Source organism: Nuphar pumila, chromosome 5, assembly GCF_984573655.1.
Source record: "Nuphar pumila chromosome 5, dmNupPumi1.hap1.1, whole genome shotgun sequence".
NCBI lineage: Eukaryota > Viridiplantae > Streptophyta > Magnoliopsida > Nymphaeales > Nymphaeaceae > Nuphar > Nuphar pumila.
In genome coordinates, this window is record NC_143253.1 from 35,331,695 (window position 1) to 35,403,560 (window position 71,866).

Sequence of the window (71,866 nt, forward strand, 5' to 3'; positions counted from 1 at the left end):
ATCAATAGAATCATGACTGACAAGGCTCCTACATCGAATTTTAAGATAAGGATCATTCCACAACCAAGATATCAACACAAGAAGGGCTTGGGCCCTTGGAATTGATAAAGGACCAACCCAAGGAGGCCTGACTTCACATGGATCACATAAAGAAGATAGAGAAACATGAAAAAGAAGAGAGAGATAGACGTCTAGAGAGAGATAGAAGTTTAGAAAATCAATTCAATCTTAATCAATAATTTAAAATGGTTCTTGAGACCTCCATTTATAGCATGAGGGCCTGAAGTAGAGTTTTAACCTAACAACAAAATTAAACTAATCTATATTTTCAAAAAATCCTATTATGAAAAAAGAACTAGACTAGATAAAAGAATTCTCCTACTCTAATTAAAAATCTTAATTAAAACCAACTTGAGAAAACCTAATTAGATTATCTCTAATCACCTTCCTGAAAGGTGAAAGAATCCTCTATAGAGGTAGAGACAACTCACCCAAGACTTCTTAATTAATGTTCTCCCATGTGGGTCTCGCCAATTGGCTCTCCTTGGTTTTGGTGCAGACAAGTGTCATGTTCTTTTTCCTTCTATTATGGAAATGTGTCTATTGACTTTTGCTTATGTGAAGAGGACACCTCAACTGCCATATCACCCTTATGAGTCCCACCTAGGCCCGAACGACCCTTGTTGTCTGCAGAGGCATGTGGATCCTAAAGCTCAGATCCACACCATCTTTTGAAATTCAAGTTGCAACAAAAATGCACTTCAATTTCTCTTTTATTGATCAAAACACATGTTGGTATCAGTTAATTCAAGTCCAAGGACTGGGAAGTGAGAAACTACCTTGGTTCAAGCGATCAACTCATAAAGATCTCATTCAAACTCATTAAATAAGCTCACAAACTGAACACAAACAACAGGTGTTAATAGGATTAGAGTTCAACTCTTATTGCTTTTATATCCTAAAACAATGTATTGCTTTTGTAAACAAACCAGCTCAAACTGGGCACGATTGGTTTCTAATTCAAATCCTATTTCTTCTGTTTCTCAAATAAAAAAACTAGCCTTGAAATTGACTTTTTGGTAGAGGTGCCAACTCGAGCTCGAGCTTGCTACAAACATGAACCTTTGGCTTATAATCAGTTACATTTTTTTTCTTTTGTTCAATCTGAAAGGCAAAATGTAACTGTACCGGACATCCCACTATAATTTTTGACCAAAGATCAGATGATGATAGACACTACATGCTTGTACCATGATGAAAAGCCTTGTTAAACATTTCCATCTAAAATGGCAAATCCAACTCTCTAACAGTGTTCAAAACTAGGACGAGTTTAATAGAAAAAGGACTCAAAACACGTTCAAGAATTATAACCCATCATTAAAAGTTTAAATTACCCTCAAGAAATATAGTTCTCAGTTTTCTTAGAACTTTTTGATAGGCAAACTGGGGTATAACCCCCATGAGGCCTTGGATATGATGGTGCAACCTTAACCATCCAGCTCTTATTTGATTTAATTCACAAATATATTATCACAAGCATTTACCACCGAGGTGGTATCCCATGTGGTAAGCGGGGTCCTGTGTCAAGCTGAAGGCCCAAGGTCGAATCCCTATGCCACATGGGGCAGCTGTTGTTGTAATGACTCCAGCTCATAACCCTTAAAAAGTGCAGATTTTTTTTAAAGCAAGTACAGAAACAATCCAAGAGACCCGGGGCCTTTACAGTTAAATACAACCACCACCACCACAAGGGATCTTATACTCATCTTTCATACCAAACAAAAATCAAACCAGACTTTATTTATTCAAATGTAAAGAGTATGAGACATAAGTAAATGAAAGTAAATAAAGCAAAAGAAAGACAAAAGGAAAGAGCCACGCCGTCCAAAGAATTTGCCATGTAGTCATGTGGTCTCCTCGTGACTTTTCAAAAGCAGGTCACCCCACTAGACATCTGAGGTTGCGAAAAACACAAAAAGTAGGGTGTCAGAATCTAAAGAATCCTGCATACAGGTCTCTCTAATGAATCAAACAAGTAAAAAAGAACATAAATAAGATTTCTGCAATAATTTAGAGGGACATTAATATAACACATTTATAATTCAAATAATCATTTATGAAATAAGAAACATTTATTAAGAATAAGAAAATGTTTACTAACAACAGGGATCACAATTTAAGCATTAAAGACATTTAACATGCATTAATGAACAACATCATACATTCATCAATATGTCACAATTAAGGGAACAAGTAAATATATATGATCTAATGCATAGCAGGAATATGCATGATTTTAATGCAATGCATAAATAATTTATTATATTTAATTAAGTTCTCTTTTATATGCATATCCCTATTAGGATGCACACACATTTAAATTCTTTCTTTTAATTATCATTACCTGTGAATACTCAAAACGGGCAAAATCTTCGAGGTCAAGTTAGGTTCTCAAGGTAACTTAGCACATAATTTGTATTTTATTACTGGGTTCCAAACTTAGCCCTCGGCCGATATCAGGAAACAACATCATTCATCAAAACATTAGAAATTAGCATCTAATGTCTGGGATACCAGGGACATCAGCATCCATAAGTGTCACTTTTCTTGATATACCAAAACAACAGTTGTATCTACACACCACCCCCAGGCAAAGTGACAGACTCTCTCTAAAACCATGGCTAGGAGAAGAACCCCAATATCGGGTTTAGGGACAACAACAATGCACATGGAGTTTTAGTATCCTCACGGTTTCCCCAAACCGCAATATCCAAGATTTCTACGCTAAAGAAGAGACATCAAGGAAACATAAATTACATTGTCTTTTACTTTCTTTTATCTTGTTATTAATTCATCTATTTTATATTTGCAAATCAGCATATAGAATTAATAACATAAGCTTGCAAATCAACATGACAAGCTCTTCACGAGACTACAGCCTGTGACATCATGAAAGAGTGCAATACAAACAATAATATCTCCATTGATTTTTGCAATGCATAGGACAACCAAAACAAAGATCAAAGCATGCTCAAGGCTCACACAGCCCAGGATGTTCTATTTGATCATCAATGCATTCATATGCAAAAATCTTGATAGCATGCCATCATGTATACCTTTTCATACCTCTCAATGCACACTCATTTGTGACAACTTAAAGTTATGCATGAATAATATACATTTACATATGCACGAGTTCACCAATTCATTTTAATTGCATGTTTTCATTCTGTTCGCATGTTTCTATCAAATGCATGCTCAAATTTACGTATTCATGTCGCATGCAATGTTTTCGTGCAACACACACTTTAATCAATCATGCGAGCATTCAAGTAATGATGCACGCGCCAAATACATCGATTTAGTGTGTGTACGCATAAGATACAACCTTAGAAATATTGCTTGGATTAAACATAATATGTCAAGCGCAAGAAAATGAAGCCTATTATTCTTTTACATGCATTGGACTGAATGTCATAAAAAAATCTAGAAATTCACAAGGATAACTGAAATTTTCATATGCTATCACAATCATCACTTGTGCATATGCTGAAAGTCCAGTCACATATGAAAGCCACATACTTTGGATTGCACACGTCAATGTTACCTTGATTAATCATATCATTCCATTCATTAACATGTCTTTAAATACCCCCGCCTAACATGAAATCTGAGACACATATATATCATTTTTTTTAGAACAAGTGACCCAGCCAAACCTGGCTCTAGCACACGGCTAGACCCACCCAGTCGACCCAGTTGGCTGGGTCAAGTACTCAGCCCAGCCGATCCAGTCGACTGAGGCTGACTGCCCAATGGCTCAGCCAACTAGGGTCGGTTGGGCCCAAGCATGAAATAAAAATTTATTTTAAACTTCCTATTTTTTTAAAACATGCCCAGGCCGAGTGGTTGGCCTGGCAATGACTGCCATGCCTGCCAGCCGAAAGGATGGCCTGGCAAGTCTGTCAGGCCTGCACCAGCCCAGCCACTCGTCTGGGCTGAGCAGAACCCGAGTCGGTCCCTGCCGAGCCACCAGAACCTGAAAAAAAATAACAAAGCCACCAATACAAATTTTTGTCGGTATATATATATATATATATAATATATATATATATATATATATATATATATATATATATATATATATATATATGCTCAAATCAAGACACATGTATAATCAAAATTTCTCAATATAACATGCGTGCATGATCAAAACAACATCCAATGGTCCTTCACTAGGATATTCATGAAAACCAAATCTGTCATGAACCAACACATAATAAATTGTATTTACCATAAAATAAAATTTTGTTTTGGTATAAATATGACATGCACAGAAAAAAAATTTGTTGCTAGGTGTATAAAATAAAAAATGCATTCATGAGAGAGGATTTACAAAACCTCATCCATGTATTTTAGAGTAAATATCTAGATTTACTCTTTTTTCATGAATTTTCTCAAAAATATCATATGAAAATCCAATTCATGTTCTTTTTCTCATCCGAAACAAGAGAGAAAATTGTACCATGTATATAAAATGAAGAAAAACAATAGTAGATGTTGAAAAATGTTGATGGATGCCTGAAAAAGATCAAATATCCTCCTCTTCTTCCACTTTTTTCCTCTTTTTTCCTCATTTTATCTTTCCTCCTTTTTTTCCTTCTCTTTCTCTTTTCTCTCTCTTTTTTGGAGTCTTTTTATAGGCCCCATAGGGGAGGTCGTCCTTCCCTTTTTCTCCAACCCTCTCTAAGAGAGTTTCCAAAAGATGGAACTCTCTTTCTCCCTTTGTTTCCTAAGGTTTTTTTAAACTCTTCCAAATGTTGACTTTTTTACATTTGTTATTTTTTTAACTTTCCAATCCCTTTTAAAACTCTCATTAATTAAGTTTAAGGACTCTTTTAAAAGAGTCTTACTCAGCCCTAAAATAAAAATCTAAAATTAATATTATTTAATTAACTAATTAATAATTAATTAAAAAAATCTAAAGGTACCCAAAAATAACCAAATTAACCTGAAAGGCTCCCTAACCTTATTGAACTCCAAATTAAATCTTTATATTCAATTTAAAACTGAAAAAAAATATGGGGTTTGAATTTGGATTCGAATCTAGATCCAAAAATCCAAACTCATAACCAAAACGAAAATGAATCAAGATCCAGATTAAAATGGGTCTTAAATAAGATCCAAATCTATAATAATTCGGATCATAGGCATTGGATTCAAACCGATCCAATTTCGGATTTGTTTCGACAAACTGCTCAATTTTTTAAAAAACATGATTTTTTAACCAACCGTAACCCGAATCGAGAAAAATAAAATATTGTTTCCCTCAGAATTTTAAAACGCATCCAACGATATATTACACAAATACCAAATTTTAAATTTCACCCAAAAATAACGTGAATTTTGCTTGAATTTAAAGGTAAAAAATAAAACTCTTTATCTCGCTTAGTTGATGAGACATGGGTCAAACCCAGACTCAAAAACATCAATCTAAAATCGAGGTTCAAACGATTTTTCCGACCAAATTTTCGAAAATCTCAAATTTAACTAAGTGTGAAAATACGTGACATTACAATTGTTCTGGTAGGGGTCCGCTTAACACCAGGTTGCCTTTCAAAAAAAAACTATTATCACAAGCATTTAATAAAGACTTTAAAAGAACCATTACCTGTAAAAAGAAGTTAAGTCACTTTGATCAGCTTTTAAATTGGTTCAGTTCATCCAACAAGACTTAAAGCAGATGGCAGAGGCACCTTTTCCAATCCAAACTCTTAAACCAATTGCCGCAGCAGGGCCAGCACCAGCTAGAAAAGCCGGTTAATATCATGCTTTTCATCAAAGTCCATATCAGGGTCTCCAGAAAAATATGATTCATCCAAGCCAATTATTTTATTCAACAAAAGTCTATACAGTAAACAGTAGTCTTTTGTTAAAAACCCGTGTGTGCTTTTGGTGTTCTTTGTAATGCCACATATGTTACATGATACATTTCAAAGGTACTCATTCCCATGTAGCACACCGTTGATAGCAGCAGCATGTCGCACATTTGAAAGCTCTGTTACATACGATCGTGGAGTGGAAATCTAATATACATTGGCTTCATGCACTCATGAATATATGTTATGTACCTGCACATATACTTGAAAAAGCAGTCCGCCCATAGCTTTAGTAGGTAATCCAACTAGAACCTTATTTTGTAGTGGTTAAGATGCAAAAAATAAGTTGCAGTCATCTCAAAGAATAGCATCACCTCTGAAGAATGTTAGGGCCATTGCCATGACTGCAGCGTGGGTTCTTTTCAATGATCTTGTTGGCATCAGCAGTTCGCATTCTTTCTTTCCACCTTGATAGCTTCGTAAGACATCATTACCTCCTTAAACTTGGCTTCAGCAGCCTCTGCAGAAAAGCAGACAGCAATTGATCCACATCACTAGCCCCGGAAAAGAGAAATGCAATTGAGCATTCATCACATGGCTAAGCTGATAAGAATATACTTGGGGCATTAAATTTAAGTCTGTCAAAAACAGGGGTTTGTCATTTTTTGTAGAACTCGCTGATCTTAAAGTAGAAATGCTGTGTGCTTTTTTGCAGAAATCTGTCTTCAATGCAATAAGATAGGCATTGTTCAGACACCCTACAAGCTATGTCACATGGGTGCGGGTGCGGGGGTGCGGCACTTTCAAAAAATTTGGGTGCGGCATATATATATATATATATAGTCCAAAAGTTGGACATAAATGACCCTGGGTGCGGTCAACACACCCAGGGTCAGGTTGACCACACTGGGTGCTGCACCTGCAAGTGCACCCGCATCACGTCACGTCACGTCGACGCGGGTGCGGCACCCAGTTTGCCGAGTCCCTGTGACATAGCCTACAAGTTACATTTCAGTGGTAAATGAACCAGCAAACACTGCACTTTTAGTGTCTATCCAGTCAGTATGGTTAACCAAATTCAATGCAGACCTGGAACACCAACAAAGATGATTCTTTAGTTAAACATCAAAATTCTCGTGTTTCAACTAACCTTTGTTACTCTGGTTTTGATCAGGGTGGTACTCCTTTGCTTTTGCTCTGAATGCAGTCTGCAATTTAATTATAGAAAGATTTAACAAAAACCATTAAAAAATCAAAATCTAAAATCTGAAATTGGTTTATTGGAAGCCACTCAACAAGCAAATAGATCATCGAAAATTTGAACAGTATCTTTCAAAAACTCAAACTTCTCAAATTTGATAAGAAATGCATAAATATGAAATATGAGGGCTTAGAGTTCACAAAAAAGGAAGCAGACAGCATTTACAGTGTGATAGAGGTTCGGAGTTCGATACTTCAACAGCAGCAGCAGAACATTGTTAAAACATGATATATCACACAGTAACAAAACAAAACCAAATAAAGAAGTATTGCAATCATAACATAAGCAAGATGAGGATGTAAAAGTAGTATGATCATCACCAGGTAACCAAAGAGTAAGTTCTAAAGAGTTGCACATTTTAATACAGAAAGCAATGAAGGCTATGTTGCATATTACTGGGCATAGATAGGAAGAAAACTATAACCAAGATAAATCTCTCCCTGACCAGGATACCTTAGCACTATAATCATGTAAGGAGTATCCTAAGCAAGAGTTTTCTGGGCTAGACAAGCTAGGGTAAGACAGATTCCAGCTGTCCTGAAGGATGAGTTACCAAGCAAAGCAAGGATGCCTTTGCAGTGATTAACACAAAAAAAAAGGGTTCATCATCAATCCACGATTCACATAATGATTGGGAAAAAATCAACAGTAGTCAAGAAAAAACTTCATGTCCGTATCCTGCATGCACATGAAGTAGCACCGGGAAATCTAAATTTTCCACCTAGGGAAATTTATTCTACAGCAGCAGTGAATATTGATACTTTTCAGTGCTCATGGAATATGTGCTCTTATTTTCAAAATGGATTGGTGATTGCCCATGATGTTTCAAGAGCTAACAACCCAATAAATTGACAGATCTTTCTAAGATAGTCTCTATGAAATGAACAATGAAGTTCTTGCATTTCTTTTATACCAAATGTTAATCTTTATTACTTGGGAAATGTTGGTTAAATCCAAATCGAAATAGAAAGAAAAGGATAACTGCAACAAAAAACAATGCAGCACCATGTTGCACTATAGTCTCTCATAGGGGAGCCAAACAGTAAAAGAAAAATCTCTGGAGCAAACCAACCATAAACCATCTTTTTTTGTTTTCCATCTATCATCTAAAGGTGCATATCCAAATACTTCATGGGTAAAGTCCTGATTCACAGCCAAAGATAACTTTTGCAACATAACATAAAGGGTCAGGAGTGTTGAAAACCAGCAGACAACACTTATTCTCATTTACCTTGAAGTCTTACACTTCCCAAAACATCTGAAGGAGCATCCAAATTCAAAATTGTGAATATCAAGATTGGCCATACCAGTAATACATCATCCACATAAAGGAGAGGGGAAGAAGTTAGGCATGAACGGTCACCCATGAAACCCCAGTTAGCAGCCTTCCCCATCAAACGGTAGAACTCTATCATTGCTAGGTTAAAAGGCAAGGTAAAAATGGATCACCTTGCCCCAGTCCTCCCAATGGAAAAAAGAGGCAAATCAAGTTTCTCCTTGACACTGACAAATATTGAGACCTGAAGTGAGAAACAAGGTCCTCCAAAGCTATTCACCAAATCAACAAAGTGGACACTCAAAGAGTTTCACCGAAGCACCAAAAGAACACACACAAGCCACAAAATAGGCTCACACACAAACACCCACTAAAGGGGCAAGTACAAGTAATAAAAAAATAATATTTTATTCACCATAATACATGCAAGAAGCATACATGAGTGAGGGGAGTCATCCCCTATTTATACACAGCCAGCAGTCTCCATGGGGACATTGGGAGAGGGCCCACTAGTTAGCTTTTAACCAAAAAGACAAACCTAACTAAACCTACCTAAAAACTAACCTTGTTACATATATATATTTACATTTATGTATGTGTATAATATATATATATATATACTTACATTTTTAACACTCTCCCTCAAACTTACGGTTGGATAACCAAAAGTTTGTCCAAGAGAAAGTGAAATCTAAGAACAACGAGAGGTTTGGTGAAGAAATTCGTCAATCGATATTCTAAAGTGACATAGGAAAGATTGATAGTATCATGTAGATATTTCTCTCATACATAGTGATAGTTCATCTCAATGTGTTTCGTTCTTTTGTGAAAAGTCTAGTTGCTAGCAATATAGATGAAACTTTTGCTGTCGCAGTACAGTCGTGATGCTCCTTTACTTTGAACACCCATGTCGGCCAGCAATCTCCTCAGCCAGACCACCTCCATAGTAGTTGTAGTCATGGCACAGAATTCTGTTTCAGTTGAAGAGAGGAAAAAAATTTGTTGCTTCTTACATATCCATGAAATCTATGAGTCACCTAAAAATACACAAAAATCAGTGGTTAAGTGTCGGTTATTTGGATCACCTCCACAATCAGCATCAGTATAAGCAATTAAATTTAATGATGAAAAAGCAAACAAGAAAAGTCCTTAAAAAATAGAAGTTTTGATACATCTAATAATACGCAGAACTGCTCCCATATGTACAGTGGTGGGAGTGATCATGCATAATATCCTACACTTTATTCATCTATATTTATGCATGATCCGTGATAAAAATCGCATTAAAAACCCATCTTTATCGTTGTTTTCGAGAATTCGCTTCAAAATTGAATTTTCAAGAAAAATCACATTTTTCGATTCGGCCCTACATTTTTCAGTATTTTTATTAGTTAGAATTTTTTCTAATTCATAATTTAGTTAAATTAGGACTTAATTATTTTGAATTATTTTTAGAACAATGTCCTTTAGAAAAACACGTTTTTAAGAAGAGACTCATCTTGGAAATTGAAAAAATTATCGGATCTCCTTTGAAAATTTGTGTTTTGCCCTAGATTTCTATTATAAATAGTTGTGTTTCCAGTAGCAAAAATCGTTTCTCCAGCATTGAAAAATACGCCCCCTTTGCTCCCTCTCTCTCTTTCCTCTCTCCCTTGTTTTCTCTCTTTTGTCGATTTTCTCTTCCCCTTCTTTTTCTTCTTGCTTTGAACCCTTCTCGTCGTCGACAACCTCTTCTTATTCGTCAGGGAGGCATGCATTCAGCTGGGATTAGCCATCTTCTCTTTTCATCCAATCCGTCGGAAGCGGATCGTCCGGTTCGTTTCTTCTCTCCCCCGTTTCACCGTAGTTTTAGGTTTTGCATAGCATAAAGCATAGCATTGCATACTATGTCACAGGGACTCGGCAAAACAGATGCCGCACCCACGTCGACGCGACGCGGGTGCGGGTGCGCGTGCGGGTGCGGTCAACACGACCCTGGGTGCGGTCAACACACTCAGGGTCATTTTTGTCCACTATTTGAGCGTAAAAAAAAACCCGATGAAAAGGAGGATTAGGGCAAAAAAAAAAATTGCCCTAATCTCTCCTTTCTCTCCCACTGAGCTCCAGCTCTCTCCCATCGCCGCCCCAGCTCCTCCTCTCGGCTCCTCCTCTCCTTTCGCAGGTATGTCTCTCACTCTCTTCTTGGGTTGACTGGGGAGGGGCCGAGCACCCCCCCCCCTCTCGATATCTTGTTGGGTCGGCAGGGGAGGGGCTGAGCCCCCCCTGCTCCCTCGTTTTTCGGCACAGGAGGGGCCGAGCCCCTCCCCCATCTGGCTCTTTTTTGGGGGGGGGTCGACAGGGGAGGGGCCGAGCCCCTCCCCCATCTGTTTTATTTTTTGGGTCGCCAGGGGAGGGGCCGAGCCCCTCCCCCATCTGTTTTTTTTTTTGGGTCGACAGGGGAGGGGCTGAGCCCCTCCCCCATCTGTTTTTTTTTTGGGGGGTCGACAGGGGAGGGGCCGAGCCCCTCCCCCATCTGGCTCTCTCTGTTTTCAGCAGGGGAGGGGCCGAGCCCCCCTCGCTCTCGCTCTCTTGTTGGGTTGGCAGGGGAGGGGCTGAGCCCCCCCTTCTCCCTGTGTTTTCGAATTGATTTGAAAATTTAAATGTATTTTTTTTTTTTGTGTTTTCAGGATAAAAATGACGGATAAAGGGAAAGGATTTGTGTTATCCTCATCCCAACATGTGAGTTCTGCTGCTAGTTTTGCTGATAGTTGCAGTGGGATTGATGATGCGAGGCCACTATGGGTACATGTAGCTAAACTTGCAAAAACTGGAGAAGGAGATGGTGGAAAAAAGAGATTTCGATGCAAGCTCTGCGAAAGAGATTTTGTTGGGTCTTACACAAGAGTGAAGGCTCATTTGTTGAAGATACCAGGACATGGCATTTCAGCTTGCAGAAAAGTTGATGAGGCAATGCGAAGACAATACAAGAAAATACAAAAAGAATATGAGAAGAGAAAGGCAATGGCCGATTCTTCTGCAGTCAGTGTGCCATTTGCAAGCCACCAAGAAGATGCTAAAAAAATTATTAACATCCATTACTTCATCATCAGGATATACTTTGGTATGTAATTTAGTTCTTTTATACAATACTTATTTGATTGATATTTAGGTCGATTTATGTAATTGCTTTACTTATTTGATTGATAATTTGATATTTAGGTTGATATACTGCATGCATGATGAATCATATTATGAGTTTATGACAATGTTTACTGTTAAATGTTAAATTGTTAAAACTTCAAAATTATATATATATATATATATATATATAATTTTTTTTTACATTTTTGCCCCTGCCGCACACCCGCACCCGGGTTTTTTGGAAGTGCCGCATCCCCGCACCCGCACCCATGTGACATAGATTGCATATAGTTTTAGTTGATTCTTGCATATTTTGCAGAGTTGTATGATTTAATCCAGTTAGTTTAGTTTTCTCGCATCTGAAAAATAAAAATAAAAAATATATAGATTTCATTTTGATCTAGTTTAGTTGTTTTCTTGATTTATGCATAGAATAGTCTTGATTTAGGTAGATCGATAGCTTTAATATAGCTTTTTTTCGTATCTTTCTTGATTCTTGATTAGTTTTAGATTAGTGTTAGGTTAGATCTAGTTAGAATAGAATGTATCACATTTTTATGTATTCGGTTTCTTTAGATCCATTAAATAAAGTTTTTTTTTATCATTAGCCGATATGCATTCCTTTATCAAATTATCGTTTATTTTTTAGAATAGCCTAGATTGAATTTTGTTTGTCTTCCTTTATCAGTTAAATAGTTAGTTTTTCCAGAAATTTTCTATTCATTAGTTAGATTAGAGGTAGTTGTTTAAATTCTCAATCATCGTTTTAGTTGAATAGAATAATTTAGCCGGTTTAGATAGTTTTAATTATCCGTTTAATCAGTCATTGGGATTCGCATTTTATTTTCGTTTTACGATAATTAGATCAGCAACTAGTTTAATTTCATTAGATTAACTTAGATTAGTGTGTTAAAAAATTAGTTTAGAATTAATTAGTTTAGCCGATTTTCATCTTTTCACGATTCTTGGTTTTGCTTAATAGTTAACATTTTTAGTTTTTTATGCATCCTGTTTTGGCTGTAGTTTAGCATAGTTCTTGATTACTTTAGTTAGTTTAAATCATATTGAGTTCACATTAATTGTTTTAGAGTTATTAATTCTTAGTTATCATGCATATTTAGTTAAATTAGGATAGCCGATTTTCACTTTTCTTATTGCATTTGATTTTTAGCATAGATTAGGTTAAGTTTATTTTTCAGTTTTATTTGTTAATTCTGAAAAACCGTGCAGCATATAGTTCATGTTAATTTAGTTTAATTTGTTATTAGTTAGTTTCTTTAATTAGTTGTTGCAAGTTAGTTCTTGATTGTTAGTTAGGTTGTTTTTCTATTTTGTCTTTTAGTGTATGTTGTTACAAGTTGGTTCATGGTGAGTTCATGTTATTAGTTTAGTTCATGTTAGTTATATTCATGTTTTGTGATTTTTTCTCATATTAACATGTGATTTTCTCGTAGTTCATTTTCTCTATTTTGTGTTTTGTGATTTTTGTTTTGCAGGGAAGCGATTGGACGTGTGGTGAGCCCCTTTTCGTACTATGGAAATACCCACTGAGGTCCCTTCAAGCCCTCAGAAGTGCCCTACTGAGGTCCCTTCAAGCCCTCAGAAGTGCCCTTAGGGAGCCCTCAGAGAGAAAAAGTATTCAACCTAGCAAACCAAATCAAGGGGACAAAAGACTCAAACGCTGAAGACTCTTTTCTTTTAATTTTAGAATAGGCTTTTATTTTATTCTTCTTTTATTTTTAGAATAGGCTTTTATTTTATTCAATTCAATTCATTTGGGTCTGTAATAAAACCCTTTATTTAATTGTTTAAGCCCTCTGAAGAGGCAGCACTCGCTTGTTTATTTAGTTAATTAATCTTTTATTTTTCAAGGCAATAAAGCGTAGTTTAAATTGTGTGCTTGAATACAAAGTATTTCCCGTTCCCTGAGTTCAACTCGGACTCCACCACTCGTGCGAGCCGATTTTTATTATTTGATGCACGGTTTGTACAAACGTTTTTATTGAAAATATCTTTTTAAAATGCTTTATTGAAAAAGTTGCATCAAATTTTTGGCATCGTTGCCGGGGAACGGCAATTAATATGAGTATTCACTTTATTGCCATTGTTTGTTCGCGTTTACTTAGGTTGCTAGTTTCCTTTATGTTCTTTGTTTAGGATTGCTAGTTTATTTCAGCATTTAGGTTTAGAACCATGTGTTTGCACACCCTAGATACCAAGCTACCTTTTTTGCACGGCCCAACTATTAGGATACCCTTAGAGGTGACCGCGCACGATTGGTACCGTGCTCATAGCTTACTTTTCGCAAAATATCTGTTAGGTGCAAGTGTGTGGTGCTTGTTTATTTACCGCTTTCTAGTCTTATTTTATTTTTCTTTCACCTGCTTTATGGTTTGTTGTGGTTTGGCCGCACTGCACGTTGGGTAGTTAGAAAATCAGTGTCTTACGGTTGTTGCACCGGTCTACCCTCATAGGCATGCAAGGGCGACGCTTGCTTGACCCCGAGCTTGCTGAGATAGTTGAGGACCCCGAGTCCCTTATTAGGAGAGCCCATCGATCCGGCCCCATGGCTCAGGATCAATAGTTGACCCGTCCTCTCAGAGAGTACTTCATGCCCAATGCTTACACTCCCGCTGTCTGCATCACGAGACCTGATGTAGTAGCCAATCATTTTGAGATAAAGACCAGCATAATCCAACAGCATAATCCAAATGCTTCCATATTTTTATGGCCTGAGCAACGAAGACCCCTACCGTCATCTCGATGAGTTACTCGAGATCTGCTCCATTGTGCGGATCAACAATTTTGGGGATAACGCGTTGAGGTTGACGTTGTTCCCATTCTCCCTCAAGGATAAAGCCAAGCATTGACTGAAGACCCTCGATATTGTTCAGATTACCACTTGGGAACGCATGTAGCGTGAGTTCCTCAATAAGTATTTCCCAATTGGTAAGACGAACCAGTTTCGTAAAGCTATTACTAGTTTCTCTCAGATTAAGGGAAAACAGTTCCATAAGACCTGAGAGAGGATAAAAGATCTTCTTCGGAAGTGCCCCCACCACCAGGTGCCCCGTTGGCAACTGGTACAGTACTTTTACGATGGCCTGACAGAGAAGGACAGGCAAATGGTTGACTCTTCGTGTGGGGGCACATTCATGCTCAAGAACGAGGATAAGGCATGGGCATTATTTGATATATTTAGCGAAAATGTCATGTACTATGCCTTGTCCTCGCGGCTTAATAGGATCACACCTATTCCTAGTGGTCCTAAGAAGGGAGAAATTTTCGAAGTTGGGTCCGAACATGATTTGCAAATTAAAGTGGACCAGTTGACCAAGAAAGTAAATCAATTACTGGCCAACCCAGCTTCACTAAATCCAATAGGAAAAGTGTGTGAGCTATGCTATAGCCCTGCACACTTTGTGCCTGAGTGTCCGACAGCACCACTTTATCCTGAATTCGTTCAGGAGCAAGTGAATGATGCCCAAGGTTTCGCCAGACCGGTGCACGATCCTTATGCACCCACCTATAGCCCGGGATGGTGAAACCATCCCAACTTTGTGTGGAGAAATCTACAAAAACCCCCATCTGCCTCCCCAGACACAGCACAGATAGGGTAACCTCCCACAAGGTTACTCGCATCCCACATTCTCTCAGACCCATCCCCAGCCTAGCTTGCCTTCTCCTCAAGAGCCCACATCGAGCCCATCTTTTCAAGAGAAATTGCTTGAGGTCTTTTCTGACATTAAGGCCAACCTCAATTCTCACACGCAGACGATAGCGAAGCTAGAGACTCAGATGGGACAGTTGGCTGAGGTCATAAGCAGACGAAGCGAGGGAAGCCTCCCCAGTCAGTCTGTTGTCAACTCGAATGGGAAGTAACTCATGTATCACGATCTGCACCTCACAAAGTCTCACCAAGAGCAGGTCAACTCTGTTATAACCCTTCGAAGTGGGAAGGCATTCCATCTTACTCAGGAGTCGACTGGCGCGCCCACTACCACACCTACTGACCAGTCGCTCTCCTCCACCATGCCCAAAGAAAGCAGAGGTGTGGATGAGATCCTTCCATGAAAGATTAACATAGAGCAATGGCTACAGCAACAACCAAGATTGTGTGGATGAGATCCTTACTTGCAAATATGGGTGTTGATCTATGTCACATGGGTGCGGGGGTGGGGGTGCGGTACTTTCAAAAAACTTGGGTGCGGGGGTGCGGCAAATATATATATATATATATATATATATATATATATATATATATATATATATATATATATATATATATATATATATATATATATATATAGTCCAAAAGTTGGACATAAATGACCCTGGGTGCGATCAACACACCCAGGGTCAGGTTGACCGCACCGAGTGCCGCACCCTCACGCGCACCTGCATCACGTCGCGTCGACGCGGGTGCAACACCCAGTTGGCCGAGTTCCTGTGACATAGGTGTTGATGTTTCAAAATATTCAAAGTTGTATTGCGATAACAAGAGTGTCATATATATAGCCAGCTGAAAGAAAAAGGATATCGAGATGGATTGTCACTATGTTCGAGAAGAATACTTAAAGGGGACGATTACTCAAACATATGTTTAGTCTGAGTTTCAGATTGCCAGCCTCTTCACCAAAGTTCTTCCTCTGTCACATTTTTTGTTTCTTCTTAACAAACTTTCGGTGATCTCACCGTAAGTTTGAGGGAGAGTGTTAAAATATATTGTATATATTTGATATACGTATATTTATACAATATACATATATCAGGGGCATTTTAGTCTTTTCTTGTCCTATAATAAATACAATCTAATAGGAATTGTATTGTCCTTTTATTTTATTTATTTTTCTTGCTTTTTTGTCTTTTAGTCATAGAAGACTATTGGGAGGCAGTCCAACAGTTGTTGAACTGCATCCAAAATGGGAGCACACACAAACACCCACTAAAGGGGCAAGCACAAGGAATAAAAAAATAATATTTTATTCACCATAATACATGCAATAAGCATAGATGAGTGAGGGGACGCATCCCCTATTTATATACAGCCAGCAGTCTCCATAGAGATGTTGGGAAGTTTCCATAGAGATATTGGGAGAGGCCCAACGGCTCCGTTGGGCCTCTCCCAAAGTCTCTTTGGTTTGAATGTTGACTAGTTACATTTTTAACATGAAGGCTTGGCCAGACCTTTTCAGAGTGCTTCCCGAACAGAACAAGGTCATTATTAAGTTGTCCAGGAGAGACATAGTTGCTAGCACCAATCAACTGTTGGAAGTGTAGCTCCAAGGTTCATGAATCAAGACATAGCACAAGCATTGTTCATTTTTTTATAAGAAATGTAAATATTGGGATTGTAGTCTAGCTAGGATGGGGTGCATTGATGAAGATAGGGTGCAGAAAGACAATCCACCAGGTTGGTTTCCCACTTTGTTTGACTTATAAAGTGTTATCATTCTTCAAATGTAACTGGTAGGGTTCTGCCACACCCCAGCTTGCTAATAAAAAAAAGCTAGCAGCCTTCTCCATCAAAGCTGAACCCTATCATCGCTAGGTTAAAAAGCCAGGTGAAAATCGATCACCTTGCCTGAATCCTTCCAATGGGAAAAAAACGGCCACCAAGTTTCTCCTTGACACTGGCAAAAATATTGAGGCTGAAGAGAAATCCATGAATCCATTTTCTCCATTTACATCTAGAGCCTATATTCACCATACAATTTAGAAGAAACTCTCAACCTATAGTAGTTTTTAATAGCATTGAATAATGTTTCACTAATTACTATATATTTACATCTTAAAATATCAAAAAATATTTTTATCAAGCAAATAATAAAAAATCAGTGACATGTCCACACGTCCTAATTTAAAAATAAAAATGTGCATGTGTCTCATATCTGCATTGAATCTGTGTCTGTCCATATCCATGTGACAGCTGTACAGAGGTCAAAACAGTTTAGGAAGATAGTATGTTCTTCATTGTTGATAGTGCAAACATTGGCAATATAGTGCACACAGAAAAATGTAATAGGAGAAATGCCAAAAAAGAGTCTCATAATTTAAAAGTACCGTATGTAAACAAATTTTGAACATATAAGCCAATTAAAAAGAACTCTTGGATCCAATAGTGCAAACATCAGTAAGCAGTGAAGGAATAGAACGACAAAAGGTCAAGAATGTTAGCTACAAAAAGACACATAATTTCTATGTAGCTCGTCTCAACAAAAAATGCTTCCAAGTAGGGAGAAAGAGAAATAAGCATTGAGTACCTTAATCTCTGCCTCTGTGTATGGGGTTGCTCTACACCTAAGGAGAAAGAGAATCAGTATCAACATCTACTACATAAACAGTCAAATCAAGAAATGACTCAAGTTTATCATCCTCATGCACAAGATGATTATTTTTTTTCAATAAGTTGAAGAAAATGATTGTATAGCATAATGCTGAAAAATTGTAAATAAACACAGAAAGTGATCAAACTGCACCCAAGATGATGTAGGAATGCTAGAAAGTATGTGATAAATGCACATAAACTCATATATAGATAACAAGAAAATAAGGAAATAATTCAAGATAAAAAATCAACATCAAGGTGCACAAAAGCTACAGAAAATGTATACAGCAATGTGATCCTGTATTATGAGAAGAAAAAGATGTAAGCAATGATACTGGCAAATCTATGTTAAAGTCCTGCAATAGTGATCAAATCGTTCTTCCCTTCCATTCAGAACCATAGCTGGCAACTATATATGCACACAAGTCTCTTAGCTTGACTTAGGAATCAAAACTAAAATGCTATTCCTAACATCATGTACTCCAACAACAGAAAACATGAAATGACCGGTTTTCCATGTCCTTTCTGGCTATTCATTAACATTTCTAGTGAAGTCACAGCCTCAGGAAGCAGACATGATTATAAAAAAAGAACATCTGTTAACACATGGATCCACCAATTTGGGCCAACATCCGATTGTTCATTCGTATACAAGTTGTATGCAGGTTACTTGTGGTTTCTTTGTAAATATAATTATTAACAAGGGTATTTAAGTTGGGGCATTTCTATCCTATTGTTATTCTAACCATTGTACGGGGGTCTACTTAAGGACCCACCACAAATTCTGAGTATTACAATAAAAAGTACCAATACTTCCCATCCCTAGTCTTCTTGTATGCTGTGCTGACAAGGTCTCAGAGCGCAAGCACATCTGGTGAGAAATATCTGGTATACATCAGCTTGAATTGACTCCCTAAATCTATGACCGGCTGGGGACAACAGTCCCAGCATCTAGTTCAATCTGTTTCTCTTGGAGGTGTTAGAAATCCCCTTCGACGGTCTTCCCTGAAGGAAGTATCATTTGGTTTGCAGTTTATACTGCTTAGACTGCAAAGATTACTCAACTGCAAGGAATTAGAGATTCAGCAGGCTCAAGCCTGGCTGCGACGAGGTTCTCAGCATCAATTTCTGGTACCCTCTATCTGACACTAAGAGTTTGTCATCGTCTGGTCGATTTGCTGCAAGTTTCATGAATAGGTTGCCTACTACTGGTAAATGTCAACTTTTAGGAAGATTCTTGAAGCATTAGGCTTGAAAATTAAGAGCAAATCGGTTAAACCGTGTCTATCCACAATTCATTGCTGCTGTAGGTAGGGTTTTCCTGTTGATTGGGGATTCTCATGCAATCTGAGGCTATCAGCAGGACTTTTGACTCTCCTGGAATTGCTTATGCTAAATTTTTTTGTCTTGATAGCAACCTGTGGTGCAGATGCACTCGTTTTGAAGGTTTCCTTGCTGAAAAAATCTGATGTTATTTGCTGTTACTGAAGTCTCTCAAGATAACTAAAAAATTATCTGATCTGACATATGCATCTCGATACATAATAAATTGGGTCATAGGATTTATAATCCTTTCTTTCTTGATTAGATTACATAACTACTTGCTGATAGCCTCTTGATTTTCTGTGGGTGATAATCACATAGCTGTATATAGTGTCCTTGACTCTGTTGAAGTGCTAGACTATAAGGGCATGTTCGCATGCGGCGCAAAACAGGGACTTTTCACAGAAACACGCCCATTATGAGGCATTGCCATGCAAACACAGCCCATGGAAAGAGAGTGCTGTTTTCAGCGGGGGAACTTTCCTTTCCATTGTAATGTTAACCGTGAGAGGAGGGGGAGGGAGCCTGATTTGCTTTTTTGCGGATGCACTGCTGTTGCTTTATTAGATTGTATTAAAGATATTAGTTTCAACTGACTAATAACTGATTTTCTCTGCAAGTAGATATTTTGTGAATATCAAGATACTTATTTCTTGTCTGAGGTTTTAAGTTAGCGTATTGTTGTTATATGTCTGCTACCTTAGTTGCTTAGTTGTCAAAATAACTAGTTAGAGCTAGGCAGAACACCTCTGAAAGGACTACTCGGGGCCTAGGCGAGACAAAAAAATTAAAAGATCAAGAAGAACAGAAATGTTACAATAAATAGTTAAATTTAGTAACAAAAATATGATTGTAACTATGAATGAAGTGTGCAATTCAATGTAACCTATGTCACATAGGTGCAGGTGTGGATATGGTGCGGCGATGCGGCACTTTAAAAAAACTTGGGTGCGGGGTGCGTGGAGGGTATATATATAAGTTTTAACAGTTTTAAGTTAACACTAATGAAATAAAAACAATTATCATATCATCAATTTATCATGCATAAATTAATGCAATAAATCAAACTTAACAATCTACAATTGTTATTCCTCATCAATAAAGAATAACACTACAATTAAATCAACCTAAATATATTATAGCTACGTTAAGGGAATTAAGAAAACATGAAACAATCAAACAAGTCAAGCAGAAAAGAAGTAAATTATACTAGTAAAAAAAGCAAACAATGCATAATTGCATACCAAAAGTATATCATACACAATGGGTTCGTTTTTGGTGAACCCAAGCTTGGGTTTACCAGTATGCCTGGGTTTGACTCTAGACTTCTGGTGAACCCAGGCCTGGGTTCGATTATGGTGAACCCAGGCCTGAGTTCACCAGTAGACCTGGGTTCGATTATGGTCAACCTAGGTTCGACCCTTGCATGTAATATCGCATATTTTAGTACTTAATTTTGATAAAAAATTGGCTAAGTCTGGAAGAAAAATCGTTTGAGGCTCGATTTTTAGACTGATGTCTTTGAGTCCGGGCTTGGCCCAGGTCCCATCGACAAGGTCGTAACGAGCCAATCGAAATGAGATAAAGAGTTTTATTTTCGACTTTTAAATTCAAACAAAATTCGAGCAAAATTTGGGTTATTTTCGGGCAAATTTCAGAATTTGATATTCGTGTAATATATTGTTGGATGTGTCTCAGAATTCTGAGTGCAACAATATTTTGTTTTCCTGAATTCGAGTTTCGATTGGCCCAAAAATCATGTTTTTTGAAAATTGAGCAGTTTGTCAAAATGGATCCGGAGTTGGATCGAATTGGATCCAAGGCCTACGATCCAAACTAATATGGATTTGGGTCTTATTTAAGTCCTACTTAAATCTGGATTTGATGTGGGTCTTGATCCATTTTCGTTTTGGGTATGGGTTTGGATCTTGGATCTGGATCCAAAACCAAGCCCGACATTTTTCCAGCTTTAAATTCAATATAAAACCTTAATTTGAGTTTATTATAGTTAAGAAGCCTTTAGGGTTAATTTGGTTAATTTTGAAATTTTTTAGATAAATTTAATTAATTATTAATTAAATAATATCAATTCCGAATTTTTATTCTTTTGGGCTGAGTGAGACTCTTTAAAGGAGTCCTTATTCTTACTTAAGAAAGAGAGAGTTTTAAAAGGGTTGGGAGTTTTAATAAAAAGAAAAGTCTAACTTTTTTTAGAGTTTCAAAAAAATTAGGAAACTAGGGGAGAGTTTCCCCTATTGGAGACTCTCCAGCCCTTTCTAAAAGGGCTGCAGAAGAAGGGAACGTCACCCCCTCTCCCTCACTTTATAAAAGGAAACAAAAAAGAAGGGAAAGAAAGAAAGAAGGAAAGAGAGAGAGAGAGAAGAAAAAAGGGAAAGAGAAGAAAGAGAGGAAGAGGGAAAAGGAGAGAAGAAGATGAAGAAGAGTGGAAAAAGATACCCACGTTTTTGCACCTCAGTCTCAATTTTCTTTTGATTTTTGCAAAGGTTCGGGTCTCCTCTCTTGAAAATAAATGAGAAACTAGATATAGATGAATTTCCATGCATGATTTTGCTGGAAATCCATGGGGAAAAATGGTAGATCTATATGCATATGCTAATATATATGAAAGGGGATCAATAGATCCTCTTCCATGGATTGGTCTCGGATTTCTATTCACTTTGTCAAGGTAAATTTCTGTGTATGCCCCATCTTATGCCAAAATAGAATTTTAATTGTGATAGAACGTACTCTAGATTGTAAATAAGATTGTAGTGTGTTTTTTATACTTTTCACATTTTCGTAAGGGTAAATTTTTGTGCATAATGAAACAGAATTTTTACTAATGTGCATATAAGGGGCTTATCAGATTTTATATCTGGTACAACATCTACAGGAAACAGGGCGAGAGAGAGAGAGAGAACACAATGGCGGGGGCAGCTTACGATAGCTCGACCTCCAAGCCCTAACCATTTTATATATGAAGCAGCTATACAACTATCCTTGTAATATCAGAGATATTACAAGGATGCCATTAATGAGAGAAATACAGCATGTGTTTCATTAACATACCATGCGTATGGATCTGGATCCAGATCCATATGCAAGCTATATTTTAACACCCTCCCTCAAGTTGTACGTGATTTTGGATCATGTACAACTTGCTCTTCAATAGCCAAAATTGACGTCCTGTTAACCCCTTGGTAAACAAGTCTGTCACTTGATCTTCTGTTCGAACATGACGTAGTTCTATTTCCTTCATCTCGACTTTCTGCCGTATGAAATGTTGATCAATCTCAATGTGCTTCGTTCTGCTATGCTGGATAGGATTACATGCAATGTTTATTGCGCTTTGATTGTCACATAGAAGAAAAGATCGAATAATTGTCTCCCTAAGATCACTCAATAAGTGTCTAATCCATGTGGTTTCTGCCGTGCCTGCAACCATCGATCTGTATTCAGCCTCTGTACTCGATCGTGCCACTGCCTTTTTTTTTTCTGTTGCTCCAGGACACTAAATTGTGTCCAATATATGCACAATATCCAGAGACAGATCATCTCTCATCTAGATCCCCTGCCCAATTTGCGTCTGTATAAGTGATGAGTTCATGTCCTCTATGCAAATTATCGTTCTTGCGATAAACAAGTCTGTTTCCTATAGTTCATTTTAAATAGCGTAGAATGCGCTGTAAGTTTTCCTTCTTGTTCCTGTTTGAGAAAGAGAATAGAGAGAGTTGTATCGGCTGTCACGATTTCTATTAAAGAAATTGTGACCTAAATGTATATTTAAGGTTACATTATACAATGGATCCGGGTCTGGTATATCCAGACCCGATAACAAAAAAACATTAACAAAATACATGATCTTTCGGTCGGATCCTGCAGATCTTGCACCTTTTTCACCCCCCCCTCAAGTTGATCATGGTTTTGGACCATGAACAACTTGCTTTTAAGCATCCAAAAGCGATCCTTGGTTAACCCTTTGGTAAATATGTCTGCAACTTGTCTTTCAGTACTGACAAACTCAGGCTCAATCTCTTTTTCTTCAACCTTCTGTCTCACAAAGTGTTGGTCGATCTCAATGTGCTTGGCACGACTGTGATGTACTGGATTGAATGACATATTGATAGCACTTTGATTGTCACAGAGCAAGGTAGTGTGGGAGATCTTTTCTCCTACTTCAGTTAGAAGATGCCTGATCCATGTGACTTCGGCAGTGGCAGCAGCCATGGATCTATATTCAGCCTCAGTGCTTGATCTAGCGATAGCTTTTTGTTTTCTACTGCTCCAAGAGACTAAATTTCTTCCAATGAAGGCACAATATCCTGATGTAGATCTCCTTTCGTCGGGATCTCCTGCCCAGTCTGCATCACAATATACAGTAATTTCGTGCTCGTTTTGGCCATAGGACTGTGGTAAGTATATCAATCCATCCCCAATAGTCCCTTTCAGATATCTAACGATCCTCTTGACCGCTTCCATATGTCCAGTGCGTGGCGCATGCATAAATTGAGAGACTTGATTGACTGAATAAACAATATCAGGTCTAGTGAATGTGAGGTATTGTAACATTATGTGAGGTATTGTAACATTCCTATTATGCTGTGATACCTGATGGGGTCATCACACAGATCTCCATCATGAGCACTAAGTTTTTGATGAAGTACACTCGGAGTTCCTAGAGGTTTGCGGTCTTTCATGCCTGCCTTGCTGAGAACATCTACAGTGTACTTGTGTTGAGTGAGTGTCAATCCATGAGCCTGGTTATCAACTTCTACACCTAGGAAATAGCGTAGAATTCCAAGGTCTTTCATTTTGAACCTTTGACCTAATAAGTCTTTTATTTCTTGAATGTGTTCGACAGAGTTTCCTGTGATGATAATATCATCGACATAAATTAATAATAGAGTGGTCACAGACTGGCTTTTAAAGATAAATAATGAGTGGTCCAGCATGGAATGTGAAAATCCATGTTTCTGAATCTCTGATGAGAAGCTATCAAACCAAGAGCGAGATGCTTGCTTCAGGCCGTAGATGGCTCTTTTTAGCCTGCATACATGGGTTTTACAATTTTGTTCTTGATATCCAGGGGGTTGTTCCATGTATACCTCCTCCTTCAACTCCCCATGTAAGAATGTATTTTTTACATCAAGCTGACTCAACTTCCATCCATGATCAACAGCCAGGGAAATGATAATTCGAATCGTTCCCATTCTTACAACCAGACTAAAAGTCTCATCATAGTCTTGCCCTGCTTCTTGAGTGAATCCTTTTGCTACAAGCCTTGCTTTATATCGTTCAATGGTTCCATCTGGCTTGTACTTGATTTTGTAGACCCATTTGCATCCGACAACATTTTTGTCAGGTGGTCTGGGAACAACTTCCCATGTTCCACATTCATGCAAGGCTTGCATTTCATCATTCATGGCCTCTACCCATTTCATAGAAGTCGCTGTCTGGTAATACAAGATGGGCTCTTCGTCCTTATTGATGGCAGTTAAAAACAGTTGAAAATCCAAGGAGAAGTTGTTATAACTAACCCACCTGTCAATAGGATGTCGTATGCGGTTTGATTTTCTGACCGCAAGGGTATGAGAAGGAGTAGAATTAGCGACTGAGGCATGATCTGAATGGCTTGATGTTGTCGGTCTCTGTCTGGAATAGACAATGCCTTTGTATCTGTCCGGTACTTCCTCTGCATTCTGTGACCCTGACGCTCCAGTGTTCTCAAATACCTCTTCTTGTTGCACGCAATCTGAGGAACATGTTTCATTGGATCCAGCAAAAAGTTCTGAGCTTAGCCAAGGATAGTAAATTTCTGGTGACATATTCGTTGTGTCAGCTCCGTGATCAAAATTTTGTTCATCAAATACAACATTTCTTGAGGTTCTGATACGTTTGTTGGTGGGAACATAACACCTATATCCTTTGTAGTCATCTGCATATCCCACAAATCTGCACTTTTGGGCCTTGTCTTGAAACTTATTTCTCAGGGACTGATCAATGTGCACATAGCAAACACATCCAAAAACACGCAGATCATAATAATTAGGATAAGTTCCAAAAAGACAGTGATAAGGAGACTTATTTTCCAGAATAACCATAGGCAGTCTATTTATCACATGCACGGCAGAATGGAAAGCTTCTGTCCATAGGTTGATGGGAAGATTGCTGTCATGAAGCATACTCATGGCACTTTCAACGATATGCCTGTGTTTTCGTTCAGCAATTCCATTTTGTTGAGGGGTATGAGGACAGGACACCCTTCTTCCTATTCCGTTATTTTGAAGAAAAAGATAAAATCACGGGATGAGAATTCCCCACCTCCATCACATTGGAAAAATTGAATGGACTCAGAAAATTGATTTTTGACAAGGGAAAGAAAATTTTGAAACAAAGAGAAGACTTCCAACTTATTTTTTATGAAATATATCCAAGTGTATCGAGTATAGCTATCAACAAAGATTAGATAGTATTTGCTCCCAGATCCAGAGGCAACTGGAGCGGGTCCCCATACATCAGAACAGATTATCTCAAAAGGTTTTGAAGCTCTCTTATTAATGGAATGAAAAGGCAATACATGACTCTTGCATGAAAGACAACTGGAACATTTGTGACTATTCTCATCCCTATTTAGACTTTCTTTTGGAATGAGATTATTAGATACAAGTTTCTCAATGAAATGACCTCCACAATGACCTAATCGACTATGCCATAAGAATGGCTTATTACATTCAGCAATACTAAAAACATTAGCAGAAGAGGATGAACACGACTTTAATGAAGGCTTTGAATTCAGGTGGACAGGACGAACAACATGACAAGGAGCTTCTTCAAAGACATACATATTGCCTCGTCTCTTTCCTTCAGCGAATGTTTCCCTCGTGCGTAAGTCTTTGACCTGCACAGAGAAGGGAGTGAATTCAACTGAAGCATTATTATCATCAATAAGTTTGGAAACAGAGACAATATTTTTCTTAATATCAGGAGCATGAAGAACGTCAGAAAGAGTGAGAGTGGAATGTGACATAGGAATGACAGTTTTTCCAACATGAGAAACAGGATGGTGGGATCCATCTCCAGTGACAATCTTACTTTTTCCAAAATAGGGAATGGGATTAGAAATATTACCTGCATCACCTGTTACATGAGTCGCTGCCCCTGAGTCGACAAACCAGGTGCCTTCATCACTCTGCTTCAATTTCAACTCTGACAAGGCAGATATCAGCAGATCTTTAATCTCTCCACTACTTGAGAACCTTTTTTTGTTTTCTGTCTGTGGACCCTTTCCTTTATTCTCTGGATTATGCCAACAATTCGCCTTGATATGCCCCTTTTTGTTACAAAAGAAGCAGGTAGGAATGGATCTTGACCCTTGCGCATGAGTTAACATATTTGGAGTGGGAAGCAGACCACGCCCTCCGTGTCCACTTCGCCCTTGTCCTCCTCGTCCTCGTCCTCTATCATAAGACACCCCTGTGGCAAAAACTTCCTGAGAATTTGTGTGGACGTGAGATTCCTCAAGGAACCCTTTCAGAGTCATCTCATACTGAATTAATTTTGCTCGTAACTCATCAAAGGTAGGAAGGGCAGGGAGACACAATAGGGAAGTGACGATCATGTTGTAGTCGGATCCCAATCCACTCAGAGTCTGTTGTACCATATCGTTGTCGCTCACCGCACATCCTATAACTGCAAGTTGGTCTGTGATAGTCTTCATCTTGTTCAGATATTCCATGATGGTCATGGAATCTTTTCTCAACATCTGAAATTCCTTCTTGAGAAAAACCATTCTCGCCTGCGAAACTTGTGAATATGTTTGAACCAATTTTTCCCAAAGTTGCAAAGCAGTACAGTTGTCGAGAATTGCAACAAGAACCTCTTGGGACAAGGTGGAAGTGATGTATGCAACCACTGACTGATCTTTCCTTTCCCAGTTGAGGTACTCAACATTCTTGACATACACAATTGAACTTACTCCTTTGTCGTCTTTTTCTTCTCTCGTAACAAATTCGATTGGGGCGGGAGAGGTTCCATCAAGGTGACCTAAGAGACCTTGACTCCTTATAAAAGGAATGATTTGTCTCTTACAAATCAAGAAATTTGAGGTATTCAACTTTTCAGAAACAAGTTGATTGAGAAAGCTTGAAGAAAGATTCGATTGAGAAGAATAAGGATCCATTGAGAAATAAAATTCAACAAGAGTGTTCACGGAGTGCTCAGTCCCCTTTTTTTTTTTTTTAAATAAGCAAGAGACCGCAGGCTGTCAGATTCAGAAAAATATTGAGGCCAAACATTGAACTTTTCTTTACACTCTTGGAAAATTTTTGAGATTGACGTGATGAAAAGAAAATTTCACACGTTAAATATGTTTTCAGATAAATATAGAAGATGAAAGTCAGGGAAGAGGAACGTACAGCAAAAACTGGTATATCTGGATATGCAAAACAGATACAAAAGAGAAGATCGGACAAAGAGAACAAATCAAGTGATACCAAACAAAGGCAGATCTGAAATAGGTATCGATTTGGCGTTTCACGTGAATCGATTTCAGTGATTCACGTGAAAAAAAAAGGAATCTACTCTTTTTTTTTTTGCACAGTCTGTATTCACGTAAAGAGGGTTTACGTGAATCTCAGATTACCACAAAGAGATCAAGCCCACGTGAGATGTGGGTCAGGTTTACAAAAAAATTCAGGAAGAAGGAGAAGAAAGGAGCCACGTGAATCTCAAGCCCACGTGAGATGTGGGTCAAGTGCACAGAAAATTTCAGAGAACAGAAATAAAAAATGAAAAGAGGGAGAAAGGAAGAAAAGTAGAAGGGGAGGAACGAAAAACCTCAAATCTCCGATCGTCGCACCTGTCGGAAACCCTCTTCGGCCCTCAGATGGATCTCTGCTTTGATACCATGTAAGTTTTCCTTCTTGTTCCTGTTTGAGAAAGAGAAGAGAGAGAGTTGTATCGGCTGTCACGATTTCTATTAAAGAAATCGTGACCTAAATGTATATTTAAGGTTACATTATACAATGGATCCGGGTCTGGTATATCCAGACCCGATAACAAAAAAACATTAACAAAATACATGATTTTTGGGTCGGATCCTGCAGATCCTGCACCTTTTTCATGCGCTTCACAGCTTCCATATGACCCTCCGTTGGAGCATGCATAAACTGGGATACCTGATTGACAGCATAAACTATATTAGGTCTGGTAAAGGTCAAGTACTGTAACATTCCCACGAGACTTCTATACATTGTAGGGTTGACACAAAGATGGTCATCTTCAGAGTTTAGCCTTTGATGTAATACACTAAGAGTACTGACTGGTTTGCAATTCGTCATCCCGGCTCTTTCCAGAAGGTCAAGAGTGTATTTTTGTTGCATGAGTGTCAATGTGTCTTGTTGTCTGTCAACTTCCACACCAAGAAAATACCTCAACTCCCCTAAATCTTTCATTTTGAAAGTTTTCATTAAAAATTGTTTCACGTCTTGCACATGATTATCTGAACTCCCAGTGATCACAATGTCATCAACATATATAAGAAGAAGTATAACAATGCCTGCCTTTTGGAAAATAAAGAGTGAGTGATCCAGAGAGCATCTTCTAAAACCATAACTTTGAATTTGCATAGAGAAACTTTCAAACCAAGAACGGGACGCCTGTTTCAATCCATACAGAGATTTCCTTAGTTTGCACACCCAGGCAGTAGGATCCTTCTCAGCATAACCAGGAGGTTGCTCCATATACACTTCTTCCTTTAAAGTTTCATGCAAAAATGCATTTTTAACATCCATCTGGCTAAGGCTCCAACCTCGATCGACTGCTAGGGATATGATGACACGAATAGTACCCATTTTGACTACCAGACTAAAAGTTTCATCGTAGTCTTCACCATATTGTTGTGTGAATCCTCGAGCAACAAGTCGTGCCTTATATCTGTCAATGCTTCCTTCTGGCCAAGGGACTATTTCCCAAGTCTAACATTCATGAAGAGCTTCCATTTCTTCATTCATAGCTTCAGTCCAATGACGGGATTGAATAGCTTGATTAAAACAAGTGGGTTCAACCTGTTTTGTGAGCTGAGACATAAACAGCTGGAAATCAAGGGAGAAGGTCTCATAACTCACCCATCGTTGAATAGGATGCTTAATGTATGACGGCCTTTGAGCCGGATCATTGGCAATGCTTTCCACATTTCTCGGCTCTGTATTTTTGTCTCGTCTAGTGTATATCTGCCCAGAGAAGCGTTCTACTGGGGGTGGCTCAACTGGAGACTCAACTGGAGATGATTCAACATGTATTTGTGAGTCATTCAACTCCCTACTCAAGCCGAAGGAAGGACAATTTGTCTGACAAGTTTCTCCTGTATTAGCAAAAAGATTTGCGCTCATCCATGGATCATATACTTCTAATTCTCGAGATCGCAACGCTGCAGAGTCATTGACCTGAAAATTTTGTTCGTCAAAAACAACATTTCTAGAGGTCCTAATACGTTTTGTAGTAGGATCACAGCATCGATAACCTTTGTATTCATCTGCATACCCAACAAATCTGCACTTGACAGCCTTGTCCTGAAACTTATTTCGCAGAGATGAATCAACATGTACATAACATACACAACCAAAACACGCAGCTCATCGTAAGAGGGATGATGCCCGAATAAAGTACAATAGGGAGATTTCTGATCCAAAAGTGTCATAGGAAGATGATTTAAGATATGAACAGATGTGTGAAAAACTTCTGTCCAGAGACTAACGGGCACATTGCTATCATGTAACATGCTCATCGCGCTCTCAACAATATGCCTGTGTTTCCTCTCTGCAACCCCATTTTGTTGAGGAGTATGAGGGCAAGAAACTTGTCGACTTATTCCGTTATCCCGAAGAAAGGCAATAAACTCGTTCGATGAATACTCTCCTCCACCATCACATTGTAAATGCACAATATCACAAGCAAACTTTGTTTTGACTATCGAATGGAATTCCCGAAATATTTGAAAAACTTCATGCTTGTGTTTTAAGAAATATATCCAAGTATAACGGGAATAGGAATCAATAAGGATAACATAGTAACGACTGCCAGAAAGAGAAGGAATAGGTGCGGGTCCCCAAACATCAGAACAAATAATCTCAAATGGCTTTGAAGCTCTTTTATTTATAATATGAAAAGAAAGAACATGACTTTTGCAGAGTTCGCATGAAGAACATTTATTATTATTATCAGAAAATGAACATAAACTAGACTCTGAAAGGAGACCATCAGATACAAGATTTTCAACGAAACCTCGACTACGATGTCCCAAACGACTATGCCAAATATCTGGCTTATTACAATGAGATGAATTAAAAACTTTCAATGAAGGAAAAAACAAAGACTCTGAAGGCGAAGACACTGAAGAATGCTTGGACGACTTCAACTGGAGGACTGGGACTGAAGACGTAGACACTGAAGCAATCTCCCTTGAAGACGTACATGTTTCCTTGTCGCTCCCCCTTAGCGAACGTCTCCTTCGTTCGTAGATCCTTAACATAAACAGAAGAGGGAGTAAATTCGACGGAAGAATTCATATCGTCAACAAGTTTAGCTACATAAACAATGTTTTTTTTAATATTAGGAGCAAGAAGGACATTGGACAAGTGAAGTGAGGACTTCGACATAGGGATATGGGCATTGCCAGTATGACTAATAGAGTGATAAGTTCCATCTCCCGTAACTATACTACCTTTTTCAAAGTAAGGCAATAAGTGAGATAACTTACCCGCATTACCCGTAACATGTGTGGCGACACCTGAATCAACATACCATTCGCCTTGTTCATTTTGCTTGATCGTCATCTGTGACAATGCTGATAACAAAAGTTGTTGCACATCTGTGGATAGCCCTTTTGTGTCCACAGCAGTAGCGGATTTATTTTCAATTTTGTTTATTTTTCCTCTATTCTGTAGATTGAACCAACAATCAGCTTTCACATGTCCTCTTTTGTTGCATAAGAAACAAGTGGGCACTCTCCTCTGATTCCCTATATTAAAACCCCCTGAAATATTAGGTGTAGGCAAGATACCACGTCCTCCCTACCCAAAACGTCTGCGGCCTCTGCCTCCTTGATGCCCTTCATTCCATCGTCCAAAACCTACAGAAGTGTCCATGGCCAAAATTGAATGAGGACGAGCTGATTCATTTCCTTCTGCCCTTTGCTTCATAATCATCTCGTGCTGGAGAAGTTTCGCTTGGAGGTCGTCAAAAGTGGGCAAGTGAGGAAGGCATAATAAAGTTGTGGTAAACATGTCAAAGTCAGGACCCAATCCATTGAGAAGTTGTTGAACTTTATCTTTATCTGCAATAGCACTTCCAACAACAGCCAATTGATCAGTAATACTCTTCAAGCGGCCTATGTATTCCATGACTGTCATGGAGCCTTTCTTCAAACTTTGAAATTTATTTTTCAAGAACATAACTCGGGATTCTGATATCTGAGAGTAAGTCTGTGACAGCTTACTCCACAGATCCGCCGCAGTGCAATCATCTGAAAGAGTAACCAACACTTCTTGAGAGAGCATTGACGTAATATAAGCAACCAAAGACTGATCCCGCTTCCTCCAAACTGTATACTCTGGATTCTTAATGGAAATGGTAATTGTGTCACCTTTCTCATCCTTGGTTTCCTGCAAAATAAGTCGTGGTGGTATAGGAACTAAACCATCCAAATGTTCATCGAGATCCTGACTCCGTATAAAAGGAAGGATTTGCCTTTTCCAGGTCAAAAAATTAGAATAAGTTTTTCTGTAACAAGCTTACTCAAAAAATTGGCAGAGGGACCGGATGATGAAGACGAAGAGTAATCCATATCAGTGGAATAATGAATAAGCAAACAAGATGAATGAAAAGAAATAAACAGATTTGAGATCACTTAATCAATCAGTAAAACTGTAATAAGGCATATACCTGTACGATCAAAAGTGTTGCACAAAGAACACTAAAACAGCAATGAAGGAAAGGAAAGGAAACTTGTGGAATCAAAACTGGTTTGAAATAAAAAGGGAAACAGCAGTCGGTGATGTTTTAAAAAAAAAATTGGAACCAACACAGACGATAGAGTAACAAAAAAGAGAGAACTTGGGATGAACACAGTCGATGAGCTGTTGTTCACGATCTGCGTTCTCGATGAACACAGTCGATGAGCACGTTGCTCACGCTGAAAGGAAAAGAAAGGTACCAACTTTCAGAAGGGGAGATTTTAGAGGATGAGATTTTAAAGGTTGTTGTTCTCGATTTACTGTTTTAGAATTTCTTCACGCACAGGATGTTCACGCAGTGCTGCTGTTCACGATCTGCTGCTCATGTTGTTCTCGATGAACACGTTGTCCCCATCTCGATGAACACGCTGAAAGGAAGAACACGCAGTTCACGATCTGCGAAAGGAGGAACACATTGTTCACGCAGTTCACGATCTGTTGTTCCAGAGCTTCTTCACGCACAGGATGGCCTGTGCTCTGATACCATATCAGATTTTATATCTGGTACAGCATCTACAGGAAACAGGGCGAGAGAGAGAGAGAGAGAACACAATGGCTGGGGCGGCTTACGATAGCTCGACCTCCAAGCCCTAACCATTTTATATATGAAGCAGCTATACAACTATCCTTGTAATATCAGAGATATTACAAGGATGCCATTAATGAGAGAAATACAACATGTGTTTCATTAACATACCATGCGTATGGATCTGGATCCAGATCCATACGCAAGCTATATTTTAACATGTCATGTGCATGTACTCTAGTGATTAATTAATGTATATGCATGCATTCATAAAAAAAAATAGATATCATAGGTTGGTGAATCTGAGTACTTTATTGGAGTCGTTTGTATGCTTATATATGCATATTAGTGTTAATCATGCATAGTGCATAGGTTTTAAGTTATGTATGCACCTAAGTGCATACAGGGGTCCCTAAATCTGAATGTGCATACATAATACATACAGGTTTAACTGTAAAACCTCAAAAAAATTGTTGGACCCGGGTCGGATCCAGATTTGGACCCGACCCAGATCCAAAAGGAGAGGCGGTCGGGCACAGCCTCCCTCGAGTCTTCTATAGACAGCGAGGCAGGGGGTTTCAAATACGAAACCCCCCCTAACTGTCTCTCTCCTGCTCTCTCATTCTCTTTGCACTCTCGCCTCCCCCTCTCTTTCCCTCTCAGCCTCCCCCGACTCCCATTTCTTTGCTCTCTCCCCCCGACTCTCTCTCGTCGGCTCACTGGAGACCCCATCCGCCGCCGGCTACCACCTTCTTCCTTCTCTCTGCAGCGAAGGCGCCGACGACGCTCGCATGCCGACAACCCTCCTTCCGGCGACCCCAGGTACGCATCCACCTCCCCTCTTTTTCTCCTTTCTCTTCTCGCTCCCTCGTCTCTCTTTCTCCCCTGCTTCTCCGTTACACAGGGAGGGAGCCAAGCCGCCTCCCTGCTGCCCTAGATCGTAGGGGAGGGGCAAAGCCCCCTCCCAAAGACTCCTTTTAGCGAGGGAGGAGCAGAGCCCCTCCCTGTGTCGTGCTTGGTAAGGGAGGGGCCGATTCCCCTCCCTGTGCCCTCTGGTTGCAGGGGTGGGGTCGAGCGCCTCCCTGCTTCCTGTTACGGCAGGGGAGGGGTTGAGCCTCCTCCCTGCTCCCTATTACGGCAGAGGAGGGGCTGAGCCGCCTCCCTGCTCTTTGTTTTGTCAGGGGGGGGTCGAGCCCCTCCCTGCTCCTTGTTGCAGCATGGGAGGGGTCGAGCCCCCTCCCTATGTCTCTTCTCTCTTTAGGCAGGGGCATCGCCCCTGTCTCCACTGTTTTTCGACAGGCAAGGGCAAGCCCCCTCCCCTCACTCTTCTCTGGCATCAGGCGGGAGCTTCGCCCCCTGCCTGTTCGAGCAGGGGTCGTGCATGTTCGACAGGCAGGGGCGAAGCCCCCTGCCTCTCTTCTGCTTTGTCAGGCAGGGGTGCAACCCCCTGCCACCTCGTTGTTTGCTGACAACAGGTTAGCAGGGGCTCGCAACCCCTGCCCCTGCTTCTTGCGCGGATAGCAGGTGTGTAAGGGCACGATGCCCCTGCCTCTATTTCCTGGACAGTGACAACGTCTCTGTCCTCTCTACCTTTTTGACTGAGATAGCATGTTGACTGTCGCTTTTGCAGCTCGTACGACGGATCACGCTCGCGCTCTGCGACCCGAGTCGTCAATCGCCTACACTCGCAGACGCCAGCAAGCTTGCAACTCTCCGAGGTAGGGGAAGATTGCACGGAAGACTTGGACAATTGAATTGAGTTCAATTAACTAAAAAGGATAATTAAATAAATATATATGCATTTATATATCATATATATTTATACGAGTATACATTTAACTCAATGATGCGGTTTCGCGATTCTTGTCCTTTACTTTTTATCACGTCTTCCTTTTTGCCGCCGCGCATTGCACTTAGGCTTTGCTTGCGCACTCCTGCTTACAGTCTTTACCTTGTCGTCACGCTTTGTGCTCAGGCTCTTGCTTTTGCATATGTTTTGTTATTGCCTTGCCATTGCAGATGACGCTCATGTTTTTGCTCATAACATGCGTTATAAAGGCATCCTCCTGGATGATGCAAAGGCATTTACCGCTCTCTCTCTCTCTTACGACAAGAGTTGAGTCGAGAGCTTGGCGATACATTCTCATCTAAGGGATACCTCACAAGGATCTTGGTTCTTCGATTACGCAGTCCTGCAGAGTAGACTTGAGATTTAGGGAGCTGCGCAATAGCAGCAAAGACTGCTCAAATCGAAGCATTTGGAAGAATGTGTTTTGGCCAGTTCTGTTCGTCTATTTTGCCATATCTAGGGTAACCCCGAATTGGGGCTCGAGCAAACTTCTTAGCGGGGGGGATTCTGTTGAGAAACTCGTATCTCGTCTATCGAGTCATGCGAGGCATGTAGATACCCCGATAGCAGATGAGATTCGAGATAATCACATGCCAGATGTTGGCACAAGTTGTTGGCGATTTCAAAAGATAAAAAATGCAAAGTTTGAGAAACATTACATCTTTGTGAAACACTTCTATTGAGGCTTCTATTGAAGAGCTATACCCCTTTCATCCTAGAATACTTGTAGTCGTACACTACACGCTAGTACTGCTATGATCGGATGAAACGATCGTACGACCTCGAACAGTACTAAATACACAATGCTGTAATCACATAAAATGGTGACTATTCGCCTTCACAGGTAAGATGCTCGAGTGGTTTAAAGACCACAGCATAAGATGGGTCGTTAGTTAAGCAATCCCTAACGCACCCATTAGCTTCTTGTTGTCTGTTAAGGGAGAGGACGGAGCGGTACAAAACTCCAATGGACAGGTTGTTCACAACCACCCACGGGCAAAGATCCGGCCTCCCCAGTCATTAGAGTTAAGGAAAAGAGGCTACAAAAGTTAGCTCAATACTTCTGCAGAAGTTGGATGCATCCGTGGCACTGCTTACCTGCCTTTGGGGAATCCTCTCTCAGCTAAAACTGTCCCCTTAGGAGCGGACTCAACTAGCTATTCGGGTTATTGAAAATACATAGAGGCCTAACAACTTGAGCCTAACACTTTTAGAGGAAGGGCAACCTCACTAGAGAGCTCTCAAGGAACTTCTTCCCATTGCATTAAGAAAAAGCCAAAACACAACTTGGAATGAGGTATATCACTTACGTTGGGCCTTATTAGACACGACCTACCTAACTACCCCTGGTACATTAAGATATTACATTCATGACACCCAATACCCAGCTGAATACAAAAAATGCCTAAGGAAATAACAGGAATTACAAGTATGCCATGCTGACCCAAGTGGTCACCCCCTAAGCTAGCCAGCTAGGAAAAAGTGAATGTAACAAACATGTTACTTGATTGTCAAGTAATTCAGTATTCTAGGCAACCAAAAGATCAACACAAACTTGCTTTTGACAAATACTTGAATAACACATTAGAAGAGAAAATTGATTATCCTAAATCCATTACCATGAACCATAACTCTCAAACTTGAATCCGTCAATCAAACAGGATTTTTGCTCCTCTTAGTTACTTTGTATCTTATGTCTCATTCACCTAAAAGCTATGTCACAGGGATTCGGCCAACTAGGTGCCACACCCACGTCGACGCTACGCGACGCGAGTGTGTGTGCGGGTGCGGCATCCGGTGTGGTCAACCCGACCCTGGGTGCAGTCAATGCACCCAGGGTCATTTATGTCCAACTTTTGGACTTTATATATATATATATATATATATATATATATATATATATATATATATAATTTTTTATATTTTTGCTGCACCCCCGCACCCAAGTTTTTTGAAAGTGCCGCACCCCCACACCCGCACCCATGTGACATAGCCTAAAAGTATAAATCAGATCTTGGCGCTGTCCTTTTATTTTTTTGGGAACCTTTGATATATCAAGAAGCCAAGGGCCACTCATAATGGAAAAAAACAATAACAATAGAATTAGATGCTCTACAAAAATTTAACTTCAGAGAAATACTATTTCATCCCCAGAAAAGAAAACTATTGGTTGGAAATGGATATTCAAATCAAGACCAATAGTGATTGATGGTTTTCTTAAATGGTACGAAGCCAGACTTGTGACAAAAGGATTTGCACAGAAGTATGAAATTCACTATGAAGAGATGTTTGTATGTGTTGCTCATATGACAACTATTAGAACACTTATAGTAGTATCTATCCAAAAAAATAGCATCATATCAAATGGTTGTCAAGAATGCTTTACACTTTTCACAGGGTTTGAAAATCCTTATTGGCTCTATTTTGTGTTTAGGAAAAGCTTTATATGGTCTAAAACAAATGCCTTGTGCATCACATGAAAGATTTAGTAACACAATGCTAAGGGAAGGATTCAAATCTTGTTATATTAATGTTGGCTTATCTAAATGTACTCTCTGTAGGTACTGTTATCCTTCTTCTTTATGTAGATGATATGATCATCACAAGAAGTGATAAAGAAAGCATTAAATACATTAAAAGACAAGTTCAGTTACAATTTGAAATGACTGACCATGGACGTCTATGGTATTTTGCGGCATAAAGGTTGCCTTTTCTCCACATGGGTACTTTTTGTCACAAATAAAATTTGCTATTGACATTAACTCAAGATTAGGGATATCCAACAATAGGCGTGCTGATACTCTAAAAGTAACAAATACTAAAACGAATGCTTTAGATGGATTATTATTAGAAGATCCTACACCACATTGACAGCTGTTTGGAGCACTTACCCACTTAACTGTTACAAGGCGTGATATTGTTTATAACTTTATATTGTATGTAATGAGTTAGTTTCAACATGCACTGCCTCCATTTATATGTGTTGCTGTGCATATTATCAAATATGTTCAAACACTTCATCCAAAGGGACTTTCTTCTCCTCCTCGTCTGCTCTCATTAATATGCTTACAGTAATGCAGATTGGGAAAGGAAATGTTGCTCGTAAGCACTCCACAACAGGCATGATGTTTTTTTATTTCATAGAGATGTAAAAAAAACAACAAAAACCAAAGATGCTAAGTATAGAGCTCTGACAACTATGACAAAGAAACTGGTTTAAGGTGTTTACTCAAGGATATGAGAGTATATCTAGCTCAACTATCATGTCTTTTTTGTGACAATAAGTGTCATAAATTGCAAGCAATCATATGTTCTGTGAACAAACATAGCACATCCAATTGGACTGTGATGTGAGGGAAGCTATGTCACAGGGATTCGGCCAGACAGGTGCTGCACCCGCGTCGACGCGGGTGCGGGTGCGGCACCCGGTGCGGTCAACCCGTCCCTGGGTGCGGTCAACGCACCCAGGGTCATTTTGGTCCATTTTTTGTTTTTTTATTTGCCCTATGAAATGGGCTGCGGAATTTAAAAAAAATCTTGGGGGGGCGCTGACCGCGCAGCGGGACCCACGCCAGGGGGGAACCCCCGGACCCCCCCCCCCCTCTCTCTCTCTCTCTCTCTCTCTCTCTCTCTCTCTCTCTCTCTCTCTCTATATATATATATATATATATATATATATATATATATTTATTTATTTATTTATTTTGCCGCACCCCCGCACCCGCACCCATGTGACATAGGAGGGAAGAATATCTCAAAGGTGTTACCTTGCTGCCCTATGTTCTGTCTAAGCTTTATCGAGTGAATTTCTTCACCAAATCTCTCCCATCCCTAGATTCCATTTCTTACTTAACAAACTCTTAATTATTCAATTGTGAGTTTGAAGGTTAGTGTCAAATCAATGTGGATCCACCAATTCAAACATGATCCAGTTACTTGATCAGATTGTTTGTTTGTGTATCAGTTGTATAGAGGTTATTTGTGGTTCTTTGTAAATATCATTATTATAGGGCATTTGGGTCTTCTGTTCTTTGTTGACCATTGTAACTTGCAAGGACATTTTTGGCTTTTGTTATTCTAACCATTGTAAAGGGGTCTATTTAAGGGCCCACGCCATGTTGTGTGTATTATACGTCAACCACCATGATCTTTATATGCATGGAGAGCTACTCAAATGATGTCTAAACCTTATTATAACCAAATCTAACAATACAACCTTCTCTTCATGAAATCCTTGGAATATCATCCCCTACGCAATAAACTGCATGCAATTCATTGCAAAATATTCACCCCAAGAATAAGGATCAATGACACCAATATTCACAACATTCAACCTTTTGTTCATCCCACCCAAGTTCCAAAATTAACCAACAAACATCATACATATTTTTATCTAAGCAGCTTGAGTGCACACTTTTCAATAAACAATTGAATATTTACCTTAACCAGAAATACTCTTGATGGGTCACTTCTAGAATCTCAATTATATCATTAATCTCCTTCCCTGACACACACAAATGGTCAAGAAACACTCCTGAACTTCAAAACTCTAACACTAGAATCCAAAGCAAGGACTGTCCATTAGGTGGGTGTCACCTCTATTTAGATGTTTATAATCTGTCATATATAACCCTAATCAGGGTTTTAATCTATAGGGCACCATTTGCCCTTAAATTACAATATATACCCTTATAGGAGGGTTAAATACTAACTTATCCATTAACAATAATTACAACTCTTGCCGTTAATAATGATGAAGACAATAATACCCTTAATTTTTTATAATATTAACTTCACCATTTACCAGTCCCCGCACCTGTGTGACCACGATTTGATACTTTTCTTCGACCACATGTCAGGAAGAAGCAGAAACATCTAAAAAACATATGATAGATTTAGAAGCAAGGAGCAAAAATAGGGCAGCTCACTGTAAATCTCATAATTACACACATTTTTCACTTCATAACAGTGTACAAACAGCTCATCATATAAGCAACAGCAAAAACAAACTCTAGGAAAACAAAAAGGTAAAAGAAAAACAATGCAAAAAATAAATGAACAACAAAAACATTAATAAACTAAGAAAAAAAATATTTAGGGTTCATTCATAAGTACCTGTCAAGGCCCAAAGCAGCATAATGATGTGACATGGGGTAACTTCCACTTTCCCTACGAGCAGCTTCTGAGTTAGTTCTTTGGTCCTTGTAAGATGTGTCAGTCTTCCAGTACCAATCATCCCGCTGAAATTGCTGATATGCACCAGGGTCATTGTCTCTCCAGTTCTCATAGCTTCTTTTGTATTTATTTCTTTCTCGATTGAACACAGTTTGCATTCGTCTTATTCTTTCCTATGATAATTTTTAGGAAGGGTTAATATGAAAAATGCATCAGTTAATATTTGGAAGCATTTTTCATAAAAACAAAGCATTCAATGTTATATGGAAGCTTCAAAATTGTCTTCTATCTTCTTCTTTTTTCTTTTTTGAAACAGATAACATTATCTAAATTAATTAACTGCATGCAATTAGAGCTTACCAAAACAAATTTACAGCCAATGCAGCTAGAACAAGAAGATGAGAACTACAGAATGGAAATATCTTTAATAACCTGACCAAATCCAGAAAAGATTAAAAGAGGCCTATTTTTTCAAATAAAAAAATAAGCTTCATAAGATGATTGAAACATCCTCTTAGTGACTAAATAAGCAAGAGCTAATCTTAGAAAAGAAAACACCTAAATACATCAATTGCATCGCTGAAACCTTGGCAATGGATAAAATGACCCAGAAACATATCTAAATGGGTTTTGATCAATTGATCGTACCTACGCAGGGCCAACTCTACATGCCATGTATGAATAATCATCTGCCCATTTCTTTTGGAGGTGCAAATGCTCCCTGAAACTCCTTTAAGAATCTAACTGAAACAACTTTAGATTTAAGAACCCTTTCACCTGGGATAGAGTTTCCCATTTTTTTTTACATAAAGATCACCTACAATGGTGACAGCTTAATAAGGGGAAAGCTCTGGGCTCATCGGACAACAGGATTTAGCATAGCCAAGTAGCATGGACTACCTACTAAAGGCCTTTTGGTATTTTAAAACTCTTTTCTAAAAGTAATCCTCAAAAAATAGTCTTTGGTGATCTATGTCAATATGAGCTAGTTGAGCTAATCCTCGTATACCTCTAATTAATACTTTTGAGTAATAAATGTCTTTGTGGTTGTATGACTAGTAGCATATGGCCTGATAAGTTTTATAGGTAATGATTCTTAAACAAAAAGTAAAGCTTCATTCGTAATGTACATATACACAGACACAGGTTCATGTGCATTGGCTTTCTATTGTGTTCTTCAACATACTAAAACATGAAGAAAAACTCTTAAACAATATTTTTCCTTGCAAGGATGGAGAAATGGGAAAATATATTAGTTAAAAGAGGTCGGGGTAGGCCTAAGAAGACTTGGATGGAGATGATAGGAAAGGATATGAATGCTTTGAACCTCACCGAGGACATGGCGTTGGATAGAAATGAATGGAGGAGAAGGATTCATGTGGAAGACCCAAAATGATTTTCTTTTTTTATTCATATTGCTGACCCCAATTGTTTTGGGATGAAGGCGTAGTTGTTGTTGTTGTTGTTGTTGTTGAAGGTCCCAACTTTTGCAAACTTTTAGTGCAGCACACATTTTTTAAATCTTAAGTTGGTGCACAAATAGGAGAAGAAGAGTCAATGGTGGATGAAGCATAAGGAATGAGGAGGACTAAGTGCTGGGAGAGGAAGGTGAAGATGGCAATGGATTTGTCATTGATGATCAGCCACAAAGAGCTGGCGAGTGGCAAAGATCATTGTCAAGGAGAAGCACCCAGCTTGCTTTCCCAAGTTAAATTAGCCCCAGAAGATGCAGCCTTGTGAGCTAGGAACGAAAGGCAGGCCAGATGGATGCACAAGTTGCACAGCCACTGATTTCCCTAAAAGACACTCTCACATAGGGGTAAAATGCAGGTTGGAGTTCTCAAGGAAGAGAAAAGTGATCTTGGGCATCACCCCTGTTAAAATATATGCACGTATATATACATATTCATATATTTTATGTATTATAATAGTTAATGCCGTATAGGGGTATTTTGGTATTTTCACTTGTAAATATAACTGTTTATTAGAAACAATTATTATTGTATTTTTTATTACTTTATTTTTATTTATTTTATTTCTGCTTTTGTCTAACCATTGGGGCCCTCCAACCATAGAGTCGATGGGAGCTCCCCAACGACTCTATGCGGGGAGCGCCCAATGGTCCCCCTCCTTTTTGTTGTGTATATAAATAGGGGATGTGGTTCCCCTTATTCTTAAATGCTTTTCCAAGCATATTATCAATAAAGACTCTTATTCTTTTTAATTGCTTGTGTTGTCCCTTAGTGGACTTGTGCTTATGCATTTTGGGCTTGTATTGTGTCTTTGTATTGTCCACTCGTGGACTTGTATGTGCTCTTGCACTTCGTTCTTGTAATTCCGCTTACTTCATTACAACCCCTACCAGAAGGATTGCCAACAGTGCATGTCAGTGGATGCAAATGTCAGAAGAGAGCAACATCGTCGAGCTCATCGAGCAAGTGATGACCACAAGTCATAGCGATGGGATGGATTTCAAGGAGCATGAAGAAAAGAAAGAAGATGACTTTGAAAGGAACAAGTTGGAGGCAAAGGGTCACAATGGGAGAAGGGAGATTTCGAAAAATGTTTTAAACATATGCTAGATTAGGCCCTGTCAAGCTTTTGTACTGATATACCCATATGACTTCTTGTCTGTCTTTTTCAATAAGATTTTATTTTTGACAATAAATATGGATGCACAAACTAGGACTGAGAGAATGATATTACAAATAAATGAAGAATATCCATGATTTATCACATGCCCATGCAGTTATGAAATAACTGGGGGAGGGTGGCGTTTGCCAATTTCTTCTTATCTATTCTTATATTTAGCTTGTGTAGTTGTGCATCAACAGTCCTAAAGAACAGGAGATGTCAATTGGAAGGCTGTAAGTTATATCACCAGATATCAATTTTTCCAAATTTATGACCAACCTTTCCTTCGGTGATCTTACAATGAACAGGAGATTTTCAATTTTAAATTTGTATGCCTTCTCAAACCCATGTAACCATGACTTCACCATCAAAATGATTGTTTTCCATGGAAAGCATCAACTCCATCCATTCAAACTATGTTAGTTTTTTACAAGGATACAGCTGTCATTGTTGGAAACAGGTATGGGTCATCGAGATATGGTCCTTTTCTTTTATATATATAGTCAGGGGGGTGCCAAATCGAGATATTGTCCTTTTCTTTGCTAACTGTTCCTCCCCTTAAGCTGGACAGTCATATATATATATATATATATATATATATATATATATATATATATATATAGGGAAATGAAAACCTACAAAATACAAAACCTACTAAATGAAACATGACAGTGGATTTCCAGATTTTTTTTAATTCTGACACCATAGATGTGTTCAGCACGATTGATTTACTAGAAATCGACACTTGGATCATGCATTTTGGATGGAAAAATGGTATATAGAGCCTTGAAAATTTATGAAAAATGTAGGTTGTTGATTTTTGGAACCTTATAAAAACCTATCCATGCATCGGAATCAAATGTTCCAAAAAATGATTCCTATAAAAACAAGCATATGTAGTCACTCTATGATAGCATGATAGTTATATTTTTCCTAAACCTATGCATGTTGTTCGAATGGTTAGACGCAAGCATGCTATAGTGGAATTTGTGTACAAATATGCATACTATTCTGATGTGCCATATGGAACCGTTTTAGTTAAATTGGTTGTCATGTTGCATGTTATTAAATTTAGAACTTTTCTACTTATGTATATACAGATTTGCTCATGTTCATATTAGACGTATTATTCAATGCTCGTGACTATGTCATTCCTATCCTGTATGAGCAAGTTAACATGCTAGCTCAGTTTTGAATTAGCTTTTCCTTAGAATATGATTCTTTCATGAAAATAGCTAGAACCACTTATATAGTCTGTTAGGAGATTTGATTTTCAAAGACGTTAATATAACTGAAGGCTAGGAGGTTGTGGCATTAATCGAATAATGAATTTGTACTTGTCATTTGTGATAAGAATGAAAATAGCACTAGGTTGAGTGGTTTTTCACATTATTGATCCTTGTTGGCCATAAGAATGGATTCTTGATGCTTTTTAGATGTGTAGGTTTTAGTAGACTATGTATGGGTGTGTGGGCTTCGTAAAGATGCAATTTTATGAATTTCCCCGAGGAACTATTGGTTTTAGGCCTTGGGAAAATGTTTCATTTAGTAGGTTTTGTATTCTGTAGGTTTTCATTTTCCTATATATATATAGTCACCTGTGTCATTCAAGATAGTTTCGCCAAGGGTTTTTCTTGGAGAGATTTTCAATAAGTGGTTTTTTTTTAAATCTTGGGAGTTTTAAAATTTTAAAAATATAAAAAATAATAAGAAAGATAAGAAAATAATAGGTTTTGTATTATTTCTCTTGCAAAAATATAAGAAAAACATTTTGAAAAAGTTTTCAAAATAAAAAATAACAAAAATACAAAAAATGGGCTTAAAATATATAGAATAAGAAATTTTTCAAAAATACCATGATAAAAGCATGATATTTTGAAAATATCATGATATTTGCCAATATTATCACGATATTTTCAAAATATCGGTGATATCGGTGACAATGATATATATATATATGTGTGTGTGTGAGTGTGTGTGTGTGTGGAAAAGTCTTTGGTTCGGACATCCATGGCAGTGAGTCAAAAGTTGAAACTCATAAATGCAAGTTGTTTCGACTCAGTTTTACACCATAGATGTCACCCACAAGGTTTGTTTGGTCAAGATCGGCCCTTGGATCGTGGCTTTTTGACAAAAAAAATTAATTGATTCATTTACAACCATTGATTTTTTAATCAGATTCCAGCAATCCAAGGACTGATCCTCACTAAACATACACATGCAGATCACATCTACAGTGTTAGATTGAGTCAAAACAACTTGCAATTATGAGTTTCAACTCATTGATACCATATGGACATTTGCACTAAAGAGCTCTCTCTCTCTCTCTCTCTCTCTCTCTCTCTCTCTCTCTCTCTATATATATATATATATATATATATATATATATGGATTTATATTTAACACAATCGATTGTAGGTACAATCTAGTTGGAATCTCACAATACAAGTTGTTTCAACTCAATCTAACCTCATAGATGCGTTCAGCATGCTTGAATTAGTGGGACCCTTAGATCATGCTTTTTCGATGAAAAAACATGTTTTTTTTAGTCAAGAAAAATCAATGCATTTGTGACCATTGATTTTTGCATCACCGAAAAAAACTGTACACAGGCTGGATTCCCGTGATTGAAAAGCTGGTTCCCAGTAAAAACATGTAGATCACATCCATGGGGTCACTTGAACCAAAAACTACAAAAAATAAAAAAAAAGGAAGTTGCTAAGTCATTTACATATACAAACAATTGTAGCAACTATTAACCATATATATATACATAGACATATATATATATATAGAGAGAGAGAGAGAGTAGAAGGTAGCTGCCTACACCGATCTGTGCCTACTGCAGCCCTACAGGACTTTTGAATGGTTCTTTTTTTGTGTTTTTCTCAAATCTGACCGTACAGATGCATTCTAGGTGCTTGATTTTATAGGAATCAAATCTTGCATTGTCCGATTCCAACGCGCGGGTAGGTTCTTATGAGGTTTGAAAATCAACAGTGTAAAATTTTTATAAATATCATAAATATTCAAGGCTTAAAAGATCACATTTTTTATCGAAAAATATGATCCAAGTGTCGTTTCCTAGCAAATTGATCATGTCGAAGGCATCTACAAGGTCAGATTTACGAAAAACAACCCAGAAACCCCCCATTTGCTCGGGGTAGGCACCAAATGGAGTAGGCAGCTACTCTCTCTCTCTCTCTCTCTCTCTCTCTCTCTCTATCTATCTATCTATATATATATATATATATATATATATATATATATTGTTAAAAGCAATATTCATAAATCTGGGGTGGTCATACGTAATTTAGAACAATTACGTATGCCTACTTGTAAATCTTTTCTTTACTAATCCCTATTTAAATAGGTGATTAGGGTTAATTAAAGTCTCTCTCTCTCTCTCTCTCTCTCTCTCTCTCTCTCTCTCTCTCTCTCTCTCTCTCTCTCTCTCTCTAAAATAGATAAGGCTTCTCGTGGTCTTTATTATGGATGAGTCACATGCTCAAGATAACGACCAAAAAGCAAAGGTCGTTGGTGAATATAAAGCCTTTGCGAATCCATTTTCGTATGGATCTTCAGTTAAGCTAGATGATACTAATTATGCACGGTGGTCTCGCACCTTCATGATGTCGATTTCTAGTCATCGAAAAAATACGTCTTGTTGAAATTGGAGCCCACTGAAAGAATCGAAAAATATGTCACCTGGGATGAAGACAATGACATTGTGATGTCATAGATAATGAACAGTGTACAGCCTCATATAGCTGATGGACTGATTTATTATACCTCAGCTAAACAAATGTGGGACAATCTCCGCGATACGTATTCTCATGAAACCATTGTGAGTCGTATTCTACAAGTTGAGTAAGAAATTTACCAGTTGCAGCAAAAAGAATAGACTTTGACCCAATACTATGCCTCTGTTAGATCTGCCTTTGAGAGGCTAAATGCACACAGACCCTTATGCTGCACCAAACAAAAGACCCATCAGGAGCAGACTATGGTTGCCCGGTTCCTTACAGGGTTATCATCTGATTTTTCAGTTGTCAAAGTTTAAATGCTAACTAGTTCTGATGTTCCTACTCTTGCAGAAGCCTACAATCGTCTGAGTCGGTTTGCCATCATTCTTCCTCAAACCCAATCTGAATCACAGGCATCAGCCCTAGCAATCACCTCAGGTCGTGGAAGAGGTACTTTCTTGAATTTTTGAGAAAGAGGTCGCGGTATAGGAGGAAGAGGAAGGTTTCAATGTACACATTATGGTAAACTTGGATATCTTGAAGATAGGTGCTGGGATAAGAATGGTCGACCTATTTCATCGCCTAAACCGAATGTGTCCAAGGCTCAAGTTGCTAAACTCGAGGCAGAGACTCCCACTACCTCCTCCAATGATCTAGTTATCCTCAATCGTGCAGAATACGATGAATTGTTGTCTCACCGACTTCCTAGTTCGAGTGCTCCTATGCATGTTGTTGATGTTGCATGCTCTACAAGTGATAGCCTGAGTTATCAAGGTAGTAGATGGATTATTTATTCAGGTGCCTCTAGACACTTGTGTGGGACTCCCCATAATTTTTCAAAGTTACATCATATTGCTGAACCTCGCAATGTTATACTTGTTGATGGGAGATATTCTCCTGTTGTAGGCCAAGGAAACATCTCTATATCCCTCACACTTCAATTGACTAATGTCCTTCATGCTCCTTCATTTCCTCAAAATTTATTGTCTGTTAGTCGTATAGCTAAGGAGCATAACTGTAGGATGATATTTGATCCTGTGTGTTGTATTTTTCAGGACTTGCTGACGGGGAAGAGAATTGATGGAGGCCATGAGGAGGGTGGTGTCTATTATCTACATCAGCCAGTTGTATCCATGAATTTTGTGTCTGCGTCATCTTCCAATACCTATCAGTGGCATCTTCGTCTTGGTCATGTTCATTTGCCAAAGCTTCATAGACTTATTCCTCAAATTTCTCTGTCTGACTCATTCCAGTGTAACACCTGTCAATTGGGCAAACATCACAGAAGCTCTTTTCCTTCTAGTCAGAGTCCATCGAGTCAAGGAATGTTTGAGATTTTGCATGCTGATGTATGGGGACCTAGTAGATCTCAGTGTCGTTATTACTTAGTTATTGTTGATGATTTTTCTAGATTGTCATGGGTTTTCTTAATAAAAGAAAGGTCAGAGGTTGCCTCAATTCTTATGTCTTTTGTCATTGAAATAAAGACTCAATTTCATTCTCTTGTCAAGAATATTCGCACTGATAATGCTCTTGAGTTCAAGTCTAATGAATTGTTACAATTTTATCGAAATCGTGGCATCCGTCCTCAAACCACTTGTGCCTATACATCTTAGCAAAATGGAGTCGTTGAGAAAAAACATAGACATCTTCTAGATGTAGCTCGCACCCTTATGTTGCAATCAAATATGCCACCCTCATACTGGGGGGATGTCATTCTCACTTCTTGTTATCTTATTAATCGTATGCCTTCTTCGTCATTGGAAGAGCAAATTCCTTTTCAAATTCTTTATCCTAATGATCTACTTTTCTCGATTTCTCCCAAAGTATTTGGATGTGTCTCCTTTGTTCATAAACTTAGACTTAACCGTGATAAATTATCTGCCCAAGCCATCAAGTGTCTTCATTGGATATCCAAAGAATAAAAAAGAATAACGATGTTATGATCCCATCTCCCGTCGAGAGTATGTTAGTGTCGATGTATCTTTCTTTGAATTTGTTCTTTATTTTTTAACTACTGCATCCAGACTACATGTTGAACAAGGTGATGCCATGCCTCTTCCCGTTCCTCCTTTTTCCTTGGAGTCGTTTTCATAGACTATTCCTCATTCTCAGTCTCCCACATCTGCTCGGTATCGTGATCCTCTGCTGGTGTACACTCGCAGATCACCACCTGAATCAGATCCTAAATCACCGCCTTCTTCAGAAGTAAGTTCGCCTGAAAATATTAAGATGTCTAATGTTGAGGATGACAGACCTATAGCTCTCAAGAAAGGTACAAGACAATGCACATTACATCCTATTTCCAAGTTTGTTACTGAAGCAAGGCTTGGGGTTCACATGAAGAATTTTATCTCAGCTTTATCTGCCACGTCTGTTCCACTTAATCATCATCAGGCATTGTTAGATCATAAGTGGAAGCAAGCGATGCAGGTTGAGATAGATGCCTTGCTCTCATATGACACATGGGACTTGGTTGTTCCACCTACTGATGCAGATATCGTTGGATGTAAGTGGGTCTACACCATTAAGTATAACTCGGATGGCTCCATTGAAAGATACAAAGCCCGGTTGGTGGCTAAAGGGTATACTCAAACATATGGGGTTGACTTTTTGAGACTTTTTCTCCAGTCGCCCTTCTTGGGACTATTCGTCTGGTCATATCTGTAGTTATTCATTGTAGGTGGAGTTTATGCCAGTTAGATATGAAAAACGCCTTCTTGTATGGGGATTTGTCTGAAACTGTGTACATGCAGCAACCTCCACGGTTTGAGGTTCAGGGGAGTGTAGCAAGGTGTGCAAATTAAAGAAGGTCATATATGGCCTAAAACAGAGCCCCCTGGTTTCAGAAGTTATTTGAAATTATGTCTACATTTGGCTTCAACAAGTCAGCATCATATCACTCCCTGTTTAACGAGAAAACCTCTGTTGGTATTGTGGTTATGGTTGTGTACGTGGATGATATTATTCTTACAGGGAGCAGTGCAAAGGACATCTCAGACACAAAAATTCATCTTCAGAAGCACTTTGTCACAAAAGATCTCGGTTCTCTTAGATACTTCTTGGGCATAGAGGTGGCCAGAAACAGTGAGGGGTTAATTTTATCACAGAGAAAGTATGTACTTGACCTACTGCAGGAAACAAGGATGTTAGGTGCCAAGCCAGCCAATATACCAATGGATCTTAAACTTCATATGTATGATGAACAAGCAGAACCAATTGACAGTAGTAGTTTTAGATTCTTGGTTGGTAAACTTTTATATGTTACTGTAACAAGGCCAGATATCTCCTTGGTTGTGAGCAAGATAAGTCAATTCATGGACAAACCAACCCGAGGGAACTCGCAGGCAGCTATGATGATTCTCAGGTATTTGAAATCCTCTCTTGGAAAGGGATTGTTATATAAACAAAGCTCCAACCTTGATATACTTGCGTACTCAGATGCAGATTATGCAAGGGCCATCGATGATAGAAAGTCCACCACAGGGTTCTACGTGTTTGTAGGAGGAAACTTAATTACATGGAGAAGTTAAAAACAGACTGTAGTAGCTCGTTCGAGTGCTGAATCAGAATATAGAGCTATGGCTCAAACAGCTGCTGAAATGATGTGGGTTAGGTCCATTCTAAGAGATCTACAAGTGATGATTCCATCCCCAATGTTGATGATGTGTGATCAATGTTATTAAAAATGTGCCTCAAGGCGAGGGGCTTTATGCCTTGAGGCGCACATATAAAGCGCAAAAGGTTCAAGGCGTGCGCCTCATACGCCTTGAGGGGCACGCCTCGGGGCGAAATGCGCCTCAATGAGAGGCGTATGCGCCTCGTTTTGTTGGTCAAATGGGGGTCAAATCCCCCATTTGACCAAAACTTAATGTTATTAAATCAGCCCCCCCCCCCGACCCTAAATAGGGTCGGGAGCCCTAATTTTTCATTTCGTCTCTCTCTCTCTCACCTCTCGGTCTCTCTCTCGTCTCTCGCAGTTTCTCTCTCGTCTCTCGCTCATCTCTCTCTCGCAGTCCCTCACTCGCTTCTCACTCATCTCACTCTCACAGTCCCTCACTCGTCTCCCACTTCTCGTCTCGGTCTCTCCCACCTCTCTTCGTCTCGGACTCTTTTGAGTATGTGCTTTTTGAGGAAGATCCTGACAACATGAGAACTGTTGTATCTACCTCAAACCACGCTAGCCCTTGGATTGATCCTGGAGTGTTAAAGCTCACCCACAAGATTGGGAGAGGTCCTCTTGGTGATGTCTGGATAGCAACACTTCATCAGTCTACATAAGATTATGATAAGTATCATGAAGTGGATGTGAAAATGTTGAATTCTATTAAAGAAGATCAAATGCAGGCTTTCATGCTTAGATTTGAAGACGTGTTCTCGAAATGCCAAGCACTGAAAGATGTTTGTTTTCTGCATGGTGTCTCAGTCAAAAGTGGAAAGGTGAGTTTTGCTTGATGGAGTGCTAGTTCAGATAATTCCACAAATTGCAACGTTATCACTTTTTCTGCCACAAGTTTGACAAATTGGTGTTTGATATAAAAAATTGTATGAGCAGATTTGCATTATTATGAAGTTTTATGATGGCTCACTAGCAGACAAAATGGCTCAATTTGAAGGGGACAAACTTTCCGTGGCAGATGTCTTGAGGTGATAAGTTTTCTGAGTGCATGCAACTTATTTCTCGCAAGTGAAGAAGCATACTTGATGCTAATAGAACTTAAATTAGGAATAAAAACTATGACTATGCTTTTACTTTTTCACTTTCTATTTTGATGTGATTGCAGTGAAAAATTTATCGTTTACATGTGACTGTTTATATTGGCTAGAATTTAAACAAAAAAATTTGGGTGCATAAAGATCGAAATTCTTGATCAATGGAGGAACAATATCAGCATTTTTGTTCAATAAGATACCAATGTGGATGATTGACTCACTCCATACTAGGAATAATCACAGGAAATTCTTTGATAACACTGATTCCTATTTTTATTCATTTGTATTTTTAGATATTTTTTATAATTTTTTAAAAGTTTTCAAAAAAAAATTAAGGCTTACGCTTTACGCCTCGCCTCGGTTTTTGGTGGAGCGTCTTGCTACGCCTCAACGCTTTTCACAACACTGTGTGTGATAATAGAGCAGCCACCCATATAGCTAACAATCCAGTTTTTCATGAGAGAACAAAACACATTGAAGTTGATTGCCACTATATATTTCTACTAGTCATGTGACTTCTGAAGACCAAGTTGCAGATGTCTTCACCAAGCCTATCGCAAGTGCAGGTTTTTAAAGATGTTGCAGCAAGCTGAGCATGATAGATATATATGCTCCAGCTTGAGGGAGAGTGTTAAAAGCAATATTCATAAATCTAGGGTGGTCATACGTAATTTAGAACAATTATGTATGCCTACTTGTAAATCTTCTCTTTACTAATCCCTATTTAAATAGGTGATTAGGGTTAATGAAAGTCTCTCTCTCTCTCTCTCTCTCTCTCTCTCTCTCTCTCTCTCTCTCTCTCTAAAATAGATAAGGCTTCTTGTGGTCTCAACGTGTGTGTATATATATATAAAGTGGTTTTGTTTGTATGAATCTAGCCACCAAATGGTAGATCTAACCATACGGATGTATTTAGCATGGTTTATTTACTATGGTAGAAGGTTTTATCATGTCTAACACACCATATCCTATTTTTGAGACAATAAAAATCAATGGCTCACAATTCATGAAAACAAGGGTGGTCTATAAATGGTATAAAACACCATAGTTTAGTCAACTTTAACATGTGGAAATAGTAAATAAAACATGTTAAACATGAACTAAAGGTTAGATTTTGCATTTGGAGCTTAGATCTATGTAAATCAAGTGCGTACCACGATAAGGTATTATGGTACGGTACCACCTAGGGCTGGTAAAAGAGTCGAACAAGTCAAGCCCATCTTGTTCAGGCTTGACTCATTTATCATTTAACTCTACTCGGGTTTGGCTCATGTTCATAACTAGATAAGATGAGCTCAACCATGAGCCGAGCTCGAGTCAGATAAGCCGAGTCACGGGCTAGCTTGTTAAAAAAACATGCATTCTAATAATGAGATTTGAACTGCAGACCTCTCTATTACATGTCATAAGTACATACCAACAGCTCAAAACTACTTTTTGTGATAGTTATTGCACTAAAATTCTTATATTATAATTCTACCAGCTTACACGAGCTGAATCGAGCCGAGCACCCTTTGTTCGTGCTCAGCTCGTTTTTGGTTAACGAGCATCTCGTTTTTGGTTAACGAGCAGCTCGTGGTTCGGCTCGCCAGCTACATGAACAGAACATGAACAAGTTCATGGCGAGCTGAACCGAGCCGAACCACGAGCGGCTCAGCTTGTTTCCCAGCCCTATGGATTCCTAGTAAATTGACCATGCTCAACACATTTATGGCGTCGGAACAGCAAAAAAACCACCGGAAAAGCCGAAAACCCCATTTAGCATGGATGTATTACCTATATGACGCAACAATACACTTTCCTGGGGTTTAAAAATTCAGTACTTTATACTTAGGTCACTGATTTTTCAACCCCTGGAAAATCCAGCATACACATTGGAAAAACACGGTCCAAGTGTGGATTTGTATTAAACCAAACTTGTAGATTACATCTGAAACTCGCCTCTATTTTAAAATGCAGGAAAATTCTGTAGAATGAGACTCGCATGTCGGTACGAGGTTCAACCTTTCCTGGTGTCTTTACCAGGGGTAATTGAACCAAAGATCAATCTAGTGATTTGCTTTGCTCAACTTATCTAAATCATGCTCTATTTCCTAAATGTACAAAGAATCAAACATGTGCTATGAATTTTTGAAAATGCAAGTCTAAAATCATATTCGACTTTATCTTGACAAAATTTATCAATTATTTTATTAAATTCCATCTTTTTCATAAATTCAGTTCTGAATATGAATTTTGCTAAAATCATCTTTAATCAAATTTAATTTTTTACAAGATATTTCTTATATTTCATCTTAGGCTAATTTGCATTTTTATATTTCTTTCTAGTAAAATTCATCATTAATATTATTTTATTTATTAAAAATATCCTGAAGAATCGTAGGTATTACCTTTAAATTCAATTTCAATAAAAAAACAGATGCACAAAGAAAAAAAGGTTAAGAGTTTTTCAGTAGGGTTCCTTGGCCACAAGGGTAGCAAACATTATCCCACAACTATATATATTGGTTACCACTGGTAGAAGCCACCATCTTTTTTACATTTTTTTAATGTTTTTGAATCAAACCATACAAATATAATCTTCATAGTTTATTTAATAAATACCATGTTTTAGATCATGTGATTGCAATGTGTCAGCAAGTTTTTATGAACATTAAAAATCAATGGCCCCTAATGAGATAAGGATTATTGGAAAGGAGCAATTTGCTTAGCAAATAGAAGAAAACAATAGACAATCCAGAAAATAAGGAAAACATTACTAACCACTCTCTCCATTTCCTCTTCATACTCTTCTTGCATTCGGCGATTGTACCTATTCCAAGATTCTTCCGTAAAGCTTGTACGACCTGATTGATTAGAAGAACTCCTCCATGCTGTATATGAAGGTGACCTGCTCAGCTTTTTCACAAACAGATTGAAAATCAAATTGTCAGAAGGTACAAACAAATAATAAAATGATATTTAGAATCCACCATAGTTAGAAATTTACTAACAGAAAAAGACCACATCATTTTTCATGTTACACAAATATGTTACAATCACCACTAGTAACATGGATCCTTCTTATTTTATTAGCCTTTAACGTACAAAAGCAGAGAAAAGGGAAGAAATATAGTCATAAGCATTCTAAATGCAAAAGCTACATGAAATTTGTATGGCATATGCAACTAAATGTACAATGAGAAGAACGCCCTTCTATAATGGTCTAATGTTCTTTCAATGGTCTTTGAAATAAGAAACATTCTGCCACCAAATTTGCATCGCATCTAGAAACCAAACAACAGAAATAGGGAAAAAAATATCCACTCTATGTTCCAACTGAATATAGCAAGACTAGTAGCTGGGGGTGGGCAATGAACTGATTCATTCATGCATGGTATGTGCTTGCTCAGGCTCATTTGATGAGCTCAACAAAATGACCAGAAGCCCACCCTTGATCTCATTGGTTTAAAGAGCTGAATGTGTGGTTTCATGGGCTTTGATCAAGTGATCTGATTAGGCTCATCAGAGCATAGTGCTACCATGTTTATGATTTTTATGTATAGAAAAAAGTTGGCATTGGTGCTGCAGTTACGCCTTTGACTCATATGGATCCAAATCCCATTCCCTTCCTTTGTCCCTTAATGAAAAAAGGAAATAAAGTTTCGAAAAAAGCACCTGCCTCTAGGGATGGCAGTGGACTGGGAAAAATGGGGATTTGTCCGAAATCTCCCTGTTTGGACCAGGGATGAAGGACATAAAACAGAGAATGGAGTGGGGATGAAGGCGAAAGTCAAAACCCGTATGGGGATGAAGGCAGGGATGGACTTACTCTTTCCCCTGCCCCGTCCCCGATCCCCGTTAGTGAAATTATTAATATACCCTTATATATTATAAAATCTTTATATATATATATATATAAAACCCTTCCTCTCCTCATTTTCCTCTTAATCCTCTTAAAATAGGACTAAAGTTATTTTGAGACGGGAACAGCTATTTTGAGACAGGGATGGAGGAAAAAAAATTGAGACGGGGAGGGGGTGGAGACCTTGTCCCCCGCCCCCACCCGGTCCACTGCCATCCCTAGCTGCTCTACTTCGATCAAACTTGAGCGCACTCAAGCTAAATCATAACTCTCACTATCCAAGCCCATAAGTTAATTACCACTCTTCAGACTGTTATCATGATTGTTTTACTTTTAAAATATATTGTTTTCATCAATTTTAACAGTAGATACCAGTTTCACTTGTAATGTGCTATTAAACTTCTATTCAAAAGACAAGAACAACCAAGATGCCTAGTTTTAGACAGACAAATGACTACAGTTATTTTGTAGGGCAATGAAAACAAGAGAAGACTACAAATGAGCTTCCAGATGAACATGGTACCTGATTATAGAACCAATCCATTGTCCTTCGAAGTTGTGTAACCTGTAGAACGAGACCATTAAATGATAATAAGAGAGTAAAGATAAAAAAAGTGCTGTCAAACTAAGTCACCTACAAGATCCATCTCCCTCGCTGAGTACAAATCAACAATAAAGATGAAAGTTTTCTAGACTTCAATATGTGCCTCACTAATTAAGCAGTAAAACACTTATCCAAAATGGTTCTCTTTCAATATCAGAGGATATAGTGTAGTTTTCATGACAACAACTAAGCCTTATTCCAACAACTTATTGGAGAATTAAGATTACTCAAAGTACAATTCAACTAAACCCGAGTCCAACAACATGCGCCCGGCATATATTACAATAAACCCTAGAAAATATATGCCTCATATTGTCACAAGGCTTCCCAAAAAGCACAAAAAACCCTTGTTTTCAGTAAGAAAATCGATCAAGCTTGTTTGGTTCATACTGAATCATGTGGCGCAAAGTTCCCCCTGGAAAACCTGATTTCTTTCCCGTGAACAGTTTATCTTAATTATGATTATCAGCAATTCAAATAGGACGAAACCAAGTTCCCCTTTTTACAAGAATGAAAAAAAAAACATTGTTTCCATTCATCAGAGGCATTCTACAAGCAACGAAACATGCAAATTACGAAATTCCTACCTGCTAATATATGTAAATAGACTTGCCTTTGTGAGCTGAAAAATTATCCTAATTATGCTCAATTCACCTCTACTACCCAAAACAAATCCTTTTTTTCTGGAATCCCTACTCCCTCCCAATCCAAGAACTCAACAGATTCAGCTTTGGAGGCCCAAATACCTCCATGAACACCTAAGAGTTCTCCAGAACAACAAATCATCCAATTCGCTGTTATTGCAAACCTTCCATTCGAAACAAACTCACTCCGAAACCCTAATTCCGCACATTCGATGCGTAAATTCACCAAAAGAAAGAAATCGAGAGAGAGAAAGGGATAGGTAAACCGCGAAGGTGGTGGCAGTGGCACCGATGACGCCGAAGACGACGATCCCCCACAACCTCATCCGCGCTTCCCTCTTCTCTGCGCTGCCATCTCTGCATGCCTCTTGCTGCTGACGCCCCTCCTTCTCCTTCGTCTCGCCCTTCTCCGGCGACGCCATAGCCTGACTCTCTATCCCTCACTCTGCGTCTCAGACACAGGAGGAGGCGGAGGAGAGAGGAAGGTCCGAACCAGCAACTGGTCATCCAATTCCGCTGGAACTGGAAAGGGAGAAGGCATGCAAAAACACGCATCTTTTTCTTACACACTCGGGTGGAATTCGGATCGGGTTTTATCGAGTCCGAGTTTTGAATCCAGACCGGGTACCAAGAGCTCCTTTGTTTAACAGACGAGCAGGTTTTGAGCTTTGGTTGGAACCCGAGGGAACTCGCATCTCATAGAACGCTGCTCGCACGTCTGTGTCAGAGATACATTGTCCATAAACAGCCGGCATGTGTTAAGTTACAGTTAAACATGACAACTAAATTAATTTAGATATAAAATATAATATAATATACAGGTAGATAACATAATTCAAGAGAGCTCCTGTTTTTCTCATTTGGCCTTGGCAATCTCCAAAAGACTTTTCTGTGTAATTGCTCATCTTCCCTTACAACTTACATTGCAAAGTTGTGCTTAGAATCAGTTTTGCTTTTGTTGAGTCTGATGTAAGGTGTCCGGTTCAGGTGAATCAATACCCCGAAAGGGCAGCCCGTATGCTTGAATTGTAATAGCTCTCGGATAAAATTGTGAATAAATTAAATGTGTTGAGCTTTCTTTTGTTCACACTCATTGTGATTGTTTCTTGTGATTGCAATTCTTCTTCCTCTATTCTCTCTTACTCTCTGATTACAAGTTTTCGCGACTGGCAAGCGAGCTAACAAGTAGGCTTGCAGCAGTAAGGAAGGATTGTCGTGCCGCACTGGCTCATTGAAGGAAATATACCCGTGACAAGTGATATCAGATCTCGTTCTCGTGCTGGGGAATGGACTCCGGAGTCAGTGTCGACAGGCACGCCGACATGCTGTGATTTGTGAGCAAGACATCGTGGCACCTTATTAAAACTTGCGCAACACCAAAAGCAAGGCAGTTGTTGAAGCTGAGGAGATGGGTTCACCTCGGAGCCAAGAGGAGATGGTTGTAACTGTCAACAAGCTAGTGGAAGATGTGACTTCACATGAGAAAGTGATTTCACGCGCAGTTGAATCATTCGGTGGACTAAATGATATGATGGCGAGCCTGCAAGAGCAGGTGAACTTACAGATGGGGCAGATCACTTCGTTGACGACAACAGTGGCTGACTTGCAGACTAAAGTAGGGGAGCTTCAGTTGAAAAATCGCATATTGCAGCGGCCAGTGACCCTAAATGGCGAAAATGATGATAGGCCATCAAGGATTGATGTGCCAAGACCCGTAAAGTTCTATGGTTCTCGAGACAGCAAGGCCATTGAGAACTTTTTGTTCCAAGTAGAAGACTACTTAGATATTCAAAATGTGACGCTTGAAGATCTTCGGATTAAGGCTGCAGCAGTGTTATTGGATGGGGATGATATCGCTTGGTGAAGGCAGAAGCGCAACGACATGGAGAGGGGTCAATGAGTGATAGACACCTTTGACGACTTCAAAATAGAGTTGTGCAACTACTTTATACCAAAGAATGCGCAGAGGCAGGCTTACCGGATGGTTCGTGAGCTTAAATATACGGGTTCTTTTCAAAACTATGTCAGAACGTTCCACAAGCTTATGTTGGAGTTGCCTAACATGCTAGAAGAGGATAAGCTCAACTGGTTCATTGTGGGACTTCAGTCATTGGGACAGTCTGAAGTGGAAAGGAGCAACCCCCATATTTTGGAAGATGCATATGTGGCGACCGAGCACTTAGTTGACACTCAGCGCAAGCCTTTCACCCCCATCAACCAAAGTTGGGAAGAATCCTGACCACAGAAGAAAGAAGGATGAGCGGTGTGACAACAAAGGTGAGGCATCGACACGCCATCAATCTCACAAGAAACAAAACTACCTAAAGCATAACAACAACAACAATGGTGCAGTTGTGACATGTTGGTTCTGTGGCGATAGGCACATCGCCAGGCAATGCTCCAAGCGCTTCGTGAAGGACGATGGACAAGCCAACACAACGCAAGAAGAATGCAATGATATTGAATGTAGTGACACTAAGGCTATGCAACCACGGATGGGAGTCATGTGGTCGATCAACACAGGTAGAAGTTGCGTAGTTGAGAACAGGCAGGTTAGCAAATAACTGATGTATCTCGAAGTCATTACGAATGAAAAGTCTACTTCAGCTATGGTAGACTCCGGGGCCACACACAACTTTGTCTCGCGGGAAGAGACAGAGCGGTTGGGATTGAAGCCCGAGCCAAAGCAGAGGACCATTAAAATAATAAACTCTGAGGCCAAGCCCATCCTTGGTGAAGCAAGAGATGTGGCTATCCAAGTGGGGAGTTGGGTCGGCAAAGACAACTTCTCTGTGGTGCCCCTAGACGATTTCAAGATGATTCTGGGTATGAAATTTCTACGGAACCAGGATGTTATGATGCTGCCAAAGTTTAACACGTTGACGATTATGGGGCTAAACTTGTCCCACACGGTACAATGCCTTACGCAGAAAGGCAAGTCTTTAGTGTTATCCGTGATGCAACTGAAGAAGGGTGTCAAGCATGAGAAATAGACATTCCTACTTGATGTGCGTGCAAAAGAAGGAGAGGTAAAAGCAGTAGTGCCGCCGACCCTATCCCCACTGTTGGAGGAGTTTCGGGGGGTGATACCTCCGAAATTGTCAAAGCGACTTCCACCAAGATGTGAGGTCGACCACAAGATTGAGTTGACCCCGGGAGTGAAGCCTCCCGTAATGGTTTCATACTGCATGGGGTCAGCTAAGCTGAAGGAGCTGTGAAGGTAGCTAGACGAGATGTTGGACGCAGGCATCGTTCATCCATCGAAAGCCCCATTTGGCACCCTGATTCTTTTTCAAATGAAACATGATGGCTCCAAACGGTTATGTGTAGATTATTGTACTTTGAACAAGGTCACAGTGAAGAACAAGTACCCATTACCACTGATAGCGGAGTTGTTTGATCAACTAGGCAGCGTCTATATCTTTTCCAAGCTAGATTTACGGTTGGGTTACTGGCAGGTGAGGATTGCTGAAGGTGATGAGCCGAAAATAACTTGTGTCACCTGCTATAGTGTTTACGAATTCTTGGTAATTCCATTCAGGTTTACAAATGCTCCAACCACGTTCGACTTTAATGAACCAGATCTTTTATTCTTACTTAGACAAGTTCGTGGTAGTTTACCTGGATGATATCATGATCTACAACAGGAACATGGAGAAACATGTTGGGCACTTGCGAATAGTATTTCAGGTGCTGAAGGAGAATGACATTTGTGTCAAACGAGAGAAGTGTTTCTTTGGGCAGGAGAAGATCAGCTTCCTTGGCCACGTTGTGGGGAGTGGTGTGCTGTGTATGGACGGGCAAAAGATAAGGGTCATCTAGGAATGGGTTTCGCCAAGCAAAGTGCCAGAGTTACGATCATTTCTTGATTTGGAGAACTACTATCGACATTTCATTGAAGGTTATTCCCTCATTGCTACGTCTCTCACCGATTTGTTAAAGAAGAATCAGGTATGGCTCTGGACAGGAGCGTACCAAGATGCCTTTGATGGCTTGAAGAAAACCTTAGTGAGGGAGCGAGTGTTGCAACTGTTCGATCATTCAAGACCCTTTGAAGTCCACACGGATACCTCAAACTTTGCCATTGACGAAGTTATTATGCAAGATGGTCATCTGATCGCATATGAGAGTTGCAAGCTCAAGGATGCAGAGAGGCGTTACACAGTGCATGAACGTGAGATTACCGCCATTGTGTATTGCCTTAGGACCTGGCGGCACTACCTCTTGGGTGCCGAGTTTGTCGTCAATATGGACAATGTGGCCACGAGCTATTTTCAAATACATAAGAAGCTGATGCCTAAACAAGCTCGGTGACAGATATTTTTGGCTGAGTTCGACTTTGCCTTGGAGTACAAGGTTGGAAAGACCAATGTTGTGGCGGACGCCTTGAGCCGCAAGGCTGAACTGGCAGCTGCGCACGCAGAGCCTTTTGAAGTAAACTTGGAGGGCACATTGTTGAGCCGCATTCGCAAAGGTACACAATAGTATTCGACTGCACAATACCTTGTTTATCTCACACAGGCAGAGAAGACTCAACAATTTTGGCTACAAGATGGCATCCTTGCGACAAAAAAGGGATGCATCTTCATGCCACGGTGGGGAAGCCTCCGTCGAGAACCGCTTAAGGAGTGCCATGATACACCATGGGTCAACCATTCTGGTTAGGAGCGGACCTTAGCACTACTTGAGTGCGGCTACTATTGGCCGCAGATGAGGGACGATGTTGAGGGGTATATGCGGACATGCCTCATCTGCCAGTAAGATAAGGGGACAAACTAGAAGGCTGTCGATCTCCTTGAGCTCTACCAATTTCAGAACACCCTTGGGATAGCATCTCCATAGACTTCATTGTTAGTCTGCCAAAGGTAGAGGGCCTCAGTTCTATTTTGGTTGTGGTGGATCATTTCTCAAAGTATGTCACCTTCATCTCAGCTTCTAAGGAGTGCCCTGCAGAGAAGACTGCAGAGTTGTTTGTAAAACACGTGGTGAAGCACTGGGGCATGCCAAAGTGCATTGTGAGTGACCATGATCCTTGCTTCACGGGCAAGTTCTGGCGTGAAGTATTTCAGCTACTTGGCTCTGATTTCCTATTTTCAACAAGCTTTCATCCGCAGACAGAGCGCATCAACTGGATACTTGAGCAGTACCTTAGGCATTTTGTTAGTGTCAATCAGAAAAATTGGGTGAAGCTCTTTGACGTGGCACAATTTTGTCACAACCTGCAGAAGAGCAAGTCTTTAGGCTACAACCCGTTTGAGATAGCTACGGTACAATAGCCACTGACCCTGCACACTCTTCCCACACAAGAAAATGGAAGGCCATCCTTTGCTTATCAGTTTGTTCGCAACTGACACGAGCAAAATGAGTTGGCGAAGACATTCTTACACAAGGTGGAAAAGAGAATGAAGAAGTGGGCGGACAAGCATCGTCGGCCCGCTGGGTTCCAAGTTGGAGACCAAGTGTTGGTGAAGTTATATCCAGGGCGCACAGGCATCTTCTGCGGACGACTCCGCGGATTGCTCATAAAGTATGAAGGACCCTTCACCATCACAAATAAGGTGGGTAAGATGGAGTTGCCCCCAGACTTCAAGGTGCACCCGGTGTTCCACGTGTGCAACCTCACGCAGTTTCATCCAGATGATGGAGATCCAGAACGCTGTGTGCCACAACGCGCTCTTATCATGCAGAGGGCCCCGACAGCACAACGGGCCGAGAAGCGCCTCAGTAAGATCCTTCATCACAAGGTCAACTACTTGGGTGAAGCGAAAAAATATCTAGTGCAGTGGGAGGAAACAGCAGAACCAACGTGGGAGCTTGCATTCTGATTGAACAGACGCTATCCGGCTGAAGTCAGAGCTTACCATGAAATAGATGGCGTCGAGGACGACACATGATTTGAAGGATGGAGCATGTTTCCTTACAACTTACATTATAAAGTTGTGCTTAGAGTCTGTTTTGCTTTTGTTGAGTCTGATGTAAGCTACCCGGTTAAGGTGAATCAATACTCCGAAGGGGCAGCCCGTATGCTTGAATTGTAAAAGCCCTCAGGCAAAATTGTGAATGAATTAAATGTGTTGAGCTTTCTCTTGTTTACCCTTATTATGATTGCAATTCTTCTCCCTCTATTCTCTCTTGTTCTCTTGCACTTTGATTACAAGCTTCCGCGACTAGCAAGCGAGCTAACAAGTAGGCGTGCGGTGGTAAGGAAGGACCGTCGTGCCGCACTGGCCCATTGAAGGAAATAGGCACATGACAACGCACGTCAAAGTTGTTAAATACTTACCCTTCGAGGCGTGAAGCCTGTGCCTAAGGGGTGAGGCAATATTTCATGCCTTGAAGAGCAGCTTAGAGGCGCACATGTATGTATGTATATGATATGTGCGCTTCAGGTCATGAGGCCCTTGTGCCTCAATTGCTATGTCAAGACAAGGGTCAAACACTATCATACATGTTTGACTGCTGTAAATAAGAATAAAAAATAAAAAAGTAAATAATTTAAAAAAAAAAACAGGCAAGGGGAGATGCATAGGACTTCAACATGCAAATTCATCCTTGGCCAATTTTGTTTATCCAAGCTCTAAAAGACAATTTCAATCATATTAGCTAATTTGTTTATTGCATGGAGTGGCTAACTGTAATGCCTGCAATTTTTTGCGTTTTTCTTTATTGAATGATAAATCAAAAAATTTAAAAGTTTTGTAGGTACTGTATTATAGAGTTTGTAGGAATTAGAAAAAAAATTCTAAGTATAGAAAAAATACCCCTGCCCAAGGGTCTCATCGACCCTATAGAGTTTCAAAATTTTAAAAAAATATTTCTAAAGAATTCAAATTAGACTTTTAAAGAATATTTAAAATGAATAGTTTAAATAAATGAAAGTTCAAAATTTTATGAATTAAATTTATTCACACTTAAGTCTAATGACATTTTATATAATTTCACATTCGAATTTGCATTTAGTTTGAATTAATTAGGAATTTCATTTAGTGGAATAGAACTCAAGAATTAATTAAATTATATAATCTGGTAGGAGTCTATAGGTGGGTTATCCCATCCTATGTTTCACTCCAACTTAAACTTAAAAAAAAAGGAAAACTTGAAATTTAAGAGTTTTAAAATAAAACTTACCTAATTGCATGGTAAGTTTTAAAAAATATCAAAACCTGCCTTATTTTCGAAGCAAGACTCTATAAGGAGAGGCATCACCCCTAAAGAGTCGAAGAGTGGGCTAGACCAAGAAATAAAGAAAGAAAAGAAAGAAAAAAGAAAACTTTGACTAGTCAACTTGCTTTCTTGGCAAGCAAGTTGAAATTTTTAAACATGAAAAATTTTTGGACTATGGGGGTCGACCAACTTATGTGAGCTTCCTCATACTATGTATTACATGTATGATATGTATAATATACATTTCCTAAGCTAAGCACATATATAAAAAAAAAGAAGAGAAAGAAGAGAGATAAAAAAAAAGAAAAGTAAAAGTTTTTTTTAGACATTAGAAACTAACCTACATCTAAGATCAAAGGCTAGGATTAACTCAAACCCTAGCACTACAAAAAGAGATGAGGGGTTCATTCCCTCCTATTTGCCCTCTTTTATTTTTTTCTAAACTTTGTTTCCCATTTTCAAGAAATCTCTCTTCTTCTATTCTTTCGCACACCAAACCCTTGGTATTTTTACCCTTGGACCAGCAAGGGAGGTATCCACGATTGTGTGAGGAGAGTAAAGAGGTCATGGGTGAGGTTGTCGTTCATGTCAAATGGTAGATTCATGTTAGAGGAGCGATCTAAGTGTGTATGATCGATTTTTTGTCAAAAAGGTAGAGAGTTCTATGCTCTACACTTAAAACAAAATTCGTGGGTATGAATTCCTTTGATTTTTCATAAGTACAAACCCTAAATCTTGATTCCCACATGTGGGTTTGGTTTAAGGTTGTTGATGCATGTAATGGAAAGGTGTTTAAAAAAAAACTCTAAATATCATTTTCTCAAGAAAACTGATTCCTTAGAAAATAAAACCGTAAAAAATACAAAATACACATGTTATTTAGTTATTTTTCTGTAATTTTTGTTTTAAATTAGTAGATTATGTTCATACAGATGTGCTGTAAAAATTAAAATGATTTCTATGGTCATTTTTATAGGAAAGTGTGTATTTTATTTTATCGGGTTTCTTAAAAAAAATCGGTAAGTTTAGTAAAAACCATGATATTTATGATTATTTTTAAGCAAATTTTAATTGAAGATTGTAGTGTATGTGCATGTAAATATTCTGGAATTATAGCATGAATTTTTTATTTTTATTTATAAAAAAACTCAAAAATATGAATTTGGGTAGCCCGTTTTGGCCTCACCTGAATGCATATTTCCATTATTAGGTAATTCTGGCCTCACACCCAACAGGTAAATCATTTGTATCTCTCTCGTCTAGAGAAGTTTTGATGAGTGATTTATTGCGTTGAGAAGCTAACAAAAATTTTCATTTACTATAAATTTTTGAGCTCTCTTCATAAATTGAGCATGGTTCTGTGATAGTCGAAAAAAAAAGTATAGGTCTGCACCAAAACGTTCATAACTCCCTCATATGGATAAATTTTTATGAACGGTTTGCAGTATCGAAAAGCTGACAAAATTTTCTTTAAACTGTAATAATTTTAGTTTTGACTATCGATTAAAAAAAATGATCTTTGTAACAGTCGGGCAGAGTTGGGTTTTCGCGAGTTTAGACCTAGTTTAGAATCTGGCTAGCTAATTATAGCGAACACTATGCAAATGTGTATATGGTGTTTTGAATGAATGTTTAGCTGTTATGAACTGTTAAAATTATGAGTTTGTTGCAGGGAATTGAAGTGTCCACTTATAAAACACAAATTGATAAAATTATTAAGGCACAAAATTGCCCTTGTGCCCTTTATCGAATAGACAGACCAAAGTGTCCATTATGTGTATTGAATGTGACTGTTATATATCATTGAACATGTTGTAATTTCTTGCATATGACTACCATGTACATGATTTGAATGATGTGAATGAATGAATGCATCTACTATTAAAGAAACTTTAATTTTTTTGTTTGTGCATTCATACTCGATTTTGAAAGGAATGGAATACATATTATGATATTGAATTAAAGGTTTCAAAAATGCATCTTTAGGCCCTAAAGTGACAAAACTTATTGAATAAGACTGTTAAATGGATGTTAAGTGAAAAACAAATAATTAAAGGTTAATCATGTAACATAAAATGATTGGTACTCACTGGGAGAAGGTAAGTGGTACTAGTCTGGCTTTGTGGGTACTGATTTGAGTACAAAAGGTTGCTCATCCCCAACCATGAATATAGAAAAACCTTTCACATTAGACTACAATGTGGAGGATACAAAATTTCATGAGTAAAGTCTGATGCATCAGGATGGTAGTTTGGAAACTTCTCTCGCTCTTTGTGTCCCTCACCCACCACTGACGAATGGTGTCGGACCAAGATAAAGTCACCCTTTGATTGAAAACACAACTTGCACCGTGACCCTGATCCAAGACTTCTGCCTGTGTTTATACCCACAGGGTTCTGAAAACTGTAGCATAAATGATTGTGTATAAGCATGACATGCATCATATAATAATAAAAAAATTAAAGATAAGAATTGGTTTATGCATGAGAATCGACTTCTGCATTGTTAAGTGCATGCATTTTTAACTGTTCATGCATCTTTAATTATGTTCATGCAATCTAAAGTGTTTAAGTGTAAATGAATGACTGATAAATGTTAAATTTCACATTGTATGTTTACTTGGACTATTTGCAATATGTTAAATTTGTTTGCATTTAATTTTGTTAAATGCATGAAAATTTGAAGTAGTTCCTGCTTACTTATTTTGAATTACATGTTAGTATAACTCTACCCTACTCAGACAAGTTTTGTATGATCCTATGAATGTTAATGCTTTCAGAATGTGAGTGATCTCATATGTGATGGCGGGAGGTTGCGACAGAGACCGAGCCATACCTTTTCCACACTCTGATGTTTTGGATTGAGAGTATTTTTAAATTGCTCAAAGACTCTGATATTTAGTTTAACTTGATAATGGACATTTATATTTAATTTGGACATGTATGGTCATTTGATTCAATTTATAAGTATTTGATTTTAATTAAATGTATATATGAATGTGAATGTGAATGTGAATGTTATGAAAAGTAACACGCCAAGTTTTAGTCTCGATTGATTTTACTCCGCTATAATTTTATAAAAAGATTTAAATGTATTTAAAAAATTTTATATGAATTTTGGGATTTAAAAATTGAGGTGTTACACTAACCTTTTTTTTTTTAAATAAATACTAAAATGTATTAATAACCACTTTTGTGTGGGATTTTAGGAGTATTTGTTTACGAAAGCTCTATCTAATGTTGCATATAAATTTGTTTTTTTTTTACTTTCCTTGATAATTCCATCTATTTCCCTTTGTTGTTTTAACAAAGGATTATATATGTCTATCAAAACTATAATTATGCATTTTGTTCTATTTGTTTCGATTTACATGTTTTCTTTATCTAATTTATGTTGGTTTTCATAATTTTATTTTTGTGTTTGGTAGTTAAAAATGAAAACAAAAGATCCATCTTGGGCACCCTTCACTGATGATTTTGATTTAATTGAAGCTCTTGATAAAAAAATTTATTTATTTATATTTTATTGTATATTTACTTACTCTTTTTTCTTTTGCACTACTAGTGGTCATGATACTTGGGCTTCAATGCCTCACTACTTAGAGGCCAAAACGCTTTGCCTGTACACTTATAACAACCTTGGTGCACGTCGTTCAATCCCTCTATTTTCTCTCTCTTAACTTTTGTTGTGCACTTGGAGTCTGACAAGTCACCACTCACAAATTTGTCATCAACATCGAGTATCAGCTCAACACTGCCTTGCCAATTTAGTGGCAGTTTATCTATTATTAAATACAAATAGAAAATTTAAAACTAAAGTATGCAAAGTCTTTAGTTGCTATAAGTAGAAAGAGTTAATACTATGGTTGTCACGATGAAAAACTAAAACAAGAAACATATTGGAAAACTGAAACATGAAACATAGCCTTTTAAGATCCGTGTGTACGGAGAAAGAGTGCTAATATTGAGAGTTTGCATAAAGTTTATGTCAAAAAATTTATCTTACTTAATGGGTCAGACAACTGAGATTGAATTAGTGAGCTCGAAGGCACGCGTAAACATGGTGTCTTTAAACCAATAGTTGCCCCATTTAGGATCAAGTCCTTGGTGCAATGGGTATTAGTGCAACTACAATCTCAGGATACAACTGAGTTTTTGCCTTCTCATGAATGATCGAACCACGCCCTGCACTAGATAAGCCTAACAACCTCGACACAGACCACCTTGAATGGCTTTTTGACTAGGGTTGAATCGGGTATGGATCTTGAGTTTGAATCTGAATTTTAACAGTAATTGGGTCAAGATCCAAACAATAATTGGATATGGGTCTGATCAACAACTTGATCTGAATCCTAGATAGGGATCTGAACTATAACCGAACCTAGATCTTAGGTTTGGATCTAAAACAAGAATTGTATATGAACAACAACTAGGTCTGGATCTAAATCTAAACTGAAACTTTGAGATATGAGAGAGTAGATCTCGTGGGAGAGGAGGAGAGAGAGAAGAGGAGAGTGTTGAGAGATGAGAGAAACAGAAGAGGGCTGGGGGTTTATATAGGTCCCATCCCACCAGCCACCATAATGGCCATTAAGAGAGCACAAACAACTAGCCATAATGGGCCTAAGTTGTGACGCCCCGAAGCCCCTGATCCAAAAATTTCGTGTAAAAATTTAAAATTTTTTCTTTCAAACTTTCAAACAGTGCAAAAACAAGTTTTTATGACTTGAAGTTTGGATCGAGTGACTCTGACGGGTCATAGGTCGATGAAAATATTTCTCAAAAATCAAAGTGTAAGCAAGGTTTCATAACAATATATATATATATATATATATATATATATATATATATATATATATATATGAGAGTACCTTTGCTTCAAGCCATCTACTTTTCATTGCTCACTTGAAATTTTACACTAACAATATCAGACTTGTGACACACTAGTATGTATCGTATCAATTTCAAGTAAAGGCATAACATCTAATATTTATAATAACAGTGTTCATAAAACAAGAGAGTTATAGTTTGACCTGATGCATTGTGATTTTCGTTAAGCTTAAGTTTTGATAATTAACTCCTACTGTGGGTACTCATAGGGAAAACTTTGAGATATCTAAGACCATATGGGGGTTTATTATGCTATGTATTTTAATACCCCATATGTCTAACTGGCTCTGTGACTCTGCAGGGGGCAGTTCAATAACCAAGAGAGAAATCCACCTTGTGCCAGAAACAAGGATGCATCCTAATATTAAGTAAAAGTAAAGAAACTACCCACTTAGGATTCATCTGTTGGTAGATCCTATCCCGTATCTCTGATGACCAGGGACGTCGAGTCATTATCACTCGAGGGGCACATTAATCACAATATCCATCAAAGTTTTTACCTCCTACCCTCTCTAAGGAAGGCCAAGCTCGGGATGAGAGACAAGAAGTTTTTCTTTCTTAGTAAGCATTTATTTCTGTGACTGCCTCTCTTGGGCAATCAAGGGCTTTGATAGCCTACATACCCCATTGGGTAATTAATACATGTTCCTTAGCATTCAGTGAAAATCTCTGTATATATTCGAGCTTGCGCCTGTGAAGGCGAATGCCACTTTAGATGTGTGTGTATGAATTATCTTATTATTCAAATATTGCTTTAGCACTCTTCCTGAGCATTTTGTCGATCTTGGCAGATCCATACGAGTCAGTGCCTCTGAAGTCAGAAGTCACTTCAGGTGTGTGATTATATGATATTTTAGTGTTGCTCTAGCACTCTTGGCCCTTCCGAGCACTCAGCCTCTTTAGGCGGATTCTAACTATCGTACTTTTTAATTTGAATCTTAGAGGTTCCTTGAACCTTGGCTCTACCCTTGGTGTCGTCTATAGGTTTTATATGACTCTTAAGTTTTTTTATAAATCTTAACTTAGTCTTTTTGCAAATTAGGGTTAGATCTAAGGGATATTTGCTAAATATTTAACCTCTACAAGATATTTCTGAAAAAGTCTTTTATTTTCTATAAGGTGAATACGTTATCATTTATCTTTTGAAATGCTTCATCCTTTTTATGAGAATATTTATCTTCTTAAGAAGCTTTCTTTACTTGAAAAGTATATATAAAATACTCGTATTTTCTTTAAAGACATGTCCATAACGGATCAATATTTTTAGAGAAAGCATAAGTGAGCAAATATTAGAGAATTGCATAAATCTAATTGCATAAGTTTAATTTATTTGCATATATTAAACATTATACAATTTATGAGCATTTGATAAGAGAATATCCTACCTTTGGAAAGGTCGTAGATAGAAGCAGAAAATTCTCAAAATAACCTAGGGAGAAATTTTCTCCGATGACTTCGTGATTCCTCCAAGGGTGTACTTCGTCGAAGCGGAATCAAACTTCACTTGGCTAAGCTAATTTGGGCAGAGTTTAGCTAGGGTGGAGAGAGGTAGAGCCTAGTCAAGTTAGACCTAGTAAGGTTTCGGTCAAACTAGGTTTGCTTAGGGAGGGGAAAGACTAGATAGGTTCGAGCTCAACCCAATTTTTGGTCTTAGAGGGAAGGTAGCTAGGCTTCGGTTTAGACGAAGGTAGGCTCTAAACCTAAGTGCTGGGCTAAGCTAGGAAGAGAAGAGTTAGGCTAGCTTAGCTAGGAAGGGGAGGGTGTGGGCTAGCTTAGCTAAGAAGGGAAGAAGGTGGCTAAGGGAGGGCAAGAGAGGAGGAGGCTAGGCTAAAGAAAAATTTATTTCATTCCTAGGCTTTATTTAATGTATTGTTTTGAATAAACAAGAGTTATATGAGGTTTGATTGAATCTAGTCAACATGGAGTGGAACAACTATGACCTTCACGTCATTTTTATCCCTGAAATTTTAAAAAATTACCACTATGCTATGCCCCCAGAACTTGATGAGAGCGCTTTGGATGCGTTACAACTCCGATAATTGTGAAATCAAGACTGTTATTTTTAGAATTTTGATACAAATGAAATCCCATATTTAAATTTCTAAAAATAAATCAGAAAAACATGATTTCGTCCTTAACTCTCTTTTTCTCTTTTAAAATAGCATGTATAAATAAATAAATATATATACATATATATTGATTCAATCTGTTGAAATAAAAAATTTCTATATTTTATTTATTCAGAAATTCACGGATATTATATAGGTTGGCCAAACGACTAGTAATAAAGGCCTAATGGCTAGCCCAGAAGGGGCGCCCAAAAAAGACCAAAAGGACAAAAAAAAGGTTCGAAATGATCATGACAGGGTTAAGACCATCCAAGACAGAATCAAAAGTCAATGGTCAACAAGGTTGGGCGGTTATGGATAGTTTGGACTTTTAATGCTCAAGCAAAAATGTTCTGCAAGGTCCAAATGGATCCAAATAAGATAAAAAAAGGTTTTAATGCAAAGTCAAAGTCCATTTAATGGGCTAGTCAAAGGTCAGTTTTAGAGTTGATGATTAAATTCATCCCAAGTACTATAAAGACAAGTCAAAGACCAAACCCAAACCAAACCGAAACAGGCCGACAAGGTCCAAACAGATCTAGATAAGATCTAAAAAGGTTTTAATGCAAAGTTAAATTTTATTTAATGGGCTGGTTAAAGGTTGATTTTAGACTTAAGGATTAAATTTGTCTTAAGTACTAAAAAGATAAGTCAGAGACCAAACCCAAACTGAGCTAAGTCCGTAATCCATAAACCCAGACCTAAGGTCTAAGATTCAAATCCAAGATCCAAAATCATAGGTCAAGGACTAAGAAAAAAGTGATGCAAATGCCCAAAGATCTAATGCCCTTGAAGGCCTTGCCTTTTAAGGCACCACCCCTCTATATAAGGACAAGAGGTTCCTCAAAATCTTTCAATATGGGACTAAACTTTTGTAAAGAACCCTATACCCACAAACTTAGGAAAATAAGAAAGCGAGAAACTTAGGAATAATTTTGAGCCAAAATTCAAGAGTTTACACAAACTTTATTTCTTTACCAACATTATGATAACTAATAAGAATTAATTTTTTTAATAAAAATATATGATTACATTAACCACAACTATAAAACTACTATAAAGTCTGTTGTATTAGAGTGCATAGTCCAACTTAATTTTAATATCTAAATGCAACATATGTTTGATAGAATTAAGAAATAAGAAAAAAACTAATGCAATCACATTAAATTTTAAAATTTCTTAATTTCATCCAATACATTATGCTCTTAATATAAAAAATATAAACAAAATTTAGTTTTTAAACTAAATAATTAAGCATTTGAACAATACATGTATTTCATCTTTTTATTGAAAAAAAAATCTTATTAAGGGAAACGAGTAAAGCTATGTTTGGGAGCCTTGAATGAGAGGTTGTGTTGTAGTTTCACGATGCTTCCATACTCTCTTGCTGCTTGGGAGCAGTGGTGGTGTTGAAACAATGCATTGAGATTGGTGTTGGCAGGCCCAACACCACATTTCAACACCTTTCATGAGAGTATGTTTTTGGCAATTCCATCTCTCAACATCGCGCATTGCCAAAATGATATTTTAGCAACACACTGAAACCATGTTTCCATCCCGTTGCAAGGCTCCCAAACATAGCCTAAGAAACATATGGAAAACATATTCTCTAATTACGAGAAATGAGTTTCTCATATAAAGTAGGTTTCCCATGTGATGTAAAACAAGCTTCCCATGCATTTTGAGAAGTTTCTCGCAAGTTTTAGAAATGGTTTCCCAGGAAATGAGTTTCTCACATGTAAGTAGAGTTTTTAGTAATGCTGGTTAATACCA

The 71,866-nt window shown here is 38.5% G+C and overlaps 1 protein-coding gene across 3 annotated transcripts; it reads right to left on the bottom strand.

Annotated features, from left to right (window-relative positions):
- Positions 1–5,854: 5,854 nt before the first annotated feature.
- LOC149837357 (uncharacterized) lies at positions 5,855–56,493 on the bottom strand. Of its 3 annotated transcripts, none has more exons than XR_016431902.1 (8): positions 56,199–56,467; positions 55,208–55,249; positions 53,604–53,738; positions 39,688–39,920; positions 17,800–17,836; positions 7,030–7,087; positions 6,254–6,399; positions 5,855–6,131 (listed from the first exon to the last, which is right to left on the bottom strand). XR_016431902.1 is itself a non-coding variant. In XM_090005992.1 (7 exons), the coding sequence occupies exons 1-7, from the start codon at positions 56,352–56,354 to the stop codon at positions 6,320–6,322; spliced, it is 741 nt and encodes a 246-aa protein (XP_089862118.1). In that variant the 5' UTR covers positions 56,355–56,493; the 3' UTR covers positions 5,855–6,319. The 3 variants fall into 3 exon arrangements, 1 of the variants encoding a protein (XP_089862118.1); XR_016431901.1 differs by having other exon boundaries at positions 5,855–6,142; XM_090005992.1 differs by having other exon boundaries at positions 5,855–6,399; positions 56,199–56,493.
- Between the last annotated feature and the right edge of the window lie 15,373 nt (positions 56,494–71,866).

Bases quoted from the DNA above. Each gene is read 5' to 3' on its own strand.
- LOC149837357 (XM_090005992.1), bottom strand. From the start codon at position 56,354: ATGGCGTCGCCGGAGAAGGGCGAGACGAAGGAGAAGGAGGGGCGTCAG. The intron at 55,250-56,198 runs GTTTACCTATCC...CTCGTTCTACAG, and splicing joins CCACTGCCACCACCTTCGCG to GTTACACAACTTCGAAGGAC. The intron at 17,837-39,687 runs GTACTTATGAAT...CTTTCTCCTTAG, and splicing joins GCTGCTTTGGGCCTTGACAG to GTGTAGAGCAACCCCATACA.